The following is a 72,089-nucleotide window of genomic DNA, read 5'->3' on the forward strand; positions in this document are numbered from 1 at the left end:
TGTTTCATCCCTATTCCTCACTCTCTGTTTATCAGACCAGCAGTCCTCCCTGCTGCTATGCCGTGAGGAGAGCGCACAGCATTAGCTCCGGAGCACCGGAGACCTAAGCGGCTGTAGAAACCTGAATTCAGCCAGCTAAGCGCAAACCCCAGCCCCAACGAGCAACAGATCTGGGATTAGGCTCCCACCGTTGGGTTTTGTGTTGGCTGAATTCAAGTTGCTAGAATGTTTAAGATCCGTGTCTCGCCGCAGGTCTAATTCTGTGGGAAACACTGCTTGTTTCACGTACGTCATTTTTTCGCTAAATATGTTTCCATCCTTTGTCGCATTTTGTTTTTATCGATATCCCAACTTTTCCGCCTCAGCGTAAAAACCTTCTTGCAATATTTCAGGACTTTTTTGAAATGACAGCGTTTCTCAATGTTTTTCATGTGTAAATTAAAATTGCACACAACAACATGTGGATGAAAACACACCTTGTGAAGTGAGGCTGAAGCAGCAAAGACACATGGGAAGCCTGACATCTCAGGAGGAAGTAAAGGTCAAAGGTCAGCATGTATCCTTATTATCACACACACACACACACACACACACACACACACACACACACACACACACACACACACACACACACACACAAACTTATCTGAACAGCAAGCATTAACATGTGATTGGTCAGCGTGGGAGTAATTTGGAATCAGCGCCAATAAAGCCGAGTGTGCATGAAGGTTCAATCTGACAGGAAGGATAAAAAAGGTGGAACAAAAGTGTAATTTGTTGGAAATCCATCTCAACCTGACACCAAGCGGAGAACAGGATGAGGCCTTAGCAGCTTTTATCTAACAATTGCAGAAATGTAATGAAATTCAATCAACCTTTATTTTCCCTCCTGCTGGCAGAGACAGTGGAAACGTCTTGTTTTGTCTTCAGTTTTCAGTCTTCTATCCTTCCTCTGAAGCGGCGGGGGCAGCAGCCTCCAACTCCTGACCGTCGCTGCGTGAGCGCAGCGCTGGCCAGTGTTAAGTCTCAGTAATTAAGACTTCACGCTGTTCGACTTTAAAAGCTCCTAAATGGGCCTCCCGCCTCTCCTTGTTAAAATAAATTTATTCGATTTGACATGAGTTGGGCTTCACCTAATCCTTGCCTCTCATACAACACACGCCTATGTTGTGCTGGAACAATAGAGTTCCTTTCCTCCTTTTGTCTCTATCTGCTTTTGTCATCCTTGCTTCTGTATATGACCGTGGATGTGTTTAATTAAGTCAAAAGTGCCTCTGTTTTAGATGAGGGCATAGATAATTAGGAAGTCAAGTGGTCAATCATGGAACTATTGTAGGAAGAGAAAACAAGTCTGAGACAAACAGAAGGAACAGTAAATACTGTACTTTTTCCTACTGTACCAATCTTTGAAAATGATGGGTGATTTTTGTTTTTCAGTCCATTATACACTCAATGATCGAGCAAGGTTATTAATTCAGTTAAGTAAGTTAGGGTTTTATGACTGCTTAATTACCCCAAACCACAAATGTATTGAAATATGTAGTCAGGTCAACATGTTTAAAAATGCCAAAGCCTGTAGGTTTAGGGCCAGATTAACCCTCTAGCGGGCCCCGCTGCAAAAATAAGCTGTGGGTCCCTTTTGACCCACCGCATGTATTAGTTAGTGTTTAGTTTGTGGTAACTTTATGAAGCACAGATTTATTTAGGAATATGTCCAACAGAGGTCAAAACTCCAGCAACACTTGAAGTCTTACTTTATTATGAGACTAATGTGTTTGGCTTGTGGCCTTTCATCAGGGTCATCATGCAACTCATTACAAAGAACATTTAGATAAGAGAAAAAAACATTAAAGACAACCAGTTATATACATTCACATACATATTAACCAATGAGGTAAATGCCCTAGATAAACACAAGATGAAGTGAAATTATGAAGGTTTTAAAACTCCATACATTGATAAACATCTGAATACTATTAAGAAGTTGTGTATAATGAAATCTCAATCAGAAGGCCATTTATGTCAAAGAGGAGTGCGGAGACAATAAGACATTAAATATATGAAAAATATCTCTTAAAAAATCTTTAAAAACATATGAAAGAGCTACATGAAAGGAGACATGAAAATGTTTCGCATGGCAGAGAGATGTTTAACAATTTAATCGTTTAAACCTTTTTTTTTATTTATCTTGTCTTCTTGTTGACAGCTTTCCATAGTCCTGTTCCTAACATACAAGTATTATTATTAAGAACATGTTGCCAGAGAAATATAATGAATTTTCAGATTATAAATGCATTCATGCTTTCATGTAGCGTACCACAGTAAATTAGAGAGAAAGCACGTTGAAATGTCTTACTCCAGAGGGGGAAATGACAAGAAAAGGAAACAAAATGATAGTGTGCTTTTAAGAAAAAAAAAAACAATAAAATGTGCAAAAGATGTTAGTGGAGTCTGTGTTCCGAAAGAAAAACAAGCAGCAGGAACAGACTTTAACAGAATTAAAATATCTAAAATAAAATTGGCTAATATAACAATATAAGTCATGACATTAACAATGCTGTAATCATAATGCTATCTGCTATAGATGTGTACATTCTCTGCTTGCCCCTGCAGTAAACCAGAGCCATAAATCAGATATGCTAAGGCCGCGCTGATGTTGTTGTAACAAAAAAGCACATGTCCTGACTGTAAGCCTGAGTCCTGCTGATACATCATCCAGCCGAACAGCTGAGTGTGACAGGCTCATCTGTCCCAATCAGGAGAGGTCTGCTTGTTAGATAAAAGACTCCAAGGCTGCAAAACAAAGGTAGCAAACACAAATCATAGCTAAACAGACGTTTAAAACATTATAAAATCCAAACGTTGACTGATTCATAATAAGCTGAGCTTGCAGGGCTTAATGTGAGGTGAGGTTTTACGGCCACTCATTTGCTCCAAGGACTTGGAACTATCAACAACCAGCCTCCGGTGGTGGTCTGCTGGCTGCTGAGCGCTGACACCGGGGCAGGCAGCATTCACAGGACGAGAGCCGTCACGTGCACTAACGCACACAGCTGGTGGTAGCAGAGAGTGGATGGCTGGACCGGCTGTCAGACTGCATCCACACGAACCAATGTCCAACTGTTCACAGGAAGCATGCAGAGGGGAGTGTTGGGTGTCTGGTCGGCCAGATTATATGTCGCTTCTTAGGCCTTGTGTTAGTCGCAGACTGACAGACACAAGCAGGTGAAGGAAACAGAGCTTTAACACTAAAAATAACAACGGAGAGTAGAAGACATGCAGACAGACACACACACAAGTCCCTGAAAGTGATAGATGGGGGAATTCTTATGTCAATATGAAGCATTTTTTAGAAGCGTGGCTCCAGGAATGGCATCGGCGGTCGGTCAGTCGGTCGCTCCACCACTTTGGTCCAGGCGGAAATATCTGTTGGATGGATTTCCATGAAATTTTGTACGGACATTCATGTCCCAAAGAGGATGAATCCTAATGACTTTAGTGATCCCCTGACTCTTCCTCCATTCTAGCACCATTATGAGGTTGACACCTGTGGTTCAGAGTGAAAGATCTAGACTTTTTTTGGATAGATTAAAAGGAAATTTGCTACCAATATTCAAGGTCCTTGGGGATCACCAACGATGGTAATTCCCTGACTTTTCCTCTGGCTCCTCCAGCAGGTCAACATTTTAACAATGAAATATCTCAACATTTACTGATATAATTGTCACAAAATTGTGTGTACAGACATTCATGGTTCCCAAACAATGGATTGGAATTACTTTTGTGATCCTGTGACTTTTGCTGTAGCGCCACCAGCAGGTTGACATGTTTGGTTCAGGGTGAAATGTCTGGGCAACTATTGGATAGATTGTCATTCAACTTAGAAAGGGTATTCATGGTTCCCAGAGGCTGAATTGTAAAAACTTTCATCTCCTGATTTCTCCTCTAGTGCCATGAGGTCAACTTTTAAATTTGTCCAATTATGACTAAATATCAGCCTCAGCTCTGATATATGTGTTTAGTGCTCATATATTAGAATGCTAACATGCTAAACTAAGAATGCTAGAATGGATGGTCTGGAGGTACGAGCAAAGGCATGACCTGCCCTATACTGCCTCTGAATGGCTTACCCTGAATGACGCTTGCGTTGCGTTACGATTTTGAGGTGACACATTCCAGAACGCATCGATGCATCAAATCGATCTTCCGTAGCTCAAAGCGTCTGTGTTTGCGTACTTGCATTCGCGTACTTGCGTTCGCGTACTTGAGTTTGCGTACTTGCGTTTGCATACTTGCGTTCGTAGTTGCGTGGACCATGTTACTGCCCTAAGTCTTGTTAAATGCACAATGTAAACTTCCTCCAGGCGCCACCCATATTTTTCCAGCATGTATAAAGTTGCAGGTCCAGTCCATTCCTTTAACCTGCTCCATTCAATTGTGTGTTGTTTCCTTTTTATACAGCCTACGAACATTTCCCAGGGAACATTGCATTGTTTTGCTGGGATTAAAATTCACTGGAGATTATATCTGCTCCAGCACTGCAGAACAATGCTAGGGGATGTGGGGTCTCCTTGTCACGGCCCAGTAAGATGGCTGCCCACCCATTCTGATCAGAGCCTGTGGCATGTCATGAGCCCAATTAGTACCTGATCCATAAGAAAAACTCAGAGCCTCATTTGTAAAACCGTAACTGTCTACCCCTTGCACTCCCAACATGTGTGTGTTTTTGTCTTTAAAGGTACCTGTTACAGTAGTGGGCGGCAGAGATGGTCAGTCTGCCAAAAGGAAGAGCAATCCTATGGATGTTTTCTTACCGTTCTCACTACCCTATCTGTATGCTTACACCTTATTTATTAGGCCACAGAGAAAACCACTCTATCATTCCAGTTTAATTTCACATTGTGCAATAAGATATGCTGCTCTCAGTAGTTTTCTTTAAACTGTCTCTGGAAAACTTTCTGAGTCAGCAGAGAGAAACGCAGCGCTTCAGAGCAGCAAGCTTTTCCACGGCGGCAGAGCGAGCTGGGAACACAGGATCTGATCTGTGAATGGGCCTCAGTGCAATCTAGAGCAACAATGTGGCTCATCACTGAAAACCTTCATTGTCTTTGCTCTCGGGTCTCAGAGGAGTCTCTGCACAAAGAGGGTTTTGTTACGGTGCCCAACCTCTCGGCATTCAATCTGCAAACAAGTCAAATTCCCTGCTTAAAGGTGATGCATGTAGGAGGGTTTATAAACAAGTCATGATTCAGATAAGAGCTATTTCTCACTTTGGCTGTGGTGAGATGTTTTATCAGAAACATTTGATAAGTATTTCTGCATGTGATAAAAAATAAACCTACAGGAAGTATTTTCAACACTGCAGCATGAAGCAGATAGTTGAGACAGTTTGCATCTTGTCATATCTGTGATACACTGCATCATTTAAATGCTCCCACTGTACATCAGTACATCACAATGAAAACCCTACACTTGTGGCTTGTAAATCACAAAAGGCAGTGTGAAACGGCAGTAGTCTGCAGACAGAGCAGAGGCCACGGGCTTTTTCTAGCTCCATTCTTCATGGTTTTTGTGTTGTTTTTTTTTTTTTTTTTGTTTTTTTTTACAAACCTTGAAAGAGGAATGGAAAGGTTAATTTTACTGTTTGTTTTTGTTTGAATTGCTTGGACTTTGTATTTCATATATACTGTATATATAGCAAATAAAGTATTGAAAAACAATGAAAGAAAAACTAAAGATTAGCCTGAGACTTGCTCTGCTTTATGCCATAATCTAAAAATAAAACTGTTGACAAAACATCTCAATAATCCTTTTAGTAGCTGTCTGATGTTCAAGGTTCCTCAGCAGAAAGAGTTTGCCCAATTGTCATCGTGAAATGTGTAGAAAAATCTGTCTCTTTAGTCAAGTCAAGTCAAGTGGGTTTTATTGTCATTTCAACCATATACACTGTATATAGGGAAACAAAACCGTTTCACCATGGATCAAGTGGTGTTACACATTTAAAATATATGAAAACAACATTATATACAAACGAAATTCGAGACAGGCTACATTTAGTGCACACACATTATAGACTTTACATAAAGTGCAATTACTACTTAAAGTAGAGCATTTAAGACAGACAAGGGACAGGACAGACAACAGACAACAGAAGACAGGGCATAAGTAGACTTGTAACAGAGCATTGATTGAGGTAGGATATATATATATATAGAGTTTTAGCAGCATAAAAAAAGGTGCAGGAGTGCATTTCAGTTCTGTGTAAAAAATTGGAATCATATTTTGTTGTTCAACAGTCTGACTGCTTGAGGGAAGAGCAACTAAATGCTCCACTATGTTCATCAGCTAGTTACTACATTTGTCTGCTGTTTGGTGCTGAGCAGGTATATAATAAGTAAATAATTAATTCATAATTAAAAATAAATAATAATCTTATAAAAATGAAATAAAACATCTGCTTCTCACTATTCTCTCATAAAGGGACACCACTGTAGTCGCCGCCACCGTGGCTGCTGCCCTGAAGCCTCACACACTTCACACCGAGAAGAGGGCCAGCGAGGCCGCAGGCCATGTGACAACATTTTTGTTGGAACTGCTCCGCACTCTCCCACCCTCTGCAGCATTTCATTATTTCCAAACCCATGAGCTCAAACAATTTGTCTGTTGAGCTCAGTCAGCTGTGGCCTTTGAAGTGAGCTCCCCGGTGCTGCGTTCGTGTTCATTAGCTGACAATCAGTGTTTTTGGAGAGGAGAAGGAGGAGGAGGATGGTAGGAGCACAAAATAGAAGTGGCAACCTCTCTTTTTATTTCTCCAGTGTGAATTAATAAATCATGAAAGGTGACAAAAGAAAACAACACCGCCGGTACTCTGGCAGTGAAGAAGAAAACAGCCATTTTTACAAGAATAGTTTCTAAAAGTTCAAGCTTGATGCAGAAACCCCTCTAGACTTTAACATCTTTGGGTGGGGTCTTAAAGAATGTTGAAAGGACCCGCTGCTGTTTTATGAGGAAACAAAACTAAACACATTTGCTGACAGATTCATTAAGTGCGAGAAAATGCCCCTGCAGCCATCTGCCAAAGACGAATAAAGGAAAAAAGGAGAGGTAACCCAAGCCCACCAACACAGCCTTATTTACCCCACACTGCCTGCACAAACATGCAGATGGTAGCAGTGATGGATTAGACCGGGGTCATCCCAGTCAGGCAACACCATGACAATAAAGTGAGTGCTTTTGGGCCGGGGTGACGTGGCCGCTGAAGTGATGAAAGTGAAGTCCAAGAAGGGAGATTTCTGCCCAACATGCCACAGGAGATTAAGTATCTGGTTTCTCCTCCTGCTCTTAATCTGGACCAGAGGGGGAGATTGTCACTTTGCTAAACAACACATAGTGATAGTGTTCCTATCACCTCCAAAGCCAGGTTAACACTGGGGATTAAACACAGGCACTTAGAGTGGAAGGGCTTGGATTAGGGGTGCCATTGTAAATTCCTTTGTAAATGCCTTGAGGGCATAATATCAGTGTTATAAGTTGACAATATTCAAGGAGACATCTAACTCTCTGAGGACTGATGGATGACAGGAGGGAGTTGTGGGTGGTCAGCAGCCGTCCGGCCCATGCAGGTGTGACAGAAAGAAAACGGCAGCCTCACTTGCTTCCCTCTATGAACCGGTGATGAAGAGGGTGCTGAGTTAGACAGGATGGAGAGCTGTGTGAAATGGGTCAGTTAGTTCCTATCACAGGTGTGGACAGTGGAAGAGGCTGAAGGTGACAGAGACTGATGGCCACTGGTCTAAAAGACTGAAACATCTTACCTACATACTTTGTATGACAGAGAAGAATCTATCTATCTATCTATCTATCTATCTATCTATCTATCTAATCTATCTATCTATCTATCTATCTATCTATCTTCCAGTCATCCATCCATCCATCCATCCACCTACGTACCTACCTACCTACCTACTAGAGCCGATTTTTTTCCCTAAAAAACTCGATTTACGATTTGATTCGATTTCCCCCCCCCCCTTCCATTTAAAACAAAATAACTGCGAACTGTAAATATATTTTAAAAATATATATTTATTGTATTTAATTAAAGTGCATCAACATAAACAAAATTGCAAAGGCAAATCCTTTCTCTAACTGAAAAGTCACTGTGCAACAAAGATTCTTAAACATCCAAATTATTTATACTGTATTTGGATTGAGCTAATAAAACAACAAAAAATCCTGAGGTAACTCTTAGTTGAATTGAACATGTAAACAGTAACAAAATAGTAAATAGTAAAAAATGTAATTGCATTTTAAACATTCTTTGCAAGGAAAATGAGCTTATCAACAGCAGGCTTGAGGCAAGCTCGGTGACAGGTGACAATACCCCCACCCACACTAAAGACCCTCTCCGATGGGGCACTAGTTGCTGGAATGACTTGTGAAGTTGGGCTACTTGTGGCTAGGTACTGTATATCGAACGTCCAAAACTTTCAGCATGTTGTTAAACCCTCTCTTCTCAACAGAGTAAACTGGCAGCATATCCGTAGCTATGTAGAGGGTAATTGCCTCCGTTATGGCTTTCCACCTTGCCACGCTCTTCTCATACGGTACACTGTTTGAAAAGCTTTGTTGAAGAGTTGTTTGCTTTGCGCCGCAGGGAGCGTGCTACGGAAACCCTGAAGGAAGATTTGGCGAATGCAAAATGTATGTACGCTATACTGAAAAAAAATCTAAAAAAATCGATTTTTTGAAAATATGAATCGATTTGACCTACCAACTCGATTTTTAAATCAAATCGATTTTTTTCCCAGCCCTACTACCTACCTATCTATCTATCTATCTATCTATCTATATATATATATATATAATTTTTATTTTTCAAACCCTGCAATTAACTATTGCTTTTTACTATCAATCTGTCAACTTTGGTTAACTGAGGTTCCATGGTGACGTATTAAGTTTGCTTGTTTTGTCCATGCAACAGCCCAAACATATTCAAATTACAGCGATATCAAACTCCTCATATTTATTACCAAATAATTGAATTTTCCTAGCAAGGGATTGTAAGTGAAACAAAATGCTACGCACGAGATGCAGCTGAAAACCCTGGAAGAAATCTAGCAAGTGGAAGTTGAGTTAAGATTTGTTGTATTTATTAGACTAATGGTTTGATCTCGTGTAGCTGCCATTGTTGTCCTGACGTTAAAATCATTTTTTGACAGACTTTTTAGCACTTTTTAAGGACTTCTCGTCGATGTTGACCTTTAAAACAGCAGACGACAAAACAATCTCATCTCAAGGTCCATTTAGTATAGCTTTCCTGACTTACTGAATGAGATGATGAAAGCACCTACAAATCAATGACAACTGGGAAAACTCCATCTGCTGAAAAGGTTTGTGGGATACGATCGAAAGCTCCAGAACAGCTACGCTACTAAATGGACCTTGTGGTGAGACTGTTTTGTCGACTAGTCTTTCCAAGGTAAAGAATTAACTTTCGATCTTAATTGTAACATTGATGTTTTGCAAGTATTAGTGCTAGTTATATACATACTATCAATACATATACATATACTGTAAATTGCTTTTTGTAATTTAGTCCTCCCCTGTACCTATCTGTAAAGCTTTCAATAGATATAGCCAATCTAAAATATTATATTAACACAGTATTCATCTAAAGAAAAAAACTGATGTAAATTAAAGAACTTCATAAAGGAAAATAAAAATGTCCTCTCTGAAAGCAGAATCCCAGGACACGTTTGAGTGCAATAATGAAGGTCTTTTAATGCAAACAAAGGAACAGAATACAATCTACCGCACTTTCATCTGATTCCTGTGAGACATAAATCATTCAAACAACAACATACAAAATAATTGGTCAGAAACAGAAAATGCAGTACGTCATCATGAGACAGGAGCTCCTCCAACACACATCAGACAAACTAATACTCTGTGAAAATTACAGACCTCATACAAAAAATAAGATTTTTTTTTCAATAATAAAAAAACAGCCAGCATATTTACAGGACAATATTTTCTATGAATCTGGCTTGCCTAAATTCCCAGTGAAACTTTACTTAATACAATTGTCTCAGTAACGAACTTGTTACATGTGTCCTTTCAAAGTGTATAAGGCATGACAATTAACCTCGTCTATTCTGATGTCTTGATAACAGATCATTTTAAATATCAAGATGGAAGATGTATTAACGGACCAGTCAGTCCTCCTCTTTATTGATATCAATATCCTTTATATTAATGCTTGTCATTTTTCAAAGTTTCTGTGCATTGCTCAGCCCGTCTAAGGCACCAACTATTCAGTAGGGGAGTCCAGAAAAAACTACATGAGCATATAAATCAAACAGCTAATCCTACACTAACCTATTAGCCTTATGTACATGTATATAAACATTAGTGATGAGAAATAATGAACGTAGTAGGTACCAAATAACTTAATATACATGCAACCAGTTGGTGAGTGATCCAAAAGGATAAAGGACTTTACAAAACATTCATCACTTCAGCTCATTTTGCTTTTGTCAAACAGTTGTTGGAGACTGAAAGAAAAAGATGGTTTTCAGAGCAGAGACAGCAGCTTGCATGGAGCGACTTTAGCAAATAAGAAACAAGTCGGCAGCCATGAATCAGCCATAGTATGAAAAATGTGTATATATCACAGAGTTTGAGCACTTTAGTTGCCAAGTGAAAAAAGAAAAAGAAAAAAAGAAGTTAATTAAAAAGCTGAAGGTTTAAGGCGAGGACTGCTCTCTGAATGTGGGCTGCAGTGGCAGATGTGTGGCGGCTGGGTGCGTGTGCACCACGATGAGAGTGGGAGAGAGATTAAAGTAGTTTATTCTCAGACATCTAAACCTTTCGACCAAAGCCCTGGCATGGGAACACCAGGGTGGAGAAGGGTTAAAAAAAAATAAAGAGAAAATGTGCACCCACAATCTATAAAACCCCAATAAGAAAGAAGACCTCACAAAATACCCCCCCCCCCTGTCCTGACTGTAATACACAAATATGGTTCCTTCTTCTAGCAACAAACACCCTGATTGACTAAACAGGGATCTTTCCAAAAAGGGTTACGCTTTCCCTTTCATGTGAGGCCACTTTGATCCATGTATCATTCCTGAGGAAAAAAAACCCAGAATCTCTAAGTGGAAAAGAGTAAGGTCAAATCAAGCAGTGAAAGATGAGATCATTCATGATGTCAACTCTTTTGTTTTAACTGAACGTCACTAGGTTTGTTGTTTGTAGCGGAAAAAAAAATCCCTTTGGGAGCCATTACACAGACAGCTCTAACCTACATGGTTCTTAAACAGATTTTTTCACTCATGGATTAAATTTCTAGTTTCCATGATCGCTGTATATCCTCAGAGGAGCGGCTGAGGAGCCAAACCCCAACATTACAGCCTGTTCTGTGATCAGTAGTGATGTCAGCCGCACACAATGTTTCCAACTGGGCTGCGAGGTATTCGCACAATCATACTTCAAACATACAAATTAAAGCTAAGGGATCAGTTTATCAGTGCCCCCTTTTTCTGTGCACAGGCCTTTTTTTGTTTGTTGCTAATTTACCATCATGAATCACAGCGCGGAGTGTCGAGCGGGAGCAGCGAAACTGTTGGTGGTGTATGGAGCCACATAATATCCGATGATGACAGCTGTGATAGTCACATCTGGTATTTATAACTCATTGCTTTGATCCCATGTTTAAAATAAAAACTATAATGACCAATTGGTGTTTGTGTGCAGACAGAAATCAGAGGATACAGAGGAGGGAAAATGGGAAAGACAGCGATGCAGCCTGTTATCATGGCTAAGTGGAGAGGGCCAAAGCCTGGTAGGCTTCCTTTGATGTTTACTGTAATAACAGAGTTGTGCTTTTTTACTGCAAGGAAGTGACTGGATTAACACATTTCAATAATGATAATAGTGTATTTGGTAAAGTTATAAACCTTCAGATTTTCATAAAAAAAAAAAAACATTGTTGATACTGTTTATGGTAGGCATTTTTTTCTGGAGTATTTATCTCTCTATAGTTTTTATTAGTAGTGGCAGAGTCTGCCATTCCCACACTAGATTGCCTTCCTAAACTTGAGGGATTCAGAGAAAACAATGCATGCATGCATGTGATCCAGTTCAGGGTGGCTTTTATTGTCAAGCAACCACAGGAAATGGAAAGTATTTGTCACTGCAGTTAGCACTGAACGCAATCGTTCATCACAAATGCACCTACAAAGCATGACAACTGTAATGACAACTGTAATTTTCTGCATTTGTTTTGTCGGCGGACTATTTTAAATTTTTTTAACAAGATTCACCAGTTGCTCCTCTTGTAAAAGTAGCTGCTCAATGAGTGTTTGCTGCGGTATTAAACCACACGTGCTGTCACTACGGTAACCACGGGAGAGATATCTGTAAAATAAATAAGCTGAACTGAAGCTAAAAGTAAAAGTACTTCCACAGGGAGTGGCCTCTCTCTGTCAGCTGACAGGCAGACTGAAGATAAGCCGAGTTTGAGAAAGCCACTGGAGAACTAAGCAGAGGTTTACAAGAGGTTTTTCTTTGTAATGTACTAGCATCAGTCAGTTTGTTTGTCAGTGTAATTCTCCCTTTTATTCACGTGACTGACAAACCTTCCCTTTTACTTGATAATACATCTTGTTTTTAAACAACACATGCAATATAATTTGCTTTAAATACTAGTTGCAGCCATGATAAACATTTCAACAGTATGAAAACGCCGTAAGCAATCAAGAGACCATTTTGAAAAATGCCACAGAAGTTGGAAGGTTTTATGAGAGTAGAGCTCAGTCGGTCAGGGATATAAATACTTCACTAACAAGGGCCTGAACACCTGACCTGTGTTAAAGACACAAACAAGCAGAATACAAAACCTCATTCACATCCATCCAAACTTCACTGTATGCCAAAGCCTTTTAAGCCTGATAATACCAGCCACAGATATATCACTGAGGCGTTCCAACGTATTTGTAGCTCCTTGAAAAGCTACAAAAGTGTAATACAATCCACATACACGTCCTTAAGGTTAAGTGGTTACAATCAAGGCAGAGCAGTATTGTTCAAAGAGCTCGTTGTGTAACTGAGCTGAGAAATTGTATTCATCCTTTAACTGAAATAACACCTTTAACAATATTTATATCTGTCACTTGTTAAATCGTTCTCAGTCAGCCGTTTGAATTTCGTCTGTTTTTTTTTTTCCTTCGCTCTTCCCCTCAAACATACCACTCCCTGCGTGAGATCACAGATCCGTCCATGTGGGACACGTAGTCGCTGTCTGTACCATTTTCATAGCAGTCCTCCGGGAGGTAGGGGGAGCCGTTGGCCACTATGGTGCTGTGCACAGGAGGCCCGCAGGGGTGCATGTTCTGGGTGTTGTAGTGATCTGGGTAGTAGTTTCCCTCCTTGAGGCCCTGGTGGACCTCGCCCCTGTCGGCCCAGTCGTCCCTATCCTTGTGGTCGGGGATGTAGTCGGGGTAAATGATGTCTCCGCCCAGTTTGGGTTTCAGCTCTTGGCTGCCTTTGCTCGTCTTGTCCCCGTAGACCTCCTGCAGCTCGTGCGGCTGCAGCACGTCCAGCTGGGACTCCTTCTGCATGTCTGAGGGTCCCAGGTACTGTTTGGTGTAGTAGTCTCCTCGGAAGGTCCTGCGCTGTCGCATGAAGCAAGCCCCGCCGAGGATCAGCAAGAGAATCAGGAATAAAACGCCGCCTACGGCCCCGCCGATGATAGTGCCCAGGCTGCTGTCGGGTAGGGATGCCAGGGTCGGGGAGGTAAACAGGGCTATCCGCTGGTCTGCGGCGGTGCCGGATCCAGAGGTGTCGCGGAGAAGCGATGCAGTGGTGCTGGGGCCGGCTGTGGTGGGGGGAGGATCTGCAAAGCGAACATGTGATGAAAAGATTTAAACAGAGAGGAGACACAGCAGATGGAGTGAGGAATCATAAAAATGAAGAAGGGGGAAAAAAGACCGCACTTTATGTTCTGAAACGACTGGCAAAGCAAGTGTGAATGGTTTTTAGATTAATTTATAGCAACACTGTACAGTGTGGAACAGAGGCATGCCTCTCCTGAGACTAAAGCATCTGTTGAAAGCTGTGCTGTAGAGCAAAAAAGAAGGAAATGAGAGGGGCAGAAAGAGGTTAAGTGTTAAATGTCATTGTGTGTGTGTGTGTGTGTGTGTGTGTGTGTGTGTGTGTGTGCATGAGAGAAAGACAGAGAGGGATAGGAGGACAGAGAACATGCACTCATGAGCATCTGACTGAGCGTGATTGGCTCTCCCCCCTTTCTTTCTAAAGCCTTGCTGTGGGGAAGTCATGTGAGAAGATGAAACGCCGTGTGATCGATGTGAGGTTCCTGCATCTGATTTGTCCTCCGGTGGCCGGCGTTTGTGATAGCAGCCAGAGTCAGAGAGGAAAGGATAAGTGTCTCCATTTTGACCTGCAGCCTCTGGGGCTAAGAGCAGCCTGATACCACTAGTCGATCTCTGCACAGGCACATCAAAGGCCTGACTATGAAGCAATAGGACTCGCACTAATAGAGGTCAGCATCTCCACACGGTTTTTAGGTACTAGTTATCAAAACCGGATTCTCCGTGAACTGTAATAATTTTCCACAATTTGTGTAACTGAGTAAGAGTGTAATTACCTGCAATGATACACCGTGTGTGAGCCTGAGGATCAGGGCTCAAGTAAAAAGCATGAGAGAGGATAATGGAGACGGCTCAAGGTCAGTGAACTGATGTACTGGCAATTGTCTCCTTCGTCAGTCACTATCAATCCCACCCTGCAGCGCAACATTTTGAACTTGTGTAGTTATTATGAGCATCTGCAACCATGTAGCTGATGATCCGACGAGCAGCCAAAAGCCACAAGGCTGCACAGACAACAGGGAATGTGAAACAGCTACACCGAGCAGCCACGAAGGGGGGAGGGAATATAGCTGAGCTCAACCTGGCTATCTCCACGGGTGGTGGAAGAGAGAGGCCGCATCCCCGAGTCGTAATATTTGATAAGAGAAGCAAGATAATTGCTCAGTGCAAGTCCATCCTGGACAGGATGTCAGCTGTGCTTTGGTTTGGAGCAGGACTCCAAACCAGGCGTGTACACAGATGGAGTCTGACAGCCTTTTGAGGGGGGCCCTTCTCCAGCGCTTTCCTCTGAACAGTGATAAACTAAAAGGATTGTGTGTGTTAGCGGAGTACACGTCCAAAAGCAGCAGTTGCTTTGTTTGGAAAAGGATTAAAAAGGAGCAGAGGAGAAATGAAAACAAAAAGAGATGCAGAGTTCTCAGGATCCACGCCCCTGACTTTGCAATAATGAACTCAAGTAGCAAAGCATGGACAGACACAGGGAGCAGACGGGAGTACTTTAGTATCCTGTGAGTTTTTCTGACAAGGATTCATGTCAATGAATCAACAGCATTCAACTAGCTGGCTATTAGTTTGAATCCATGACATTTTGTAATTAAACTTAATCACATTTCATACAGAACAGCTTGTACAATCTATTGTTGAATAACAAACGTTATGAAATACAAACGCACACTTCTGTGTACTGCAAATCTGTGAACACAATTCACTATGTCCCGCTGTGAAACCTGACCTTAAAGAAAACCAAGAAGAAAAAAAAGGCTACATGGGTGCATACTTTGCTGAAGCAGCAAGGGTAAACACCTTCTTCCTTATCGGAAAAATCTAATGTTACCAAAACCACAACACTGGAAACGTTTGGGACTCATACTCTTTATCTGCACTCCGTGCTCCTGTGTTCCCAGGAATGTGTGAAAGTGGATCTGGGTAGGGACATTTATATGGCGGCTTAGCTCTGCTAGAAGTGTTGAACTGCGGGCTGATCGTACTGAGAGGGTAATCTTACATCAGAGAGGCATGATGAATGTCAAAAGGCACAGATTGCTATTTTAACCTCAGGTGTTAAAAGGAAATGTATTTAAGTAAGCAGACGATAAAAAAAACATCCAATAGCACTTTAAGAAACTGAGTGAAAAGTGGAAACGTACCTTGTACCCAGAGGTTTACATCTTGACTGCGGAGACCGATGTCGTTTATCACTATACAGCGGTACACTCCAGAGTCATTGCGCTCCAACGGGCGAGTGAAAGCAAAGCTATTGTTTGATTTCTCAACACCCTCGGGCATCAATCTATCCAACCTGTGCAGAAATAAAACATTACGTGAATCTCACAGTGTACCGTACAGCATACACAGACCAGCATGCAAAGACTCAAAGAAATATATGATGTTGTTACTGCATGTTTCAAAGTATAATTGAAAAACCTATCCACGACTTGCGGTGATGTCACTGCTCTGCTTGTTGTGTTGACTCTACCATTCGTACGCCTGTTGCAACTATTAAATGATCACATGGCTGTGATAATTTGAGCCGACTGCACTCGCACCAGTCGAGGGAAAGGCTTTCTACGTGAACACAAGGTCTAAACGTCAGTAAAAAAAAAAGAAAAGAAAAAAAAGAAATGAAGAGCTTGGTTGTCTAGACTTTACTAGTCTTTCAGTACAAATGAGACCATATTTCTTGTTTTCAAAGCAAGATGATGACAAAGAGCTGCCAATAGGCCAGTGTTGCTCTGATGCATGAACCATTTGGAATCTTATTTATAGCAGGGAGTCCCGATGGGTGCAGCAGTGCATTCGACAGCTCTGGTGTCCAGGCTCCAAAAGTCATGCTGGAGGTAATTTATAGACAGAAGCTTCTTCTTTGTTTGTTTAAACCCTCTACTCAGCTGGACAAAACAGCAGCTCATCTGTCATGTAGTATTCCCTATAACATTGGTTATTCAACAAACATTTTACTTTTGCCTGTTTTGTCATAAAACTGTTGATCAAAAAATTTTAAATTCATCATCACTTAAAAACTCAGCCAAGTTTCATTAAACCCTAGTTAACTGTGTGAGGGAGATTTTTTTTGAACACATGAACTAAAAAGTACAGTTTACGCCTGGCTTCCAAAATGTTCCATTCTACAATGGCGTTTTCAATAGTCCAGATCATGTCATATACTTTAACATTAGCTGCTGACAACCTGAAGACAAACGTAAAAAAACTTTATGAGTTGACATGACCATATGGCTGCCCCTTTTAACAACCAACTCCAATTGGAGCCGGTTGTTAAAAAAGGGGCAGTGTATGACGTGTGGGTGTATGACGGATGGAGAAGGCTGCCAAATTTACAAGAAACTTTGGCAGAATGGGTCTGTTTTGACATATTCTAAGCACCTTAGAAGGATGCAGCCCCTAAAATAAGTTATAGCATCATCCCAGTGACCCCCAAAGTCCAAGTTTACACGTGTGTAGCTAAAGTGCAAGCGGCAGTTTGCCTTACCCTGCAGAACCCGACCCTTAGAAGAAAACACAATCAGCTACTGAGACGTGAATTTAGGGCTCCTTAACTTCAATAAAGGTTAAATAAAAATACCGTGTAGGAGCCAACATTAAGCCACAATGAGAGAAAGTGCATTAATGCATTTCTTTCAGCATTCAGCCAGTGTGGTTGCTGCTTACTACACCAGAGTATGAATCTATGTTTGTTTTTTTTTATTTTATGAATGGTTATAACAAAGCACTGGTTGGAGATTTAATGGGAGACAATTTACACAATGTCCACAAAATGATGCCTTAAATGCAATTCATGTTTTAGGATCATAACTTGCTGCACCTGTCCTCACCTACAGGATGGAAATCTACCAAACTGTAGTCACTGGGATCACATCACAAAGTTTTTCCACAGGAAGCCAATTTTTGGGAATACTGACCTGGTCCATGTGAAGTCACGGGCAGGTGGGTTGGCTTTGGCTCCACAGGTGAACTTCACATTCTCTTGTCCCACATACCAATTTTTGTCAACTCCTATTATCGATACCATTGGAGCAACTGTAAATCAAAATAAAACAGTTAAAATATGTATTTTATATATATATATATATATTTTTTTTTTTTTTTATTTATTTTATTTTATTTTATTAAGGTGGTGCTATTCTTTTACCTCCTACAACAATCAGTTTGGTCGTGCTGACCAGAATGTATTTTATTTTCATTTCAAAAGGGTGCAAGACTAGAACTCAATAATCAGTCACTGTGATCCCAGCAGCCTGATGACAAATGAGCTTTTGCAGAAGGAACAAAGCGTGCATTATAAGCACAGTAGCGAGCAGTGACAAAAACAAAGCCTGTGCAAGACTGTGGCAGGGGTACAGGATCTGCTGGTGAACGAGAGCCAAGAGAACAAACAAATGACCCTGGGTTGGTGGAAAGTTGGAAAATGACAGACTCAATCAGACACTAGATGTACTGCAGCTAATAATAAACTCCACTGCCTCACTTTGACAAAGAAAAAACAACAACAAAGGAAAGCAGGAGGTTGCCTAAATGAAGCCCAGCACATGCCACTGTAATAAAACATGGCAAACACTGACTTAGGCATCCAATATATTTTATTTTGATTTCTTTGGAGGACAAATGAGGAACTCATTACAGCACACAGGAAGACGCTTCGGCTCATCGTGTCCACTGACCCTTTTCATGCAGCTTGACGTCAAAATTGTGCTTCTTTTGCACTTAAAATCCCTTGCCTCTGCATTCGACATGATTTATTGAGCTGGGAAGCCTCTTTCTTCCTGTATTAATCTGGGTTTTTTCTGCGTCTCCATCCGCAGGCCCCAGCAGCCCCCTGCTACTTGTGTTGCTGCCGAGGCCTGATCAATATTTCATAAAATACCTTCATTAGCCTGCACTCACACAGTCCAAACACAGGCTAACCCTAAGTACTGCTCGCCAAGGAAGTATGCATTAATGATTATAACATTAAGATGACTCTTAAATGGCCCCTTTATGGGCAAAGAGTGAAAGGTGGTGATCAGGCTATTCATAAATCAAGCTATCAGCATGGGTTAATATCGATAAGATATAGTGTATCTGTTAGGGCTGCACTACTACAGCTATAATAATCCTTACCATGCTAGATATAATGATCATGATTATTCATCTTAGTGATTTCAGAAACAATTCATGTTATTGATGATAATAACTAAACTTTCAATAAACTGCATAATCTTACACAATTAACTGAGGAGCCATAGTGCTTAACCCAATCCAGGGTGATCATCAGAAACATGATTGGAAGCAAATAAAATGTTGCAGTGGGTGAAAGATGGTGATAGGATGATGCCACAAAACCATTTTTAAATAAAAAATGCTTTCAATTCTATCTCTTTGAACATTTTGAGGTGGGGGCTGATATTCTATATGTTCGTTATTGTAGTTGCAGAAGAGAGGCTTCCTCTCAGGGAACCTTGCCTGAATAAAAAATTTAATAAAATTAAAAAAGAAACAGAAGTAAATTTTGTTAGGGACTGATTTAGTGCGCTAGTGAGTATTTACAGCAGCAGGACGCTGAATGTGGGATTGACTCAAAGTAAACTACAGTGCCCATGTTCATCGTCACCTAGTGTAATGATGTGGCTCACTGATGTTTTTTGGGCGATCAGTGTGCAAAACATATGCACATCCAGTCCAAAAAAACAACAACTGTATTCTCTGCCTTCCAATAACTTGCAGCAGTGCTCCTTTTATCATTTTAATTGTATTACATTGGGAAAAGAAAAATCTTCCCCTGTACCTGACAGTCAATAGTTTTTGGACAACAATGGAGGTCCATGGTACAGAGGAGCAAACTGCATCAGGCTTTGGCGACACAGGCGATACTTAGAAGTAGTAGGATCAATTCATTGTTTTTTTTGGACTTTCCATGAGCTTTATAACTCAGCACTTACACTGAACATTTAGTATGAAGGGTATGCGGAACTCCGTTTGCAGGGCCGGGTGGCGCACCACACAGGTGAGCGTCTTCCCCTGCGCGTAGCTCTGCGGTGGCCACATGTAGCGCACATGTACGCTGGTGGTGCCGTTGGGCTCATCCTGACTTTGTTTCTCACTACGTCCATAAAGCTCCGTCTCCCAGAATACCTCAGCAGCGGGACGGCCACGCTCTGCTATGCAGGTGGCCACCAGCGACTCGTTCCCACCATCCAGCAGAGCTGTGGGGCCGGCAGACACATACACCTTTGGCTCCACTGTGATGAGGGAGCAGAGCGGCGAGAGAGAAAAGGGGGGTGGGGGAGAGGAAATGACAGAATGGAGAAGATTACAAAATGAATATTGATCTTTTTGTGTATGTGTATAAATAAATAATGTCCATCATATTGTATATGCACAGAAGTGGCATTAGTATACCTAACTGCCAGAAAGAGCATATTGACTTTGTCCATTTCACATATATATGCATTCAAAATTGATGAACCATGCTATTAAATCATATGGAAGCATTTCAGTGGAGACTGAGCTATCTTTATTGTTGTGTGTCAAACATATAGTAATGGATTGAGTCAGGGTACACTATTGGTCCCACTGTATGGTTCTACTAGCAGAACCTGAAGTATGCATATGCCTTTGGGGAAAAACCCTTAGTGTTACAGAATCAGAGGCTACTGGCAGTCAACACGGTGTTGGGTTTGTGTTTGACTGTGTTGTACTGGAAAATGAGGCGCCAAGTTACTGTACACTTCTCAGTGCTTCAGAGCTAGGAAAATGTTATACCGGCTTCCCGAGAATAACTGCAGGTTTAGACAGAACGAGGATTTTCTCAACAAAGAGGCAAAACAGATCCATGCAAGAGGGACGTGACCAGAATAACAACCCCTCTACCTGTTGTGCAAAGCAGTAACATAGCTTATCTTATGCTGCACTGGCCTAAAAAACACACCGGGATCTGTAAAAAAAGAGGAAAAAAGGACAGTCGAAATACAAAAGATGGTTGCTGAAAGAGAAGAGACCACAATGGAGGGGTAGTGAAGTAAACTGGCTATGCAGTTTACCCTTCCACGTACCATCGCTAGAATTTTCCTCTTATGCTAAGTCCTTCTTCTTTGTCTTGCAGTGCACCGCCTCCTCCATCTCTGTCCCTCTTAAAAGAACAGCTGTTCCACTTACTGCGATGGTGACAGTTTTAAAAGACACGTGACGGCACACGCCAGCCTAATCCACAAGACAAGGCCATCACCTTTAAGACATCTCCCACCCCACTGCAGGAGGTCCAACAACAAAATCAAATATCTCCCGGCACCCCTTTTTCCAAAAATAACCTGGCGTCTCCTGTACCCACTGCAGGGGCGGGGGGACGCTGCTCTTAGGCATCCGCCTCACATTCTTCGCTCACTTCTCTTTGCCCCTCCTTACAGGCCTCTGACTATAAACAGTAGCTGCTCTATGTTAAGAGGCGAGCTGGCCGAAAGCTTCAGAGTAACTAAATCAGAGAGACGTGTTAATTTGGAGTTGCTGTCAGGAAGGGAGGGGAATGCTCTGGATGAGTGGAAATGCTTTAGGGGAAAGGTTAACGATTTCCCTTCAGCAAACTGGCTGTATTGGCCCTTTCCCGCCCACATACACACTGATCCACGCATGCACACTGAACACTGACGTCAGAGTGGGAACTCCTAGAAAGAAAGGGTTTAACTGGATGGTCATGCATCACGTCTGGACATTTTTACAGTAAGATTTAGCATGGAAAAACTATAAATTGCCATTTCTACTATTTAAAACGGTCACTTTGGTGTAATGATCTATTGCAGTTCTGAAATAAAGAGCCATCCTTTTTGTTTTAGATTTTGGGTGCTGTGATGCAAGAAGTTGGTGCTCAAAGAAAGAAAAGCTAGTGAAGCAACCATAACTAACTTTGCAAATGAAGCCACACATGGCAAGCCAATAACATCAGTGAAAGTATCTGCAAGTAAGCCATTAGCTAAAGCTGGCCTCATTAGTTGATAGGCAACAGAACAACATATAGCAACATGCAAGTCAAACATAGCTTCATGACATATACTTCACAGAAACTGAGGGGAAGTCCAGCATTATTTGAATAGACTGAAAGGAGAAATGAAACATTTCTCACCACTGAAAAATGATGACCCTCTTCAGATTTTGGCTTCGGTGAGTAAGCAACTTTAACCATCTCTGTGGGGCTGATTTCTCAATTTTATGACTCAGCAAAAAAAAGACGCTGCATTATTGGCCACATGAATGAACAAATTTGACAATTTTAAACAGAAAAGAATGCAGTTCATGGTTGGAAGATCAAATCAATCAAATCTGCCTCTCCAACTGAATGTGTGAACAGATTTTGTTTTTATGAAAGCGAATTGCTCTTCATTAGATTTCCCATTCATCTCTCAGCACTTTAAAACAAATGGTCATTGTAATTCATTATTCATCATATTTCCCTCCCCTGGTTCCTTCCTATTGCTTACTGGTGGGGACTTTTGGCTCACACACTGTAGCACACTTCCTCCTGAACTGATCCTTGGGCCTTTTCTATGAGAAGCTGCAGACATAAGGATGAAAAGGAAAGTGAGAAAGCTTTGAGCCAAAACAAATATTGTAAGTGTGACAGTTGTCTCATGATTAGATACAAGACAAGGTTTGTGTCAAGAGTGTAACTTCAGAAATGAAGTCAATGTCCACTGCACCTGTTAATCATTATGATGTGTGTCGTGACTGGGTCTATTATTTATGGCTTTGAGCCTTTTCATCGCTTGACTTTAGTTCATTTGAAAGGAATGAAAATGAAGTCAAGTGCTTTTTCCTAAACCTCAAAGTATAAACATGAATCAAAACTTGGAACTTTGAGTTAAGTAGTTTTAAACTGAAGCAAATAAAATACAAGTCTGGTTCAACATGGATATATGGTCCATATGCTGACGTGTTATCCATCCATATTTTAGAGATGCAGCCACATTTTCCTTTCTCAAAACCCGTTTGAAACAAGTCAACCCAAAACAAGGCAGACATGAAGAAGCCAGTCTTCATCTCTGCCTTGGGAACTTAAGTTTAGGTCTTGTAATTGTGATGTGTGCTCTTTAAGAAAAATACCCTATGCCCACATGACATGTATCTAATTGCCAAGAACATATACTTTCACCATAATCACACACTAAATACATCTGAATTGTAAAGTAGGCTGAAGCATGTATTTGTGTAGGGGTGTGAATATGCGTTTGTGTGAGCCAAAAAAAAAGAACAACAAAACATGCCTAAGAAGCTGCTCAGAGAGGAGAGCAAGGTGTAGCTGAACGCTGTGAGGTAGCAGACACTGTGGCTGTCACAGCAGCCCTTAATGTACCACTCATTAGTCATCATCCTTCAGTCTCTGGAGGGAGACAACAAACTACTGCCTACAGTGCAATCTTCTACTCTCAGCACTGCCTGAGTGCAATCCAACCACCAATTTAGGACTTGAAACATACGCTGACCACAGAGAAAGTTCAACGTTCATGCTCCTCAGAGAGGAGGTTACTAGAAGTGCCCATACAGTGTAGAATATACATGTACGTTTTGAGAAAACAAAGAAAATGGTAATGAGAATCATTACAACCATAAAAAATGTATCACATGCACTATAAGTAGCAATAAATAAATAGATAGCAAGAAAAGATATACATCTTGGTACAGTGTGTGTTTGTTGATACACCTGTTTTCTTTTTGCATTGATCTTGTGACCATATATTTTTAGTTGGGGTTATCAGGGAATATAATAGCCTCAACATACAGATGCCATATCAGCAACTACAGAAGAAGTCGTTAAAAAAGAAAATGATAGCGAAACTAAATGTGAGGATACCCAAAAGTATAATATCTTTTATTATACATTTTTACACCGCAGATTGCCAAGTTTGTCATCTGCTTCTTCAATGCCTGTGAGAGCTTCACACATGCTAATTACTCAGCCTGAGGTATGATTTCATGATAAGTGACAAAGGATAAAGAGGGCAGAGCTAACAACAATTCTCACTGCCTCGAGGGAAACAGCTGCACATTGGAGTGTTAAGACCATTGCTACATATAAAACGTGTTCATGTAGCATGGTTAAATGCAAGTGAATGTCATGAAAGTCGCTCTGTATCACACCCTGCAATTAACTTGTTGTTTGCATGCAACTAGTTGCATCGAGTTGGGACTGTTTGAACTTTGTTTACATGGTTGCTACATGAAGAGAGAGTCTGTATGTTTCAAACAAGTATTAATATGTGCGCTTTGTGATTTGTATGTAAGTGGCCTTGTGGAGGACCTTATGGGGAAATTAATTTAAACCTGACATAGCAATTTTCCACAGAGAGTGAAAGTGGGGTGAGTGAGATGAGAGGGACCACACCAGAGCAGCTTCTACACAGCTTTCCGTGGCCTGTGTCCAGGTAGTAATTTAAAAAGCCAGGTAGCTTTAGGGAGTAGTTTGTTCCTTCAGGGCAAACACTTTGGAGTCACCTTATCTTTGCTTAATCACAACCAACAGTGTCCTGCTTTGAAAAGTGGGATTAAAGGACAGCATTAGGAAGCACTTGATACAATGCAAAAAGGAAGTGATAGAGCTATACTTTACCTAATACATTAACGTAGGTTGAAGCTTGTGTATTGCCCAGAGGAAATGTTACCACTTTGCAGGTGTAGGACCCGACATCTGCAAAGCCAGCTCCTTCAATGGTAATGGAAGCATCTCGTACAGAGGGGGAAACAAACGAGATGCGCTTGTTGTATTCTGGAGAGATGGAGGTTCCAAACTCGGGGTTGAACACTGCCAAGGTAATGGTGCCTGAAGGGAGACGACGTTCCCAGGAGCTCTGTGTGAGGTTGGAGCCCACCTCTATTCTGCAGCTCAGTGTGATGTTCTTCCCCAGCACTGCATTCACTTTCTCAGGCACAACCACCTGGTTACTGCTCACACCTGCTGAGAGAACAGGATAGAGATGAGATTCAGATAAACAGCAACACATCATTGTTGCAGCTTTCATTAAAACTCATGACTTCATTGGATTCAGAGATCACAGTTTTTGTTCTCTGGTGTGTAGCGGTGGAAGAAGATTGTCTGTGACTCCAAATCTGGATTCAATTTGTCAAACAGTGAGTTTCTCCTTGTCCACTGTGACAGCTATAAGAAAGATTAGGATTCAAAGTAGCTCGGATGTGCCAGCAGGGAGGCTCAGATTAAAATTACATTCTTGATTAGCTTTCTACAAGATGCAGTACACTGTGTCATGCATTCATTTCCTTCACTCGTCATCATCAACATAGTCTTCCCCATAGTCACATTAGCAGCCATCATTTGTTTCAGACATGTTTTTCCTGGGGTAAAAAAAAGACCAGACTTCATCTTGGTTACTCTGAGTGTTAAGCTTTCCCTCTTAATAAGCAACACACTTTCACCACAGGACACTCAGACTGTCCCTCTTGCTAATCATCAGAGCACCTTTTAAGCAGGAAAGAAAAAAATCACTGGAAGGAGATGAAACAAAACAAACCACTTTATGGGTTTTTTTGCCCTCTTTTAATGAGGCCCTTAATTTTTTTTTTTTTTTTTTAAATTACAGTTATTTTGAAGTAAAGTAATGCAGCATGTAAACTTGGTTTTGGACATTAATGGCTATTTAAATTAGGGCTGAACGATTTTTGAAAATAATCTAATTGCAATTTTTTCCCCAAATATTGCGATTTCGATTTGATTATTTTTTTTAAGCTCTTTGTCTTCTGTATTATTCAACAAAGAATAATATAATAATGTATAGTATGAACACACAATTACACACTAGACAGTTAAATAAGTAAAAATATAGTACACACACACACACACGTAATTTTTTACAGTGCACAGAGAGGAGCTGCCTCCAGCCCCTCCCCCTCGTGAAGTTGCGTGCTGCCGTGTGCACTTGTTCAGAGAGGCTATCGTTGCGTTAGCTAGCTGCTGGTGTTCTTGCCGTGGGATTAACTGTACTAATAAAACTGTTGAAACACCGCGGCCACGCTGCTGTGAAAGCTCCCCGAACGTCATTTATCAGAGTCTGGTTGTTACCCCTCTCAGTGGCAGATCCTCCACTCATATCTTTATAACGGAGCTAACCGCTAACCGGAGCTAATCGTTGCCAACCGAGCCTTGAGTTCTGTGTACCTGTATCCATTAACTGCACGTATAGACTCAAGCCCGAATAAAACCCTTCATTTTATTAAAATGGCTGTAAAAGTTTTAAACTACAACTCAGAGTTGTTTGAATGACAGAAATCAGCTCAAGGTACAGTGTAGCGTTAGCATGCTAGTTGATGCTTTCTCTACGGAGTACAGACTGATTGCTCTCGTGAGTCATGTGATCAAATCGCAGCCTTTGCGATTAGGAAATCGCGTTTTAACATATCGCGATATTATCGCAAATGCAATTAATCGTTCAGCCCTAATTTAAATGCTGTAATGTAATGCTGTAAAAAAAATAAAGCAAGTCAAGACAAGATGAACATGTGACAACAAATGCCTGACATTTGTCACAGCAAAAACTTTAACATTGAAATAAAGAAACTGAGGAGTGTGATTCGGTGTTCATGATGTGCAAGCTGTACAGACATCTGCATGTCACAGTTGATGGATGAGCTTGTAGCAAAAGAAAACAAAAACAACCAACTTAGTGGGAATGAATGCAGTATCTTGCAAACCTAACCTGAAATAAATCCTTAATTACAGGTTAAGGCTACAGCCCTGAATGGGAAAAAAAAAATCCATCCAAGACTGTGAGCATAATCACACAAATGAGTCATTGATAGAGAACCATGTACGCTTAAACATTTTCAAAAGGCTATACAAATTCAAAAGTGAATTGTGGAGTAGATCCACATAAAACCTTTTGAAAAGGTTTGTTTTAGAGATAAAATGTAAAAACTTGATTTCATTCAAAATATTCAAACAGTGCGCCTCAGTTTTCTTGACACGGTTGCAGTCGGAGTAAGCTATATTTGGGAGCCATAAATTTCCACATTGTACGTAGTCTCGGATGTGTATGGAGTAAAGCTTATAAAAGTGGGTCCACTGGCTGGTATTTTGAGTCTTTGGCATGAATGTGAGTGGTAAGCCACAGCAATGCTATCTTGGTTTGTGAGGAATATAGCCAAAGGAGGCTGAGGCTCCCCATGCTCCATTACGTCCCCTGTAATTTCAGTGGACACACACACACACACACACACACACACACACACACACACACACTTTCTCTCTTCCAAATGTGTGTCTCCTCCCATGTGTGTGTAAGAGTCAGGCATTTTGTTTAAATGGCTGCTGAGTCCTAAATGCATGCTGCATTGTGTTGTGAAGTTTCATGCTGTGCTATAATACTTGGGCTTTCCGGTTTGTTTTTTTCTCTGCTGATCTAGCACAGTCCTGCACTGTATTTAACCTGTTAAACTAAAATACTTAATATAACTCAGCCTGCCTTATTTGTCGTTCACTTGGAAAGACATGTGGGAAAGTCACTTTTGGATTATTATTCCATTTCTCCAAGATAATTTAGGGTTCCATATACAGCTTTTTCCCACACAATGCATTATATACTATAATGTGCTTAGCAGTGCTTGTGCTACCCTGTGTTTGCATTGCATCTGCCGGAGTCCTCTGCACTGGTGTGGGGGAGAATCAGGGTCAGAGCCATGTGGGTTTTGCATTCTGCACACCACAGTCATCTGAGCTGACACGACAGCTGTTTGTTGTCACCCTACTAGTGCTACTCAGGTTGTTTTGCTTGGAAAAATATATTAAAAGTATACTGCCATGATAAAAGCTTGACAGTGAGATACATTTGCAAATATAAATATCTTTAACTGGTACAATAATATAGATGTCATGCTGATTAAAAAAAATCCTCCTGCAGCACTGGTTGTCTGAGTGGTAAACTAACATGCTTGGCATGCGTGACATTGTGGTGATGCATGCAGACACGTGTCTCAGACCAGGCTTCACCGTAACGTGCTCTACATACTGCAGCTACCTGACACGACACTCCAACTGCTACCGTACATAGTTTGTCTATCTCAGTGTGTCAGCTTTCAGGCCTGTCAAAGCATACAGAGAAACTAGACTCCATCCATGCTATGTTGTTTGTTTTACAGTAAGCAGTTGGGAGTAAGTAGGAAAGGAGGGAGAGAAAGGGGGGGAAGTGCTTAAAGAGGACACCACCCTTACCATTATGGGAGGAGAGACAGATGGCCTCTGCATGGGATACCTACAGCCAGGAGGAGAGTGGGGAAACTTGGCACTGCTTGCTGAGACCATGAGGAACACAACCAGAGCTCGCAAACTAGAGCTCCGTGAAATATTATCTAAAGTACTGCAGGCAAATGAAATGTAAGCAGTGCGTTAAACAAAGCAGTCATGCCGTTTTATCAGGGATATAGGCGTACTGCTGCAGAGTGGAGGCACAGCTCAGGACTGTCACTAGCTTCACTACTGGTTATCCATCTTCCTATCCAGTAAACAAATGAGGTTAATAATTTTAATAGGACAACATCTATCTTTATGCTGTGTCACTGTTTTGATACTTTGCAACCCATTTAGTCAACTCAAAGTGTGACACCCTGCACCAGAGAACAGGATGAACCCTGGCCTTAAAAAGAGAAAAAGACTGCACTTTTGCCCCCTTTTTCCTTGAGAAACCCGAGGAAAGAATGAACTCATGGGAAGGATATGCTTGCCCTTTGAAGAAATGTTTCATATTTGTTTCTTTCCCTGCTGACATCAGTAATTGCGACAAGCTGCTCTAAAGACGCAATGTTAAATCAAAACCTTCCTCTTTGCCTGGCAACCGGCTCAAACATTCCACGTCGGCCACTTGATTAGCCAAGAACTCCACCTACCCAGACCTGACCTAGCTTCAGCCCTGACCTCCCCAAAGGAGGAGGCTGTCTCCTGGCTAGAGAGAAAGGAGGGATACAAGGCCAGACAACATTCACATGCAGCAACAAAATAGACAATGTGTCATGTTCATGTAGACAAACTCCATGCATAGATTATCATGTCAAACAGCACTCATGGGACTGATCTGAAGACCTCACAGGAGAAGAATGCAGACATGAGATCTGTGCAGCAGGGAGTGTGGTTTAGGACTAAAGCGAGAGGAAACTGAGATCTCAGCATTCAGAAATAAATACAGTGAGGCGAGAATGAATAAGGACACAAAGAAAGAAATGGGGCAGTTATTGGGAGAAAATACATAAGTGAAACGGGGAGAAGTAAAGACATATACTACAGTGTGAGCCATGGGAGGATATAAAAATGTAACTACAGTAGGCTGGGTCAATCCTTTTACAAGCTGATATTAGTACATGACAGTTTGACAGAGTGGTTCAGACCACCAAGTCACACATTTATAGTATGCACTACAAAGACAGGATGGTTGATTTGTACAGAGTTTATAGTGTCTACATGAGATCCCTGTCATCTGCTTCAGGAGCAGTATTCAGGTCATGGGGTTATTGATGACGGAGTAATGCATGCACAACGTGAACCTGGGTCGGGCTTGGCATGCTTCGAACTCATAAGCCCCTTTTACACAGCCTGTTCAAGGTGGGACTGTTGTGCCTTCAATCCGCCTCGCCGTCTGCGTGAAAGTTACGAAGACGGAATGGGGGGGAAAACAGAGTTGTTGCGCCTTTAAGTCGGCAGTGAAGGTAGTCACAGAGTCGTACTGAAGTATGTGTAAAGGGACACCGGCAGGGTGGAACTACACACAGTAGAGTTGCGCGAGCACAACCACAGGATGCCCAAAAAGTGACTTAATAAGTTATTAATAACTTACAGAAACACTGCATGCAATAGTCCACCTTCCCTCTCTCTTTCTCTCTGTCCATCTCTCTACTGACAATTGTGCTACTATAATGCAAACAGTTGGTGGTTTGTGGGACGGGTCTGGTTTGGGTGGTTGATTAACAATGCACGCCTCTTTTGCTTCCGGAATCTTGGCATACTGAGGCGGAAATACGCCGCCTTTGCTCGTTTCTGTGGGAAAAAGCATCCTGCCTTGTTGTGTGGGATTTGTTATTGTTTGTTGCAAGGGTTTGAGGTATTTCAGTATGTGAACACAGTGTTATGGACCCAGCAATGTTATTTTTTCCATGCAAGTAGAAAATGTATGACAAAATGTACAATGTAAAAGCCAAACTAGGAACAAAAGTTTAAATTAGCAATAGCTATAAACTCTCTGAGCAGCACATCAGTTTAATGCTTGGTATTGAAACTGTGTTATTGTGTAATCGCATCGACCCTATCAAATAGTTATCCCATAAAGAGTAATTTAATACTGTTTAAGTTTGACATAAATGTCAGCAATGAAGATAAAACCTCAAATAGCTGTTTTTAGTGAAAGTGGACAAAATGTGTAAGTGCCCCTTATTAAAAAAAAAACTGATGGAAGGTGGGTGGCTACTCCTGTCATTCTCCTCTCCAAGGTGTCAGCAAGCAACCTGGGGTGCACCAGACCTACCATAGTTCTCACCCTCTTTCCTGCTTCAGTAATTTTCAAGTGTGTGTGGGAGGTGAACACTGGCTGAAGGGCAGTTTCATTACTGTTTAATGAGTGCAGTAATTCATACTCATTTAAAGCATTAAAGTCCCTTAGTCTAGTAGAAGCCAGTGGCAACATTAGCTGACTATTAAACTTCCATCTGATTCTCAAGGCCACATTTAAAAAATGTTCATTGACATTCATTTGAAAACTGCACTGGCAAACTCTGCCAACCTCACACAAAACAATCTATGAATATGGCTTGATATATGACTATTAGATATATTCATAAAACAATTATTCAATAATGTCTCAGTGGGCTAATGCCCACAACAGCACCTGTTCCAGACCCAATCTCTAAGTGGACAAGGAGAAACCTTGTAGCAACAGCCGTAGGTAGGCCATGTGTAGAAAATGAACAAACAATTGTAACAGTTGGGAATTTGCGATAGCACTTCATCAATACATCATCCACTGGGCCTGCATTTTTTCTGAAAGTTGTCTGTGCCTTTAAGCGCTGGCAACTCAAAGAAGTCAATAGTCAGTGTGCAGTCAATTGCTTGGTATTGTTACTCTAGGAGTGACCAGGAAGAACAAACAGACAATGCCTATTTTCCTAACACAGGCCCCCAGACCTTTGCTTTATTTTTGTGAGGCCTATAACTTTGTCTCAATCAGTTAGAGACAGGATAGGCCAAAGTGGCGTATTGCCTGGTTTATAGCATGTCTTTATCGTAACAAATATTTGTGCAGTGTGAAGAAAACATTAGTTACACCAGCTCTAATCTACCCCCTTCCTTCCTAGTATTGTATCCTGTGAGGGTGTGAGGCTTTTTCAGTGGGCTAATTCATGGTGGAAACAAACACAGGCTGACAGGCCTTTAAAAAAAGGGGCGGGTGGGACTCTTTCACATGTCACTGTCCACTTCAAAACCCTTTTCTCATGGCTCCCTCATAGCAATGTGGACTTCTGTGTCCTTCTCATCCAGGTCGCATTTGATTAAAGATCCATGCTTAAAAGAAAAAAGATCAATAGTGTTGACATACGAAGTGCTAGGATAGGTTACAACCTCTCATCAGAGTCAACTACAGCTATGCTGTAGAAATTGTGAAGGACAATGCCTGCCACTGTGTACCAAGGCAACACAAACACTCCTACAGCATCCAGCCTTATTGTGTGGGATTTGTTAGTTTGATGTGGGGGTTTGACGCATTTCAGTATGTGAACACAGTGCTATGGACCCAGAGATGGGCAGCAATGCTATTTTTTCCATGCAAGTAGAAAATGACAAAATGTACAACTTTGGAGAAGAAAAGACAATTCGAAAAGTCACAGATGGTCACAGAAAGCAAGGGAAGGCCTTTACCAAGCTGCTGTCTGAAAAGGAAACTTAATTTTGGAGGTTTTCTTAATAAGGATATAAGCTACAATGGGAGTCTCTCAATTAGAGGTTAAGAGTATAACATCTCTGTCCCTGACACGTTAATGCTAATAGAGACTGCCCTGCATTGTACCATCACAGCACAGTAGTGTTGAAAGTTGCACCGGGGTAGAAATGTTGTTTATGTCAGGGTCTGCTTGCTCATCAAGTACATCCTTACTGCTCCTGTCCTCTTTTAGATAGCTGAGTGTTCTCAAAAAAACATTATCTTGCTTCAGAAGCTGACAGCCATGAATAGATGTTTAGACATTTGCTACATAAAACAATTAGCCAGACATCATGCAAAGACAACTGAAGCCTTTATACTTTCAGAACAAGTGCCGTTATATGGTTGGCCCAGTATCTGTTGTGATTTTAGTAAATTATAGAGATGCACCGATAGACCGGCCGGTGACCGGAATTGGACGGTTTTCACGTTTTTACATGCCGATTTCATGCCGGTCAATGCTACAATTAACTGACAACATAAGTTATACGAGTTACAGTTCTCAGGGACGCACGCACACACAAACGTGACAGCACGGCCTCTTTTTCCTTTCTCTCAACTTTTCCTCCGTGTGTCACGCGTACCCGCTCGCAGTGTGAAGCGCGTGTCGGCGCTATTCTTGCACATGTAGGAACCTGGTGAATTAACCTGCAACATGTCAGCTGTTTGGAAATTCTTCAGCGTGTGTGCAGAAGATAACAAGTTTGCAATATGCAACACCTGCAAGGAAAGAGTAGGGCGTGGAGGGACGACACCAAAAACCAAAATCACATTTTTTTAGTTGGATATTGGATGTGAAAAGAAGGAAATGGTTCTAACATTGCACTTTAGATGTGTGTGAATGTCCCACACCAGGAGTAATTTATATAGTTCTATTTTATAGTGATCCATTATCTGTTCAAAACATGTTCTATTAAAGAAAAGATAGAAAATAAATATTTGTGTGTTAGAAAAAATGAAATCGGTATCGGCTGGCCTAACTCAATGAAAATCGGAAATTGGAATCGGCCTAGAAAGTTGTAATCGGTGCATCTCTAGTAAATTATTCGCATTAGCATCCACTGAAATCTACCATCAAGCCAAACAAAGACAGCATAGACAAGCTACCAAGGATAATTCCAGGTCCAATCTACACAACCTCTGTGATAGTAAAAAATAAATTGTATGTTGACCTTATAATCAAAACTGGCATTTCCTCAACGTTGACTCACTGCAGTTACATTTGTAGGCTGCAATCCCCACTGCAAGGACACCACAATCATGTCGCACACAGCTGTGCTCCCAAACATTGTGTAAAAAGAAGAGAAATATCCTTTTCCTCATAGCAGTCTCCTTAACAATACTCATGTGTAAACCCAGCAATGAACCATACTGACAGCATAAGGACAGCTTAGACGTGAGAGCCTTTCATTCAAGAATCATGCATTGGTTTTAGGCATGTTGTTTTTACCACATTCACGTCACTGTCCTTAGAAAAACAAAAAAACTTATAAAACCAGACACAATTTTCATTCATTAGGACAGAAATAGATCAGGCCCTTGTTGGGTGGAGCTTTGCTGAGAAGAGAGAATGGGTTCTGTACTAATCACAGACTTCACTGCCCTTCACTGGGTCTAAATGGGCTACTGTACTTTCATTAGGCTGATCTAACATAATGGAAACAGTTTCCCACATGCCAGAGACCCCAGAGGGAATTAGACTGTTTTCTTTAAAATTATTCCCATCATTGTCCACTATGACGCCTATTTCTGCCAGCAACCCTTTATTTCAAGGGATCTACATGATGTCAGTGACTGACACATGTAGGCTGCACACACTGTACTAGTATTATGTAAAAATGTGCATTCATTTGCAACATGTACAGAGATAGAGCTAAGAATACCGGTGGTGAACAATACACTGCTATTGATGCATGACAGACTAAAAGCCAACAATCTTAAGTTAAAAATGTGCAATGACCATTTTTTATTGATACAAGAAAAATGGTCAGGCTTTGTTTTGAGTGCTAGATCTGCAGCATGCATCTCTTCTTTTTTCTCTCTAAAGTTGTATGGCATTATTTGCTGTAGTTAGGGGTGGAACGGTACACTGAAGTCACGGTTCGGTTCATACCTCGGTTCAGACATCATGGTTCGGTTCGGTACAATGAAGGGAAAAGCATAACAAAAATGCAGAAGGCAATTGTTTTTATTGTGCATGTCTCAGGCTATTGGAATTGGAAATTGATTTATTTGAAACAGGGACAATGCACAAATAAACATTAAACTTGTTAAAACGAGAGAATATGTCTTGGGCCAGGTTATAGCAACAATTGCTAATTTCCACCTGTAGTCCCTGGGCAGGTATGACAAATTAAAAAATAAAAACAATTAACAATTTTAAATATAAATTTCACAGGACTATAAATGACATGGTGTCCATGGTAATTAAAAACAGGCAGTTTAGCTAAAACAGGGGCGCCATCAACCCACTCACTCTCTCCCCCCCCCTCCCAGCACACACACTCAAACAGTTCAGCAGCAGCACATTGGAGTACATGCAACTCTAGATACTCATTAATACAAGGATACACACATACTCATACTCACACATACACACACATAAATACAGTATCTTATAGGTGTGTGCAAACTTGTTTACTCAACAACCAACTCTTTGTTAGGCATGAGAAGGTGTGAGAATTTTTACATAAAATATGTTCTGTGGGAAGGGCATTCCACTGCCTCATGGCCACACATGAGAAGGAGGAACTCCCAAATTGGGTTTTACGTTGTGGGATGCTACACTCCCCCCTTGTAACGCTTTGAGAAGTTCGCACTGTTATTTCAGAGCAGAGTGTTACAAACTTTTTCAGAGGGGGAGCAGTAGCACTGTATATGGTTTTATGTAACAAAGACACATTTGAGTGTTTTATTAAATTATCAAAACTAAGTAGATCATATTTGACAAGTATATGACAATGATGATAATGACGTGTTTTTTGTCATGAATCTTGAGGCAGTTTTTATACAAAGATTCTAAGGGTTTTATGACTGTTTTACATGCCTGAGACCAGGATGTAATGCAGTATAAAAGGTGGGGGATGATCATTGCATTTAAGTATGTACTAGATGCTTCAGTGGTAAGAGAGTTTCTTATGTATCTAAAATTTACTAAATTAAATTTCAGTTTGTTGCACAAATTTTTAACATGACTTTAAGTGTTGAATCTAGAGTTACCCCCAGATATTTAAATTTCTCTACATGTTTTATATATTGGCTGTACCACCTAGTGTCAATCAGTCTCTCCCCTGAGCTAGCTGCAACAGCCTGAAGCATATCAAGTAAAATGTAAACAGTAAACAATAAGTAGGCTACCCCACATCATCTCCAGACTCCATCTGGAACTTGTAAACTAAATAAGACAATCAGCTAGTAGTGTGATATGGGAGACAAGCGCTGCTCTCATATGTGAATGCACAGAGCAGGGGTGTTAAAAGAGCAGCTTCGGTTACACAGAGCAGTTGGCGAATTGTGGCGTTAGCTTCACACGCTAACAGCGGAGCTAGCAGCAAACAGCGGAGTTAACGGCGGAGCTAACAGCTAACGGCGGAGCTAACAGCGGAGCAAACAGCGAAGCTAACGGCGGAGCTAACAGCTAACGGCGGCGCTAACAGCTAACAGCGGAGCTAGCAGCAAACAGCGGAGCTAGCAGCAAACAGCGGAGCTAGCAGCAAACAGCGGAGCTAACAGCGGAGCAAACAGCGAAGCAAATGGGCATGGAAGCCATTTGTGGTCGAGGCAAGAAGGGATACAGCTACATACATCCGTGTTTGGTTGTATATGGAAGGGACTAGTTTGCTTCGTGTGGACCAGAGTGACAGAGAAAGACATGGCTCTCACGGTGTGGACTCACAGGACCGACTCGACATGTAGGCGGAGCTCGGGAGCTTCAGAGCTAAGGCGGGGCTACAGATTAGGTGTCCCTAAGAAACGCGTATGTAACAGTAGTTCCACATTACATTAATTCATTTGCACGCAAGTTTTATTTATTTTTATACCGTGTATTCTCCATGTAAATTCATGTACCGAACCGAGACGCCTGTACCGTTTCGGTTCAATACGAATACATGTACCGTTCCACCCCTAGCTGTAGTGTGTTTAATAGGCTACATAATTGTATTAGCCCATTTATTAAATAGACATGGCATGACAAATCCTTATTTTTGTTAGTATGTTACTTAATCTTGTGCCAGTTCAGTTGTTAAAAAATGCTAGTAGGACTAGAGTGTTAGTAGGGAGAGAAGATGTTTTGTTATATGAAGGTAGTCTTTAAACTAGCCTGTGTTCCCTTAGCTGTTTTACCTATTAGGGTTTTGTGTATTCATGTTTTTGGTGTCCCAAACTTTGCCAAGTTTGGATGCAGCTCGCTCCATCAATAAAGTCTATAGAAATGAAAAAATGTACAGTATAGAAATAGAGGAAGCTGCTTTGGACTTTCTTCAATACAATCAGCACAGTGCACGTCAGCAACCCCCACTTCACAACAAGGGAGGAAGTAAAGCAGTCCGACAAAAATCTGCCTCTGTACTGTGTGTACCAATGGTCAATAAAAAAACAGTAGTTTGGTCAGTGTGGCATTTCAGCAGCATTATCCTGGTCAGAGGAAGTTCATTTTCCCGCAACAACCCCCCCGCCCCCCACCCCGCCAATTTTCCCGGCACATACTCTCACCCTGTTTCTGTAACAAATTAAAACGCTTCTCATGATTTACAATTACCACCCACTTTGAACAGTGAGAACAAGGAGATTAGGTGCCTAGGTCAGTTTGGGATTAAAATAAAATCACAGCTGACTGTTCACATCTATAGTGATCTCCCATAAAAACACAAATACATGTATTTCACGACATGCCAATGCAAAATGTTTAGCCAACTGCTCTGTCAATGATGTTTTTGATAACGTTTTATTGCCCTAAATCTAGGGCTGGGCGATATGGAGAAAATCAGATATCACGATATTCTTGACCAAATACGTCGATATCGATATTGCGGCGATATTCTAGGGTTGACAATTGGTGCTCTAACAAAATATCTTCACACTTAGATTTTAGATAAATAATCATCAGTAATGTGGACATAATGTCTAAGTGGGGAAAAGGCAAATAACAGAACAGCTAGATCAGTCTGGTAAGTTCAGAAAAGTGCATCACTTTACTGTAATGCAGCCTTTAAAACCAGGAAAAGACAACACTTATGTCATATCACGATATTACGATATCCAAAATCTAAGACGATATCCAGTCTCATATCACGATATCGATATATCAATATATTGCCCAGCCCTACCTAAATCCTGTACAACTTAAGTCTAAACTTCAATCGAAGGGGAATATCGTCAACACCCCTCTTTGCAATGTACTACACACCTCCCTCCCACACTGTTAAGTCCATAGAGAATCAACAAAAATCAGTAAGACAACACCCAAGTGTATTTGTTCTGGGACTCCGGTTACATGTCTGGTTTGACATAGTGTTCCCATAACATGAGCCTCACTTGGATGTAAAAGACAAATATTTTGAGTACATAAAGGCAGTAGTACCCCATTTATTGTCGGTCTAACAGCTCTGGGTTGTAAACCTTTAAATTGTGATGCCTTCCTCTTTAAAATGAAATTCAATCCATGCAATATCTGATACTGTATTCTAACATTGTTTTTAAGCCCTAATTAGAACTGGCCACTTGTTTTGTTATGATCCTTTTCACAATCCATGTACAGGCAAAAAATAGCAACCACATTGCAACAGTAATCGTTGACTCTACACTTGTGTGACAGAGCAGCTTAGCTGTTGAAAAAGAGAGTACATGTTCCTTCATCAATACTAAACATGTAGTATTAACATGTGGTATTCTTTGTTACAGCAAGAGGGGAAATGTATTCGGCTTTACAGTCTATTTGAAAATGAAGAGAGCATCAGCAACTAAAAGCAGAATAATGCAAACTACAGGGGTGTAGCAGGGATGGCAGGGGAATACACAATAATTTGGCTGAATACCAGCAGGGATACAGTTGTGCAAAATCCTGTTCAAGCCATTACCGCAATATATCTGCATCAAGGACCAGGGCTGCACAGCAAGCCAAATCAGGGAACTCTGAGTCAGGGGACATGTCTTTCTTTCCCTCGGTTTCTGTTTCTAATGTTATCTCACACACAACGAGGGGAGAGGGTGGATGTTGAAACCTAGAAAAGTTACACTAAAGTTCTGATAAAATAGTAAAAACTCATCAGTGTCATTTCCGATTAATTTTGTCTGCTTCAAATGATGCGATGTTCCCGGCTGAGTTCAAACTGTACCCTCAGTACTACAAGAAACAGTTTTGGACTGTCACTCATCAGCAACTCCATTATTGTAAATAATGCATGCAGTGAACATGTCCTGCTCACTTGTGGTTTTAGACCTGTGATTCTGGGATAGTAAGTCCAATATGTTCTGTGTTTCCACTTTCACACACTCAAAAGTTGTATATCATAGATTAGAGGTTTGTAGGGCTGTCCTCGACTAAAGGAATTCTTAGTTGACTAACACTTCGTCGATTAATCGATTAGTTGATGTAATCGACAGAGCTGTGCTCTTTGAGAGGTGGTTAAGACTAGAAAAGCACAATATAAATGTAGTTAATGAACCATCTGTAAAAATGAGTTTCTCCACAATTAATCCTGCAAAAGTACCACTTTAAATCTTGTGCTTACCAGAAATGTGCTCATAAGTTTCTTGGAAATGAGTAATTAAGCATGAATAACCATAAAAAATGACTCATCAACTAAAGAAATCTTAGTCGACTAAGACCAAAACGACCGATTAGTCGACTAATCGACTAAGAGGTGGCAGCCCTAGAGGTTTGTTGATAAGACAGATGGTGAAGACTAGATTCAATTTGTAGGGGGAGAATTAAAACAGTTGGTTGACTGACTTTGCTGAAATTGTCCAGATATCTTGGATCAAATGTCTATTTTCATTCTTAACACATAATATCACAGGTTGGACACTAGATAAACAAGGTGCTAGAGACCTAAGAAATAGAACGTACAATAGGTGAGTGTAATACTGAGGGACCCAAGCTGCAAGTGTGCCGAAAACATTTGCGGAAAAACAAGATATTTCTTCCATTAGCTAGAGTATAATGTATGTCCCGGTTGTCACCATTCCTTGTGTACGAGCAAATAGGACAACACTACTGTACTGATAGCTTACTTGCTACAGTCAGCAGCACCTCCCAGTATTTGACTGGTGGGTGTTAATAATCTCCCACTTGGGTGGTAGGGGGTGTGTCAGTGCATACAACTGACTGTGTGCTCATCCCAAACATCATAACCACCTGACAGCTGAATGAGTGAAACAAATAAGAGTGAGTGGTGAAAAGCAGCCACACCTGTTTCCCATAACCCCAGCACTCCCCTCCTGGGAGATTCAACTGCTGACTGTGGACATCCTGCATGTATACCTCTTTAATATGGACTGTGAATCCACAGTGTATCCAAGTGACCCTAACCTCGGGGAAAAACCCCGATCCTGAAAACAGCAGGCAAAAAAAGGGTTTAAAAAGGTTTCCCTGTGTTCATTCACAGTAGGTAATTAACCACGGAAATATCTGGAAGCCATTTTTAACCACGTAGTTTCCTATGACTCAGTCATTGGAACAGTCAATTCCTGTCTATCCAAGATTTATTCAGTAGACAAGACATACTAGCTAACACACAGTGAAAATAGCATCCCTAATATTAGCATTTGCAATGTATTTTTTGCATGTTGCCCCTTTTCCTCCCAATTTTGAATGGCTAATTGCCCATGCACTGTGGTCCTAATGACTGGTAACTCCCAATGTTGGCCTGGGGAGGAAGTAGACACAAAATAATGAATGCCAGCATAAGCACTGTGCTTGGCTCGTGAAACCAGACGGTTGGGTTAAAGGTTGAGGCTAGTGTGATTCTATATTTGTGTCATTATCATTAAATCCCACAGAAAGACCAAATTCAACAAAGTGTTATTCCGCCCCTCAACGCTTTGCAACTTCTAGACCAGGGGTCACCAACACGGTGCCTGCGGGAACCAGGTAGCCCCCAAGGACCACATGAGTAGCCCTCAGGCCTGTTCTAAAAATGAAAATTGAATATTGATATTATCTGTTTCCCACCTTGTTGTCATTGTTGATAACTATTGTGAGAAATCATTAACGTGATCAGTGTCTTCACATAGATGAGTATCATTAATCATTAATAATCATATATAACTAAAGGCAAACTGAGCAAATTTGTTATTTCAGAAGAGTGTATCAAACTGGTAGCCCTTCGTATGACTCAGTACCCATGAAGTAGCTCTCAGTTTCTAAAAGGTTGGTGACCCCTGTTCTAGACCTTGTCTCTGGCACCCATCCCCAAGCCTATTCATTCCTACAGAAGATGCAAATCTTTAAAAACTGAGTTACAAAAAAAAAGAAAAGAAAGACATTTCCTAAAACAGTTGGGCACTGTAGTTTTTAGCAAACATTCCTCAAACAAGACTAAATGTGCAGTGCATTTGTTGGTGACTATAACCTCATATTTGGTAAGCTAGCTAGTATTTATGCAGCATTGTGTATGTGGGATTGACTCAAAATAACCTCCAGAGGCCATGTTCATGGTAATGTAGGTTCATATCACCCAGTGCAGTGGTGTGGTACATTGATGTGTTTTTACTATTTTTTGCACAACAATGGAAGAATAAGCCATATCATGGCTTGGCCTTCCATTCATTGTTGGTTTTGTTATTTCATGGGATTTGTTGACAATAAGAAAAATACATAATGTTGCCAGCCTTATTCCTCGAGGCAGATTTAAAATGGCTGGGTTAAGAAAAATTCTGTAACCATGTAAAACTGTTGAAACCTCAAACTGCAAATATGGTCAATTATAACTTATAATATTTGTATTGTGGATTTGTAAGCCAGGGTCAGTCTAGCAACTATGTTGGCTTGCGAGCTGGAAAAACCAAATTCTGGTCAGGCCAATCACATCGTGTATAGAGTCGGTGGGCGGGCATAACATAATGACGGCAGAGTTGCGACAGTTCTGCGTGAATTCCCTGCTACTTGAAAACAATGATGGCTGCTGCTGGCGAACAGCGGTCTTTGGAATCGGCTTTGGCCGCGACTCTGGAAGACTTGGAGTTAAGCACTGAAGACATTCTTAAAAAAGGAAGATGTGTTCGGAGTTTTGGCGACCAGATATGGCAAAAGTTTAATCTATCAACTAGCATTGCTCTGGTTGGTTGTATAGGGCCCTATGATTTCCGTGATACGGAAAATGCGGACGGAATTACGGAATCGACACATGAAAACGGAATTCTTATACACGCAGAATCGCACGGAATTTGCATATATTTTGTTGATATATTAAATAAACAATTTTTTTTACTTCCTTCTCATTTTTCAGTTTAAAACAACAAGCGGAGAAAGGTCTCTACCTAAACCGTGGCCAAATGGCATTGTTAAACATGTTGCCTAGTAACCACACGTCCATGTTGAGTTTGTTGCGTGGGGAAAAAAAATGTCGACGCGAGTGGCTCCTGATAAGCCAACGGTGGCGAAAAAATTAAGAAACTCTCAGTTGACTGTTAAATGCCGGACTGAACAATACCCCAACGACTACTATGAGTCTGGACAACAACTGTTATGTAAGTTTTGTCAACATACTGTTGACTGGACCCGCAAACACACATGTAACGACCATTTGAAATCAAAAGTTCATCTCAAGAACAAAGCTAAATCCACAGCGGGCAAATCCCTCCATGGAGGCAACGACAAAATCAATAGATGCAAGGCGTGAGTTTGTGGAAGATTTTGCTGCAGTTGAGAAAATAAAGAGGATACGTCCGTTTCTTGTTAAACATTGTAAGCAGGGAGTTTTTAAAGGTCAATACTGCTTAGAAGTGAAAAGAAAACAAGCAAATCCGAAAAATCCGAAAGGGCTAAAAATAAATCCGAAAACACGGAATTTGAAAAAAAATAAAACGGAATTTGAAAAAATAAATAAAACAGATTTCATAGGGCCCTAGTTGTAGCGCTATCCTATTGCGTGCAGAGGGAATTTGAAAGACAACCATTTATCCCGCCCCTCGGATTGAGCCCTGCCAATGGTGAGTTCCCAGACCCAACATCTTGATGTGGGTCTGGCTTGTCAGGCTAGATTTTTAAACCATGAAGGCTTAATATTTGAAAATCTTCACTTCAATATTGTGCATATGCAGTGGGCCGGTAGCAAAACAAGGAAAAAGAAAGATTTGATGTGTTGAGTAAGTAACTCTAATCTGTAAATCTGTAATCCAGATCCCCTTTTATAGAGTATCATACAGAATCTTTAGTTAGGGTAATTCAGGTTAGAACAGGTTAGTGCAGGCAGTGATGAATAGACTTGTGAGGGCAGTGTGCTGAAAGTAAATCAACAATTGACTGCAGTGTCTTTTTATTTATCCTGGTTTCAGACAAGTCCAGGAATAAGCTAAAACTGGAGGTTACAGCTCTGAATTTACTGATGGACCACCAGGGAACAGCTTGCCATACAAAGCCTCTGACAGTCAGTCACATCTGTCGGGGGAAGAGGAAGCAAAGGGTGGAGTCAACAGAAGCTAGTGGCCACAGCCTGCTCCCTAAACCCCACACACACACTGCCTCCATGTCCCACAATAAAGCAGCACACTCATCTGCTGATGGCCTTCCTTCAAAAAGAAAACACTGCATGCATTTAATGTGATTGGGAGTTTTCAGTCTGCTGCTTCACAGCTGAGATTTAAGATCAAATGAGAGGATCAGATGAATGCTACAGCTGCTACCCACAGATCCAGAGAATCCAAATCCTTAAACTTACTTTAAAGCCCCCTTTTCTTGTATATAATTTCAATATAAAGTAACTAGTGTGGATAATAAACACCAGACAACAGTGAAATGTTGGCATCTGCAGGCATATTTAGTCAGTGGACCACGAGTTGGTCTACTTTACTAAGTCATGCCTGAACTTGCTTGCTTAAACCAATCATTGTTTGAAAAAGACTGACTGGAAAAATGGTAAAAGTATCAACTGAATCGAGTAAAATTCACTGTGACAGACAAGATTTCTTAGTGTGATAAAATGTAATTTTCCAGAGAAGCCAGAAAGGTTGGCAGGTAACTATATATTTACATCTATAACAAAAATGTAATGTTAACGTGAAAATTACATTCAGTTAGGGTTGGGCGATATGGAGAAAATCAGATATCACGATATTCTTGACCAATTACCTCGATATTGCGGCGATATTCTAGGGTCGACAATTGGTGCTTTAACAAAATATCTTCACACTTAGATTTTAGATAAATAATCATCAGTAATGTGGACATAATGTCTAAGTGGGGAAAAGGCAAATAACAGAACAGCTAGATCAGTCTGGTAAGTTCAGAAAAGTACATCACTTTACTGTAATGCAGCCTTTAAAACCAGGAAAAGACACCACTTATGTCATATCACGATATTACGATATCCAAAATCTAAGATGATATCCAGTCTCATATCACGATATCGATATAATATCAATATATTGCCCAGCTCTACATTAAGTTATCCACCTTCCACAAACAGAAAGGTCCCAAAAACATGTTTTGACCTGATCTGCCCTTTGGTGACAAAGTTGTAGCTATTTGATTTATATTTTCAATGACAAAACTACTTTCTTGGCTACATATTGTGTTTAATTAATAACCACTGAAGCACGTTCACCTCTAGGAGTAACAAATGTGCTCTGTCAGTGCGCTGCTTTTTCAAATCTATTTCTGTTTTGAGTCTGTAATTTAGGTGGCTCCATTACAACATTATTTATTTAGATTATGAATCATGTGGCCCCAAGAGAAAAAACCACAAAACTATGGTCTTCAATTACAGACCTCACCGACTGTCGCCACGCCTTGAATGAATCCCCTCCTCACAGCCCCGTCTTCAGGGAATCAGAAAATTGCACAGTCAAGGAAGGTTTTTGACACAAAGTCCCCCTGCATACTTGTGCTGCGCTGAACACCCAACAGTAGGCCTGGGCCACATGGGCTCCAACCATATGTCATTGAGCGTCAACAACCAGCACACCTTTCTCTTCCAAACACGACACCAAAACTAACCTTCGCTGGCTAGTTTGTCCTCTGTGTTAATAATCAGCTTGTTTGGCTGTCAAGGTGAGTAGTTGAAATGAAAACCAGCACACACATGGTACCAAACAGCACTGTTTGGAGGCTAAGAAGCTTAGTTTGCAACAGTGCGTTGCTTATCAGTTCCCTGTGTTGATTTATGAGCCAGTGTTTTATGGGTAAAGACAGAAAAGGTTTGGTATGAAAAGGACTCTGTAAAAGTATGTGTTGCAAGTGTGTGTGTGTGTGTGTGTGTATGTGTGTGTGTGTGTGTGTGTGTGTGTGTGTGTGTGTTTTCGCATGACAGATGACACTGGTGGCAGCCGTAGAGACACACATACTGGAGCTTGACCGATGCATCTGCTAGGCCAATTTATCAGCCACTATTATCTTATCTCAGATATATATTACTATATGAGGTGTCTGCTGACGTTGACAAGAAATTGCAGTACAGAATTGCCAAAGATATGTTTGAGGTTATTTGGAAACAGTGTCTTCATTACATAGTTTGTCCACAAAAATAAGCACTAATCAGTTAGTTGTTAACTGTAAAATGTACCAATCAGTATGTATTGATCACAATTAATTAAAAAAAGTATTTTTATTGATGTTTATCAAAATTGTTTGGTTATATTATGTGATGTGTTTAATATTTGCCGGTGTCATTATCAAATAGCCTACTGGTATCAGTGTCAGCCGCAAAAATTCAGTACATTTTATGTTGATCGACTGATTGGATAAACTAATCTTTATCTAATCAGTCGATCAACATAAAATAAAGATACCTTTAGTGCCCTTGCATTCAGGAAAAAACAAATGGTGCATTCTTGGGCAGTATTTACTTTAGCATCCTTCAGTGTTTGTCCCTTCTTTTGTCTTAGCAGGCCTGTCATGCATTGCAGTCCCAGCTCAGGACTGGGATACAGCAAAACTCTCCAGCTGCACTACTTGGAACAGTATCGAGACTGGAAGGTGCTGTGTCTGGCATGCAGCCCAACTGCAGGTCAATACTTCCAGAGACTCTGTGACTGCAGTGCCTTCCTTGAAATATGTCTTCATTTCCCCTGCCACCCTTCACGCCCAAAGCGGAGAGGTCTGCGCTGCCTCTCCTCTCCTGTATCACATAACGTGTATCCCCCATCTATATCCAACAACTCCTTGGCACACTTTTCACAATGGAGCTCATCTTTGCTTACACCCACAATACTCCATTTCGTTTCTATTTTTGTACACCACGAATCAATGCTGCTCCTCAATTAGTTTATATCTGAGTGGGAGAGAAACGTCTCCCCCCACACTCCCTGAGTAATGTAAACTAGTTAAGTCGTGATGTGACACACTGGAAGTAATGTTGGCTAGAAAATATGCGTGTAGTTAACGTTACCACCAAATCAGTGCTGTGCTTAAAGTTATCTCCTGTCCCGAATGGAGTCAGTAGGAATGGAAATCTAACGTTAATTGCTAGCTGTGTTTAATTAGCAGTTGCTGTGTGGGGTATAAGTTAACGTAAACTATTTTAGTAACGTTAATGAAGTTGTATTCAAATGTGAAAGACAAGCGAGGTTTATATAGCTAACTCTGACTGACGCCAGTAGCTAACTTACTTTCCTATCGACGACGTAATGTAGGATCCACACACACGAACCGTTAGCTTAAATAAAGCTAGCAGGCTTTGAACCAAAACACAACGAGGACTAACGTTAGCCGGTTTTGAATTGGCGATTGTAGCTAACGTTAGAGACTCAGAGCAGCTCCACCGCAACTTCTTTCAATGGCCTCAAAAGTAGCACTGGCAAAATGACAAAGAAACCGTTAACTCACAGGAAAGTCCGTAAAAGGTGAGAAGTGTTGTTAACAGTCGCAGTCCGTTAGATGGCAAAGTCCTCTTCTCCATGATTCCTGTCTGTTTGTGCGCTTCGGCACTCTGATCTGTCTGATCCGTCCTCCTCGCTCGTCGCTGCTCTGTCTGGCTGGCTCGCGCTCCTGGGGAGCTGCTCTCCATAGCGACCGATCCGCGTGGGCTGTACCACTTCTGCAGGACAACAGACGCACGCACGCACGCACGCACGCGGTCCCAATCATCCCCATTTGATTTGATTTGTTCTTCTTTAACACTGGACACATATGAGTGGTGATATAATTAGTTGTGGCTTCTTTCACTACTGTAGTATGGTAAAGTAGCCTAAATATCCTGCATTCAACATATTACTTATAGATTTTATTATTAGGAAAATATACTTTAAAAATAAAACCCAATGCACAACTATATAATTTCATATTAGAATTTTAACCCTTTTAATAATTATGCATTTGTGTGTAAGTAGCATTTTACTCTGCAGCTGATCTTGGTGAGGCTAATCTTACTATCTACACAGTTGAGAATCTTTAAAACATGCTTCATTATATGCTATGTCAAATTCTAACTCACTATGGTATGAGTAAAACGTACAATTGTAGTGGAATAGAAGTATAAAGTTGCATGACATGGACACATCCAAGTAAAGTACAAGCAAATGTACTTACATTCCACCACTAGTAGTAGTTCTATCAGTGGTAAACATAATTTAGCCATACAGTAATAGACCTGTCAGACCACAGTAGTAGTAGTACAGTAGTTGTGTTTGTTGTAGTAACAGTAGGGCAGTAGTAGTAGAGGGAGTCTCAAACATTCTCACATCAAAGATTGATTAAATAGATTGACATTGGTTACTAGACCATCATTAATGAGACTTCTTAAACACATTAGAGAGGACTTCAGTTGTTGGATAGGACCCAGGCTGGATTACCAGCTGGACAATGTGAGCAGCTGCCCTGAGGCCCCAAAACCTCAGGGGGGCCCAAAGGCTCCGGGTTCACCACATGCGATTAGTTTTAGGTAATTTCATTAATTGAACATTTGTTCAGTAATATGGTTTGCAACACATAAGCACAACAAAACTGCCATGATAAGGGCACTAAATTGACACTGGCTTTGTTACATCATTTTGGGGCCCGTCCTTGTAGAGGGGCCCTGAGTTAAAACCTAGCTTAACGGTCTTTATAATGTTATTTTATACTGCACTTACATTATGCATGTTGCTTAAATGTGCTTAATCAAGTTACATAAAAATAATTACTAATTTCAAAGTTTGCCTACACAGTTTATAGAAAGTGGGAGTAACAGGGTTGGGGGAGAAGGGGTTATCAGTGGGTCCTAGAGGGTTAATCTGACCCTGGATAGAACATAAGCGGATAACTGCTTCATATTTACATGGCATTATAAAATAGTGATCTTTATGCATATTCACTCTCCTAAAAAGAATGAAATAAAAGTGTAATTTTGTGTGGATCAGTGGGGAATCCCCCTGTTCCGGGAGCCCACTTGTGAAAACATGCACACTAAACCGCAATGAAACCATTACTTGTCTAAATCACCGTTTTTCTTTTTAAGAATGACTATCTTCTTCACAGCAGTGACTGAACAGGTAAAGGTTCATTGTCTTCATCAAGGAGACACTGAACCTCTATCTGGTCTTGGCACATCCAGTGGGCGTTGTGGCGATCAGACCTGCAACTGGACCTGCACATTAGTCTCTCTAACCACCAGGCCCAGCCTATTTATAGATTCACTTTTCATATGCAGGTTATGAAATGTAAGCTGATATAAATGTTAACACATTTCTAAGGGCTCTCAGACTCCTGTAGCAGATTCAATCAATCAGTGAAAATATGGATAACACATTATTACAACTACACATTATTTACATAACCTAATCTTATTTTTATTATTATTATTAACTATATTCAGTACATTACACATTCATTCTGTGGAAATACACACATATATATATATATATATATATATATATATATATATATAAATAATAAAAGATTTTTAGGACTGTCAACTTTAACTAAAATAAGCAGCCACAAAGGAAATTTTTTTTTAATCACTAACCAGGCCTAATTCTACAGAAACAGTTCAGCTAAAAGTTCAAATGAATAAACCTACAACCGGATGATGATAATCAGGGATTGCTGAGGCACGTATTTTGGAGACAATGTGTAACCAATGTTATACAAGTATTCGTGGAAGTGAATGTGAAAGTTAATATAAACCCCAGGAGATCAGCTACTGAAGGACAAAGCAGTCACATGCAACGAAAGTGCTTCACTGATTCCCATTTCTGAAAAAAAAGTGTGCACACTGAATACTCTGTCCTAAAACAAAGTGGTAATGAAGCACTCCTCTCTTTGCATTGTTCTTTTCTTTGAGATAATTACAGCTTTTACGCATTCAGGAATCTGGCGTTGTGTGCAGCACGGTGTTATTATCATGCACTGAAGCTTGAACTGATAAACATGCTCACTCAGCAGTTTTAGGCGGACATCGTATTTATTCACTGAAGATAAGCAAAAATGCTCATCTCAGTTGTGATTCCCGCATGTCGAGCTTCCCATTTCACTTTGCTGTGACGTCTTCATAGCCTGTATTAGAGTCCTCATCAGGGGACGTGAACTCTCCATGGAGCCTCCATCTCCTGCAAAATTTAACCAGCTCTGTCTCCCAGTGCTACAGCTCAGCATCACTGTGATTAAAGCATGACCCATGATATGTCACCACACTGTACCCCCTGCCTTTATTCCCTCTGGTGGTTTATTTATATCCTCAAAGAGCTATAAATCCCTAGGTGAAAGTGCTGCCCTTTTCACCAATCAATCTCCCCTCCTGGGCCACTTTGCATTGGAACAGTAAAGTCAGAGCAGTGAGGACGCATGCACATTGATGAGATGGTAAATCACATCTCATTTTCCTTCCACAAAACACTGAATGTGTTAATGATATCACCAATTTGGGTAAAATAGTTTCAGTGAGGGTTATTTCACACCACTGGCATAACTTATGCTGCATAAATGCTCAAACCCCCTGCAGCAGCACTAAATAGTTTATAGGCATTTAAGGCCCATGACCTTTGTAATTACAGTTACCTCATTGAGGTTTTCTGCTGCAAAAATACTTCATAGTAAGCTCTTTTGCATTTTCTTGCAGGCAGAAAGGCAAGGCTGCACTGGCACCCCCTCCCCCCTGTGACCAGTAGGTGCACATCCACACAGACGGTCTGGGACATTTGGTTTTACAGTCTGTGAAAACAGCCATTGTTAAACACAACATTCCTCACTAGTCACATTGGTGAGCCAGTCGTTGCACACCTCAAAAGCTTCCACCCACACCGCCTCTTCTGTAGCCATTCTCATGGTCCCATCCCCTGCTAAGGCTTGACCATCTAGAGCAGAGAGAGGTCACCTCAGTGCTGACGCTACACACTTGTGTTTGCAGCTCCACATAGGTCTCCAACATAATGAGCTCCCTCTGAAATGACCCTCTGCAGTACACACCGACCTTTGGAAGGCATAGGGGGAGACCATTAAGACAGCGAACCCGTTACAGAGCTTATTCACATTACTGAAGGATAAGGCTTTAATGAGTAGATCTGGTAATATACTTGCAGGTTAGGTGTATATTCTTTAAGTGTAGGCCTGGTTTAACTTTCTTCAGTATGTAATATACTGTGGAGGCAAGAACAACAGTGGGAAAAGAAGACAAATTTGTGTTGAGGGTTCAAACTGGTTAAAATGCATGCACAATCATTCTGTACTGTATGTGCACATGCTGGTTTAGAGACACAATGACACACATATACTGTATACAGTACATACACATGTTAGTATTTGCAACAGGGTATGCAGTATATTCACATGAAGGGTCCTAACAATATGGGGTTTATCACAATCATTAATCACCATATAAAATAGGTCATATCTATTGTCATAAAAAAGTAAGTAAATAGTGACACCAATAAATACATTTCAACTGACTAGGAATGAACCTGCAAACGCAGTGCATCCCACTGTAATGAAAGATAGAAAATGGATTTAGATCGCCATCTGCTGGAATAAAAAGAGGGGTTTACAATTTTTTAAGTCTGTCTTGTTTCACTGTACATACGGGCACCTGACTATTGTTTTAAGAATTAGTTTGAACGCTTAAAGACTGTGAAGTCCTGTAAACATGCAGATAACGTCAGTCTGCATTTAACTCCTTTACATGTTTGACCAGCTGCCCACACCTTAGCCTAAATCATTTTGTAACTTGTGTGTTGGAAACAAAACTATCCAAATATGAAATGATTCTCCTGTTTTGTGTCAACCAGTTCTTTGACCAGAGGTAGAGCAGTTTGTTTTCTGTTCTGATAAAGTGTGGAAAGAGGTGATGCTGTAGATGAAGTGATGACAGGAGGTGTTGAGAAATGGCCTAAAAGCTCTACAGGAGAATCAGGACATGGCTAATTTGCAGAGAAGGAAGAGTTGTTGAGTGAAAAAGAGAGATACAAATAACAAGTAAAGCAACCTTATAGATGTTCTCAGAGGTACGCGAGTGGGAATCTGTGAGAAATCCCTTCATTTGCAAATTGAAATTTCAGTGGATGGAATAGTCATACAAAATTACTTCGGAGTAACATGTTAAAAAATGTAGTAACACCAGCTGATTGGTTGAATTTCACAAAAACAGTGTTAGTCAGCCAATTGTGTGGCGTCTCTGGGTTTTACGGTGTTTACAAAGTGGCTTCTTTAGCAGGGGACAATTGCACAGACACCAATAATTAAGTCAGAAAAAAAATCTGGCAAATACTGGTTTCGAACGGCTCTCTTTCTTTGGCTCCCATGTGAAGTGGTCACATTGTTTTCCCTCCATTTCTAGCATTCACCTAGTCATTTGGATCAACACAATGTTACAAAAACCAGACCTTGCAACACAATACTGAATCTTATCCACTAGTCACTTCGGTACACACAATATTCATCTAGTAAACATGAAATTAAACGTTTTATTTTCTGATGCAGGCGTATTAAAGAGAAGACACACCAGCCCGATAATCGGGCGTCGGGCCGTCTGGCGAGGTCCGTGACTCAAGTCTGTTCGGTGTGTCCCGTGCCGTCGGCCGTCCGAGGAGCTGTCGGCATTCATTTGGGCCGACCCGACATGTTCAGTCGGAGACAGGGCAGTCGGGACTCACCCGGAAATGGGGAGCGGATGAGCCGCTCAAAATCTGACGAAAATCTTTTAAACTGACCTTTGTCAATCTGAAATGAAGACAGATTCAGAAACTGCACGGCCTATTTCTCTCTTAAAATGTTTTCAGAAACACGTTTCGGTGAACTATTTTAGTCCAATATGAGATCGTATTCTGAACAAGCCGCCATGACAGTCTGGCTGTGAATTTCCGGAGAAAAAAGAACCACGTGGCGCGTTCGTCCAGTCAGCTGCCGGTTTTCATTTTCTGGGAAATAATCAGACTGTTAATGGAAACGATACAGAGCAGCGCCGCCTGCTTGTATGGAGACGTATTACGTTTTGCGCACGCGCAGAGCGTACGTTCAAGTTGGCGTCGCCTCAGTGTGTTCTGAGGCATTTTTTGGACCTTGGGGACCCGACTGATCAGTCCGACTGGCTTTACTGCCGACGGTCGGCCGTCTGGTTGGTGTGTCAGGGCCCTTAAGTGAAGAACCAAATAAACAGTTTTATTACTGTCTTGTTTTTATTACAATGAATTTTGACAAAATATAACAAAAAAATCAGATGCTGGTCGAGTCACAATACAATAAATAGTGGATCGAAACTTAATCCTCTATACTGCAGAAGCAGTTGATAGTCATTATTCAACATTATTTTTTTTATATTGCCGATTATGTGCAGATGTAAGCACATTTGAGCACAATCTACATAACGAGTCACAGACAAACATGTTAAAGACTAAAAAGAGAGAAGACATTAAAAGATATTTACTTTGAAAGCAAATAAACTTTTTTATGTTTTCTTGTTTTCTAAAACTCAGGATATTTGTTTCAGTCTTCTCTTAAATAAGCCTCAGGCACCTCGTCCTCATCACTCTTCTCTAAGGAGGCAACATATTGGGACACCCTTTCAACCTCCATTACTTTAGTCTCAGCCAACTTCGCATCTGCATCTACAGACAGTTTCTGGGCCTCCTCCACCTGCGACTGGGCCACCTGAATGTTTGTCCTCACTGTGATGGATGCATGTTCAGCTCCTGGACACACACACACACACACACACACACACACACACACACACACACACACACACACACACACACACACACACACACACACACACACACACACACACACACACAGACACACACACAGTCAAATTGTTGAAAAAAGTTCAAAGGTTGACATCACAACAGCTTAAGTTCAGACATTAGGTGTGGTCATTAAGAAGACACTCCTGTCCATCATCACCATTTTGTTTTACACTACGGCCTGCTGAGTGACAGCAAATGATCCATACGCGGTCCAAAGTGTAACATTGACAGCAGCTGAATAGGAACAGGCACAGACAACAACATACAAAGCTTTGAGAAGATGATTCACAGCTTAACACTTTTATTTATCATAACAAAATCCCTAAGAAAACCTGCCTCAACACTTCATGACAACCCAACCATTCGTTCACACGGCCATATAACCACTCAGACACTGTCTTTTACACACCTGAGATGTATGCTGCCTCGGCTGCCGTTTCACACAGCTTGACGGCGTTGACCCAGTTCAACTCAAAACGCATGCATTCATCTCGTTTGTCACTAACCTGTCAGGACAGAGAGAATGATACATTCCGACTCAAACTGATCTACAACTGTTTGTTGTGTAGAGTTTGCAAGTCTGATGTCCTATTTATGGCGCGTCAATCAATAAATTAACAGAAAAACTGAATGCTATGCTCAGGTTTGTTTTAAAGTACTTTTCAGCAAAGTGGACAACACAAACTAACCTCTGAACGCTGGCCAATGATCACCTGCCAGATTGTATCCTCTTCTGCTGGAGTCAGTTTTCCCAGTGAATCCAAATATCGCCTTTGGAGGGCAATGAGTGTGTGTACAGCCTGTTAGCAAACAGAGGAAGGACATATACAGTTTACATTTAAAGTCCGGATCAGAATCTACAAATTCTACATGTTAAGAAATACTTTGTGAAAAGACTGTTAACTGTGTAGTACTGAATTGTGGAGTTAGACTGTTAAAACACGTTTTCACCATTTCTGCGTCCATGTTAGTTTGGGCGGGCCTGAAATCGTGGCTCGATGACACACTGGAGTCATCCTTTACATAACCACTCCCCTACTACATGAAAACGGCGTTACTACCGACGTTAGAGCGCATAGCATCAGTGTTGTTTCGTTCACGCTGGGTGAGCAGCGATTGCTCTTTTAGTCTAATAAATACATGTTCCGGTAATGCCACAATCATTATGAACACAAGAAAATTAACTGTCACTAATGTATCTTTCAGTCTTGCAGCTTGAATCAGCTACCCGGCCCGCAAGCAGTTACTGCGCACAGCTGTGAAGGGGGGGGGGGGGGGCGCTGCTGTGCTACCATAGACTGCGTGTGCTACTGAGTAAGCTGCTAACCAGAATCTGTCGATGTGCAGCGACTCATTCTTCGGCTCAGTGCCTTCAGCGATACGCCCCAAGCGCCTCAGAGCAGAGAATACAGCTTCTTTTTTTATTTATGATTTTGTGTACGTGGCAATTTTTTTATCCTAAAGATTTGGCTGGCTGATTTTACTGCGGTGTGACAAAATCAGAACACATTTATTTTTGCTTTACCCAGAATTCAGACAAAAATCAAACTAGGGAAGCAGAGTAGCACAGAGGAGGATTTCTGGTGTGGACACTTTTCAAAACTATTATAGTTAGTTATGTTATTGTGACTGCCACAAATAAAATGCCATTCACCTCTGTTGTATTGGAGTAACAGCAGAAGTCACAGATATGTCTTTGCATGTCTTTCACTAAGGTAATTGGGAAAATAGGTATGTTTTTGTGTGCTTTGGATGAACTAACCTTGTAAGGTTTATAGCCATACTTAACAAAACCCACTACCGTTTGGAAACAGATCTGGAGACACTGCCATTGGCTTCTCTACACATTACATCATGCAAAACTTGACCCCGACCTGCTCCGCTTTTATCCCTGGTTCATTTCAAACCTTCATCCTCAGCTCACTCATCCAACTCCTGTTCCATACATAATATTAATATTTACATACAGTATATAACAAAACATTATTTATATCCTCCATTTTTTCTGATCAGTATCATCAAATCACACTGTGTAAACTTCAGCACATAGTTTTGAAGTACTGAGAGAATCACTGGCTGCCAATAAAGAAACTGGGTGTGTTTCTTATTTCTTGTTATCTATTGTATCTTATATAGTAAATATAGTTTTCCTAGTTAAAGGCTTTTTGGGGGCCTTTTTTCCCTTACTGAATTGAGGGTCTGAAGATACAGGCAGGGTCCACACGCATTTTAACCAATGCTTTTTCATGACTTTTCGGCAAATTTCCATGACTATGTATTCCTGAAAATGTCAGTCGACATTATACAATAAGAATACAAATCTGTGTTAAAGTTTACCCTCAGAGGTTTAACAATAAATGAATGACAATTAATGTGGTTCATAGTGGGATTCATAATATCGCGCCCTGAATACAACGGTGAGGTTAGGAAGACGTGAAATACATTTATTAATCACGTTATTATGCTGTGTTAAAAAAAAATAATTTCCATGACTTTTCCAAAACTTTCTGGGTCTTTTTATGTTTCCAAAACCTTTCCAGGCCTGGAATTTGCATTTTTTAAATTCCATAACTTTTCCAGGTTTTTTCAAAACGTATGAACCCTGTACAGGGTGTTGTATGCTGCAGGTTGTAAAGCTGCTTAAGCCAATATTTGTGATTTGGGGCTATGTAATTAAAATGTCCTGACTTGTATACTTACTGTACTTGCAAATAATCTTTCTTCAATCCTATGATATCAGAAACATGTTTACCACAAGATCAAAACTTACTTTTGAGTACTCCGTGATGGCATCTATAAGAGCCAAAGTGGTCTGAGAGAGAAAAGAGCTTGAACTGTCTGTAACCAGAGAGGCTGCTCGTTTGATCAGAGAGTCATGAGAGAGGTTTTCAACCTGAGAGACAAACACACAAGATACGTGGATGTTGTATGTTATATACTGTAGATGGCTGCTGTTATTTCATATGCCTTTATCTCTGGTGTGGTGACAGACTCACCTGTCTGAAAGGTACAGCACACAGCCCACAGCCCACAGTCAAAGACGCTATACCTGTACACACAATATTTGTCCATTTGCCCGCTGTATGGACTGCAGGTCTTCTGCTGCTGAACAGGACACGTGCTGAACTCCTGAAGAGAACCAAACCAGGCTCACTTTCAGACAGCCATGCCCGATAGATACGTCACGTATAGGCTATTTATGGCTCCTGATCATTATCATATATATATTAGGCTCATTCGAGATGAACTGCGCCTCCCCTGTAAAGTAGACGAGAGCAGCCGGGGGCGGTGACAAAAATCCGCTGTCAAGTCGGACAGTTTCCAGCTGATTTCAGCAGCCTTCGGCTGAACAGGAAGTGACAGAAACACTGTGGTCCGATTCCGATTTAATAAAATGTTATCAGACGCATATATTAGCTTGTACACAGTCTCCAGTTTTTTTTAATTATGACAGAGTAGCTCTCAAAATGCTGACACAAATCTACCCGGCATGCATTGGGCGGCGATCGCCGGTGATCGATTCTGCGCAGACCTGGCTCATCTCCAACGAGCCTATTATATCTCTGACTAGCGACCAGAGCTGAAGCTAGTTTAACATTGCGGTCATTTTCTCTTCTTTTTCGAGTCACTTCTGTATAAGAAAACATGCTAATTAATGAATACATTTAAGCAATGAAAACATGTTTAACGTGTATTCTACTTCCGGTTGTTGTTGCTAACACTGCTATGAAGCAAAACATTCTCATTTTCCCTCTTTTAAGTCCACAACAGCATGTCATTTCTTAAGGGTCGGTTAGTTTAGTAATTTGTGTATAAATGAAATTACAAACTTTACCTGCATACCGTTATCTAACAATAAAACACCTACCTGAGGAGACGGAAACAGGTTATCACCCTCCCCAGCGCGGCCATGTTGGTCCGCCACAGTAAAATGTTGTTCGTCGTCACTCAGCAAAGGTTCCGCGGCTTTGAAGCTGTCAAAGACTGAACACTGTCGCCCTCTCGTGGGTCAAACGGCAACATCATCATGTGGTTAGCCCGGGTTAGCCACGTTTGTCTGCTCATCTGTCATGTGCCTACATAGCGCAAAATGCATTGGAGTGTTCAAAGAACCCAGGTCTTGTTTCTCTCCATGTGTACTTGTCAGTGTTGGAAGAAGAAGTATTCAGATATGACGCGTTTTTAAAGATTGTCATTACTGTGTAATACCGGTAATAGCCTCACCTCTATTAGCTACAGAGTAAAATGTTACTTACTTACACATGAATGCATTATCATTAGTATTCTAATAATGTGAAATTGATATAGCACTTTATACACTAACTTTATTGAACTACTACAATGCACAGTGGTGAAAGAGATCACATCTTAAAAACGTTGCAATACCACAGTGAATAAATGAAATGAAAAAGCTTACTTTGTTAGGCTTTAGGCTAAGTAAAAGTCCTGCATTCAAATTCTTACTTAGACAATTACAAAAGTATTCACATCAAAATACAAGAATCAAAAGTAAAAGTACTTATTATGCAGAATGGCCCTTTTCAAGATATTATTATATAATTATTATAATAATAATTATAATTATAACCATTGATGCATTAATTGTTTACACCGCTTGCAGCTGGTAAAGGTGGAGCTAGTTTTAATAACTTCATGTAGGCCTACTGCTGGGTATAGGTAGTTTGTGAATTCATCAATCAAAATATGTCATCTATCTTCAACAATAATAATACTTCACAGTGTAGTTGTTGATAATATTCTATATAATCTGATTCTGTCAAGTAACTAGTGACTAAAGTTATCAAATTTAGTGGAGTAAAAAGTGCAATATTTGCCTCTGAATGGTTGTGAACTAGGTGGTAATACTCAAGTCAAGTACAAGTACCTCAAAAATTGTATTTACAGTTCTTAATTAAATGTATGTATGTTACTTTCCACCACTGGTAGTTGTGATGTCATGTGGTCTGTCATAACTGCTGCACCTATAGATGCTTTACCATACAACAACAATACTTTACTCAAAATCTCTGATTGCTACTGTAAAGACATCATAATCAGGCCTTTACTTATTGCTACTTCTCTACAGCAACAACAGCTTCATGATTGTACATATGAGAAAATATTGATGGTCATGTTATGTTTGCACAGTATAGGGTTAACAATATTTTTGTCAAGAGTCAGTGGGTCATCCATTTATTTCATTATACCAGTGAAGTAACTTATGTCAAATAAAGATATGTATGTATAAAGATGATCAAACAAGGGTTATATTTGCTCACACTAAAGTTGTTAATGTGTGTGTAAACTGACTTTACCTCACTATCATGTTTTCAATTTCTTTGGTTCCCATATTTTCTTTTTAATAAGTACATATTTGAATGTTTAGACATTGAATGCAAACATTTTGTTTAAAGTTTTGTTAACAAAATGTTAACAAATGATTACAGATCCATTCATTAGCCAAACCAACATCAACAGAGCAGTCGTTAAATAATTAATGATGCCATTATTAACCACTTTTAATTAGCTTCACTGGAGTTTATTGTTACACACAGGAAAATAGATAACAGGCCAATTATCATCATCATTAAGTTGAAGAAAACATCTTCTGATGATGAAAAACAAGCCAAGACTTTCAGAGTAATATCCCCTCATGGCATCTCAAAGTTAACTATCAGAAGTTGGTGACAGTACAGGCCACATACTGTACTGTCAGAACTGTTGTGCAGTAAAGTGATACCATAAAAGTGTGTGTGTGTGTGTGTGTGTGTGTGTGTGTGTGTGTGTGTGTGTGTGTGTGTGTGTGTGTGTGTGTGTGTGTGTGTGTGTGTGTGTGTGTTTCCGTTTTTACGTCTCTAGACTTTATCCTTGCACTATTGGACTTATTTGCACTACCACCATGACACACCCTCTCATAGAGCACCTTACCATGCAGACTGAATCACAGGGTCAGTCCCTGTCCTGTCACTGCAAGCGTCTCATACTTATACATCCCTTAGTACATTCATGTGGATTTTTTATTTAGTATCTTTTCTTTTATTGTCCATATTATTCATGTGGAATTGTTATTTTATCATCCTGTTTGTGATGTATGTATGATGACCTGAAAAGTTTGTTATGAACTTCTTCCTACTCCTTTTTGAACATGGGAATTTCTACTTTGAATTACTAATTACTAATTTTGGAAGATTATGCTGAGAAGTACATTACCTTATTAAGCTGTCATGTTAATTTTATTAATATGCATGCATATTATATATGTATGCATGTCTCTATATATATATTTTTATTTTATATTTTTTTTTACATGTTCAAAATAAACTACTACTACTACTGTATGTATATGTTGTGTGATGTCTTTAAGCTATGGGGACCTTGAATTTCCCCTTGGGGATCAATAACGTATCTATCTATCTATCTATCTATCTATCTATCTATCTATCTATCTATGCAGCGGTGTCGGACTAGGGGTGGAAAGGTGACTGAGTACCCAGGGTGAGGAGGGCCCAAACAGATGCTAGAATGAATAGCTGTAGATGTGGGGAGGGGCCCATAGAGAATGCCCAGGGCCCAGAATTTTGTGCTACGCCCCTGTGTTTACGCATGACAGATGACACTAGTGGCAGCCGTAGAGACACACATACTGGAGCTTGACCGATGCATCTGCTAGGCCAATATATCAGCCACTATTATCTTATCTCAGATATATATTACTACATGATGTGTCTGCTGATGTTGACAAGAAATTGCAGTACAGAATTGCTAAATTTGTTAATGATAATAATGGCGAGACGAGACAGCACCTGCGTATTGTATTAGTATTGTATGCACCATAAAAAGGTATGTCTAAAGGCTCTAGGCTTCCCTACAAGTTATTGTAGGCCCATTTTAATATGCAACTTAATGTTATACAATATATGTAGTCGGGCCCTACTCCGTCTCTTTTTCAGCTATGGGCTCCTTGGCCTAAAAAACGTTAAAGACCCCTGTCCTAGAGGGTCTGATGACTCCATGACTTTTCCTCTAGTCTTAGACAGACGTGGGGGGAGGGGGGGGGGGGGGGGTTTAGCCGAGATGCCAGCCCAACACACCAAAGTTGTTAGCAGCTGCAGCAAGTTGCGCCCCTAGCTGGAATATCTTGTCTCAGACTGATATTTTGGATCGCAGTGTCGGCCAAATTAATAATCATAGGTGCAGCTTTTGATAAGTTAAGTGCATGAGTTACGTCATTCTCCACCTTTTTAAACTTCTCATGCATTTGTACAGCCTAACAAGTGGCGGCATGTCCTGGAGGGCACTGAACAGCCTTTTATTGTTTGGACTGATCATAAAAACCTGGCTTACCTTCAGTCTGCTAAGAGACTGAACTCTTGCCAGGCACGTTGGGCATTGTTTTTTGGATGTTTTAACTTTGTGTTAACCTACAGACCAGCTCCAGAAATGTTAAGCCGGATGCCTTGTCCCGAATTCATCAACCCGTGGAGGATATTCCCAGCTCAGACACCATCTTCCAACCCAGTTGTGTGGTAGCGGCTATCTCCTGGGGAGACCAGACCCAGGTAACAGTCCTGCTAACCGTTTGTTTGTGTCTGACTCTGTTCGTTCCCAGGTCTTGCAGTGGGTCCACACTTCCCGGTTCGCCTGTCACCCTGGCTTCAACTGTACCCTGTCTCTGCTTAAGAGGAATTTTTGGTGGGCCACCATGGAGGCTGACACCCGAGCCTACATGTCGGCATGCACAGTCTGCGCCCAGAGTAAGGCATCCCATCGACCCTCTGCAGGCCTACTGCGCCCTCTGCCCGTGCTTGGCCGTCTATGGTCACACAATGCTCTGGACTTCGTTACAGGCCTGCCCCCATCCCAAGGTAACAACACCATCTGCACTATAGTGGACCGTTTTTCTAAGTCCACCGAGAGACCACCGACCTACTGGTTCAGCATGTCTTTCGACTGCACGGCATCCCCCTGGATATAGTCTCGGACAGAGGAACCCAATTCACATCCCAGGTTTGGAAAGAGTTTTGCCAATCTCTTGGTGCTACGGTCAGTCTCTCGTCTGGTTTCCACCCTCAGACTAATTGGCAAGCAGAGAGGGCCAATCAAGACTTGGAAGCAGCCCTGCATTGTGTGGCATCCACCAACCCATCCTCTAGGAGCTTGCAGCTCGCCTGGGTGGAGTACACACACAACTCCCTGACCAGCTCGGCCATGGGGCTGTCCCCGTTCGAGGCCTCCCTCGGGTATCAACCCCTTCCGTTTCCTTCTCAGGAGAGTGAATTAATGGTTCCCTCAGTCCAGCACCACCTCAGATGCTGCGGCAAGATTTGACGGAAGACCCGGTCTGCTCTTCTCTGCTCCGTGGCGAGCAATCGTCGCCTTGCTAATCGCCGCCGGACTCCGGCCCCCACGTATAAACCAGGTCAGAGAGTTTGGCTTTCCTCTAGAAACATTCCTCTCAGGACTGACTCTAAGAAACTCTCCCCCCCCCGGTTCATTGGTCCCTTTGTCGTTGACTGTGTCATCAACCCCTTGGCTGTCAGATTGAGGCTACCACGTACAATGAGGATCCACCCCACTTTTCATGTCTCCCAACTAAAACCAGTCTCTTCCAGCCCTCTGTGCCCTCCGACCAGACCCCCTCCTCCCGCTGTCCGCCGTCGTGGCAGGGGTTTGCAGTACCTTGTGGATTGGGAGGGTTACGGCCTGGAGGAGAGGCAATGGATCCCTCTGTCTTTTATTTTGGATGCGGACATGGTTAGGAGGGTCCATGCCGCCCATCCTGACATGCCGGGTGGGTCGCCGGGAGGCTCCCGTTGAGGGGGGGTACTGTCATGGTGCTGTCTGTTTTCCCTCTCCCTTGTTTTTGTTTTGTCTTCTGTCTGTCGTGTGCCGAGTGGGTGTGGCGCTCCTGGTTCTCTCTCCCTCCTCGTCAGGACACCTGTGGCTTCCTACTCACCTGAAGCATATCCAGCAATCACCGCTCCTGTCTTAAACCCCGGCTTTCCAACCAATCTCTGCCAGATCGTCTGTTCACCCAAGTGCTAACACTCGCTACGGCCAGCCCAAGTGTTTTTTGAAAGTCTGCCTTTTGTATCTCCTGTTGTGAGCTTAGTTTGACTTTGTGTGTTTTTTTGCTCCTGCTCCAGATTACTGCTTCAGCCCTGGAAGCCCAGTCTGCCTGCCTTAGCCTACATGTTTTTTTGTTGGACCTGCCTCTCACCTGTCTGCCCGCTCTCAGCCCCAGAGGATTTCAAAGCACCTTCATTACTTTTGTGTTCAATAAATCTCTATACCTGTTCCAACCTTTTCTCTGTGTCTGCTCCTGAATCTGGACAGCCCAGCTTAACAAGTGGCTCCGATCCCTAATTCGGGCTTCTGTATTCTGGGCTCCCAGATGGCCAGCCATTGGATGGGTATGGGCCAGGGTCATTACAGCATCAATCTGTCTGCGGGGAACAACCAGCAGGTCCCGATGTTCACCTCGGCGAATTGCACTGTAGTAGAGGAGCCCATTGTGCACCTTGAAATACTGATCTGGGAGGGTCCTAAGTCGCTGCTCCCCTTCGACTTGCAGGACCTGTCGCCAGGCATGTTTTAGTCTGTCATCCTCCTTCTGTTCTCGAGCGAATCTCCCCCCTTCAGTGATCTGTTGAAACAGTTCAGAAAATGGATTAGGATCCTCTGTCCCCGCTCACCTTCTTCATCTGCATCGGAAGAACCATCTTGGGCCAGGAGGACAGGTCGTTCGTCTGGCTGGGGCAGGGGATGGTGAAAGTGACGCTGGGGTCGTCCTCTCCGTTTCTTTCCATGCCCACCCCAGGCATCAGGGAAACCAGGCCAGTCACGGCCGAGGAGGGCTGGCACGGGAAGCTCAGGCATCCCCATGAACACAGGCGATGGGTAGCGTGGTAGTCGGTCCAGGGGGGACTCCCTCCAAGACGTCCGACGAATCAGGGAGACATCACTTCTGGGGAGTCGAGTAGCGCTTGGACGGATCGACCCTGAATGACTCTGGGGCCTCATTGTCGTGGCACCTCATTCACTGGGACCATCACGCATAAGGGCATTGGTAGGGCATTGGTAGCAATTGGTAGCAATATATATATATATATATATATATATATATATATATATATATATATATATGTGTGTATATATATTTTTATCTTCTTTACTCTGTATGCGTATTATGTATGTATGTATGCATGTACGTGTATGGATGTGTATGTGTATATAGGTGTATATCTTTATTTTTTTACTCTATGCTGCTATTTGGAGAGGATTGCTCCAACAGAATTTCGTTGTATCGCATACAATGACAATAAAGATCTATCTATCTATCTATCTATCTATCTAGCAACAGCGCCCGAGATCCGCCCGCAAAGCTACTTGCGTTTGATACTTGCGTTTCAGATTGTTAAAATAGGGCCCTAAATATGCATTACGTTCACCTGCCATGCTAGCAGTTTAGCTGACTCTGCCGAGACTGGCAGCTCCCAGTGAACACAACCAAAGTTGCTGGACCGGAACCAAACACAGTTTGACAAAAGGAAATACAGTTCAGAGATGGTTTTCTTTCTGGGTTTGGCTCTTTCCATCCTGGGGCTGAGTCAGCTAGACAGCTGTACAGCTAACCAAGCTAACTAGCTAATGGCAGCTAACTCCAGTTAGCTGCAGTAAGTGGTTATTTTAGCAACAAATACAGTTACCTTCATTTAATACTGTCCATGTTGTGGTATTTATTGTGTTGTGTTTCACAATGATGTGTGCAACCTGTGAAGCGGAAAGCACATTTCCACAGTTGCGGCCAAAAGTTAATATTATAAATATTCTTATTATTAATATTACAAGACAAATCAATAGTTTTCCAACTATTAAAAACATTTGTTATGTTTACGCTATGTCATCCGGCTGCACTCAGAGCCCAAATCAACAGAGGATAGTTTAAATAATTAATGAACCAATTAACTGTCACCTTTAATGAGTTTCACAGGAATGTACTTGCCATAAGAGAATAGTGATGATCAGCTCATTAGCATCAACTCTTGGTTTTGTTTGTCTCAATCCACATTGAAAAAAACAAACCATGTCTGCAGAGTGCCAACATCACCATCATATTCCCTCATGATATCCCTAATGATACTGCTAGAAACTTACAGTAGTACACAAACCAGACAATGGCAACATCCACGATGTGATTGCAAAACAAACTATCACATATATGTGAAGTTGTGCCCTAGTTTCATCAAACCAGCACTTTAGGTCTACTAACATTTACTTTCATGTCAATATGTGGTTTAACTATGGCCAAACTGAAAGCTTTACAGCTGCCTGTGTTTACTGTCTTGTTAAAAAAAACTCAATTTGTTTTCTTGACTCAGTGATTTGTAAGCAAACATCTAGTCTTTTACACTATAAAACACATATAAAGGGTATCAAAGATAATATATTGACTTAAACAACCAAAATCGTATAGTATATAAAAAAGTATATACACATATCTTTCCCAAAATCAAAATAGTATTAATCCTATGTGGCTGATTTAGATTGTCCACTTTCTATTTTGCTCTGCACTAGCAGGCTCAGCACCTATATAGTAAAACAGCTGAAGCCACATTAAGTAATTTGTTGGCACAGATTTAGCAATTCAAGGGTTATTAATTGGTGTGCAGGAAATGATATGCGGGTGCAAATTACTAATTTGTGCATACAAATTATTGAAAAAATGGGACGACTGATACCTGCTGGGCTCCGGAGAGGGATGGCCATAACCCCAACAAGACTAAGTGTTGGGTTATACTAGAAAATAACTAGTTTGTTTTCCAACCATGTTGGAATGCAAAGGTGTTTATAGTTGTTAAAAATGGCCACACTCGAAAGGCGGATTGAAAAGCCCGCTGTCAAAGACGATGCAATATTATTTAAATACGGTTGACATTTTCAGACAGTCTCTCCTGAATGACATTTGTAGTGTTGCACTACAAACCCTGGATCCTTTCCAACTCTCGCACAGCTGGCCACTCAGCCCATGAAGTGGGTGTGAAATGTTGGACTGTTGGTTTCAGAAAGTTAGAGAGATGGTTGGTGGAGTTGGGAAAAGGGGATGTCTGAAGCTATTTGATCATCTGACATGCAGTTATAAAGAAGTACACTAGTACCCTGTTGGAAAGCCGTGCCTGTGCGCATGCGTCAGTATGAACATTCCAACTGTCACCTCAAGGTAGATGCGCAGCGGAGCGAGAGGGAGACAACAGCGGTGTGTGTGATGTGTGCTTCATTGCTGAAAAGTGAGTTGTTCGGTGTAATTTCTATATGTTTAGATACCTTTGAGCATTGTATGTGAGATATTGTTGCATGCTGATCTGTCACAGTTTAGTTTCGCCACCTGGCGTTTCACACACAGTTTGACCGTGATGACCTGGGGCATCAGCAGCTGGTCCGCCACAGGAAGGTGCGTCCGCAGTCTCCGTGACATCAGCCGCTTTGCAGGACTGCAGTGCAGTCCCTCCATGGGCGTGTTTCTCCAGTGGAGGATAGCTTTCCATGGTTCCTCGCCGGCAAACGCGGCTTTTCTACACAGGTTTTTCACAATCTTTACTGCCAACTCTGCTTTGCCATTGGCTTTTGGGTGTCTTGGTTATGAGGTAACATGCTCAAAGCGCCACTCTTTTGCAAATGTCCTGAAAGTTCCACATGCAAAATAACATCCACAGTCAGAGATGACCCGGTCTGGTATGCCGTGGCGTGCAAATTGAGCCTTGCACCTCAGGACTGTAGTTTCAGCTGAGAGGTCAGGAAGCAGACCTCCCAGAAGTCAGAGTAGTGGTCCACCACGAGCAAGAAATCCTTTCCTGCATGATTGAACAGGTCCATGCTCACTATCTGCCAGGGATGTGTGGGGAGCGGGTGAGACATCATAGTCTCCTTCTGTTGTTCCTGTGCATACTCATTGCACACAGAGCATTGCTGTACAAAGTCTTTGATTTCCCCCTGCATATTGGGCCAAAATAGAGTGTCACAGGCTTGCCTGTAGCAAGCCTCTCCCCCTATGTGGCTGTAGTGAATCCGTCTCAGCATTTCCGGTCGCAAAGTCTTAGGAATGATAAAGAGTACCCCGTCTTGCACACTGATTTCGTCTCTGATGGCCCAGTACCCTCTGATCGCTATGGGCGTCTCCTCTCTGCAGTCTGGCCATCCATCAAGCACGACCGTCTTGAGCATCTGAAGGCACACATCCGCCTCTGTGTGTTGTCGGATTTGTGCGAGGCGTTGGCTGGTGACGTTCAGATAATCTGTCTGCTGAATTGCTGCAGTGTCGTACTGCTCCTGCTGCAGGCTGCAGACCATTTCCCGCCTGTACTGTGCGTCTGTTCTCTGGGGTGGGGTAGCAGCTCTGCAGAGCGTGTCACTGATGTACATTTCGGGGCCTGGCTTGTACACCACTTTGAGGCAGTAGTTCTGAAGCGTAAGGAGCATGCTCTGGAGGCGCTTTGGTGCACTGAGGAGGGGCTTACTGAAGATGGACACCAATGGGCGGTGATCTGTCTCTGCTGTAACATCACTCCTCCCATACAGGTAGTAGTGGAATCGCTGACAGGCAAACACAATACTCAAGCACTCCTTCTCGATTTGTGCATAATTTTGCTCTATTTGGGACAATGCCTGGGATGCGAATGCAACTGGCTGTCCTTCCTGCAGCAAGCAGCAGCCCAGGCCTGTCTGTCTGGAGTTGCTCTGTATGGTGACCGGCCTGCTAATGTCATAATACTTCAAAACAGGCACCGCCGTGATCAGCGTCTTGATCTCGTTCATGGTTGTGTCGTGCTTGGGCAGCCAGTGCCACTGCACATCCTTATCGAGCAGCCTCCTCAGTGGTTCACAGACCTCAGATAAGCGTGGCATGAACTTGGATAGGTAGTTTACAAACCCCACAAAACGCTGCACGCCTTTAGTGTCTGTGGGGTTGGGCATGTCCAGAACTGCTCTGATCTCGTCAGGGTCAGTTTTGAGGCCCTCGGCCGAAAGGACGTGGCCGTGAAAGCGGACTTCCCTAACTCGAAATTGCAGCTTCTTCAGACTCAGCCTCAGTCTCACTCATCTGTCCATCAGTGCGGTGAGGTTTGCATCGTGGTCTCGTATGGCTTCCTCCTCCGTGTTGCCACAGCCCACTATTAAGATACCTTTAATGGCTGCTTTGAGGGCCACTGGCACGTTTCTGGGAGCGCACTGCACAGGGGCCACAGTGCTGTCAAGCTCAAAGTGAAGGTCGCCAGGCAGAGATTCAATGGGGCTGTTAAAGACATCATGGTACGTGCTGATTAGGCTCTCTTTAGGGGCCATCCACACGGAGACACTTTTTGGTGCAAACGCACATGTTTAGCATCGTTTGGGCCCATCGTCCACACAAATCCAGTAAACGCACTGCCTGAAAACGCACTTTTTTGAAACCTGGTCCCAGGGTGAAAAAATTTGAAAATGGCTCCCTTTTGGCTTCGTTTGGACGGCGAAGCTGCATACTTACCGTATCGATGATGTCATCGCCACACCCCTCGACTTCTTACCCGCGGCCACTGACACACACGACTGCGTGAAGCTATAAGCGAGCATATCCCATCTCCATGGTCAAACACGCTCACTTCATCTAAATACTTGTCTAAATAAATGTCTCTGCTCCCTGACACTTCCCTCTGCTCTGCCAGTCCTGGATTCTACACAAGATATATGGCTAACGTTATGTAGCTAACGTTAAACATCGCTAAAGCAGCTACGTTACGTTACCGTTAGCTGCTATGGTTATCTGTTTATAAAGTGGAAGTAGACAACTTATCAACTAGCTAGCTAATCTGTCTGTTTATCAACTCCTTGAACGGATTATAGTAACTTTTACCACGGCTTATTGTAGAAAGGTTACTGCAAGAAAAACGTGTAGATTATCAAAAAGACATTGGATCATTGATGTTTGTTTGACTGCCGATGTTAGCTAGTTAGCAGAGCTAACGTTAGCGGGCTAACGTTAGCTCTGCCAGCTAGCGCGCTGCAATCATGTCCGATGGCAGACAGAATTGCAAAATAAAAAGCAATCCAACAGCACATTATACAATGTAAACAAAGACACGTTTTCTTGCGGAGGCCTTTATAAAATGAGGAGTGGTGAAAGTTATTATAGCCCATGGATGTATTAAGAGAACGTTAGTCTAGCTAGTCATGTTATGATGGGAAGGGGAAGTGACAATGCTCTTCTTCTCCGTTTTTTGGTGAATTTCTGTAGCAGAAACAGCCCCGCCTATAGGCCTTGAATATGAAGTAGCGCGTTGAGTAATTTACAAATGGATCCGTTTGGACGCAACTATTCTTGAAACGAATCCAGGGAAGATGGGTAAAAAAAGATGGTTTTGGTACGTGTTGACGTGGCCTTAGTCAGCATGCTCAACTTACTGTGCTCTACACTATTCAGCTCCTCTGGAATAGTGAAGCGTATCAGGCCGATATCCTTGCATGTGGAACCCGAAAGCAGTGGCCTCTGGCTGGATTTCACTATTTCAAAGTCAAGTTTGTGTCTGAACAGGCCCATTGAGTTCATCCAAGCGCTGTTGTAAAGTTTCAGTCTGGTGAGACTAGGCTGAAGAGCCGTCCTGAGTGCTAGTCTCATTTTGTCCTTGATGTAAGGCCTGGATACCCGACCCGAGCCCGACGGGTCCTGACGGTACCCGACGGGCCGGGCCGGGTTCGGACAGATATTTAGAAATGATGGTCGGGTTCGGGCCGGGCTCGGTCACATCAGCGCGATAAGGCATTTGTTGTAAAATGGTGCTGCAGCTCCTTTAAGAGAGCTCAGTGTGTGTGTAAAGTGGGCAGAAGAGAGATAGAGAAAAGAGGAAGCAGACGTGTAGATGCGACTGGAGCAGAGTTGGTGGAATAAGTTTAAGTTTTGTACACAGTGTGTGCGGTGTCCGAGATAAACTCCAGACTGAAAACCAAGTTCATTCATCTGCTCACCAGAAACGGGATTTTAACCCCAACGTTATATAACGTCGGCCCTGGAGGTAACGAGTTTCCCCTGGTTTTCTGATCACGGTCGGAATCGAAGCGATCAGGAAAGGTTAACACATTGAACATTTTAAATTAAACAGCTTATTAACATGAGCTTGTTCCCCCGTGTGCGCTGATGCGCTCATTTGTTGACATTTCCGAATGCCTTCCAGTTGCTTAATAAAAGCGGGCTTTCCACACAAACAAACGTACATGTGTCATTAGTATGAGAGAAAAAACGACGAGATTTTAACTGTGTCGGGCTCGGGCCGGGCTCGGACATAAATATCATAATGCCTGACGGGCTCGGGCCGGGTTCGGTCACGGCTCTGTCGGGCTCGGGCCGGGTTCGGACGGAAAAATTCAGCCCGATCCAGGCTCTACCTTGATGCTCATCACATTGCAGGTTGCTCCAGAGCAGGTTGCTTTTCATCTTATTGTCCATAATCTCTGCAGTGCGGCAAATTTCAACTGCCATTGCTAATGTGAGGTCTTTTTCCCTAAGCAGGCGGCGTCTCGCACCCTCATCAGTTATTCCAAGGACAAGCCTGTCTCTTATAAGCTGGTCCCTTAAGGTTCCATATTCACATGTGGCTGCTTTTTCTCTCAGTCTTGTTATAAACGCATCAATAGTCTCACCCTCCTCTTGTCTCAGATTTCCAAAAACTTATCTTTTGAAGATGACATTTTTAGCGGGTGTAAAGTAATCTTCAAGTGCTTCCAGTATGCCTTTCACGTCTTTCTGCTGGTCTTGTGTGAGACCCAGATTGTGCTTGTATAAGTGTCGGCACTCATTGTCCATCAGCCTTCTTAGCGCCGCTGCTTGCACGTCCGTATCCTTCTCACAGAGGCCGGTCGCCAGCAAGTAATCGTGAAACTCTGCTTGAAAACTTGCCCAATTGCTGCTCAAGTCACCAGACATCTTCATCGGCTTCGGAGGTGGAATGGACGACGCCATCTCACAGTCGCTGTTGTGGCTAACGTTAGCCGGTTTGCCGCAAACACGACTTATCTTTACAGCAAATAAACCAAACGCGTTGCGTTAGCGACGGGCTACCTAAGCTCACTTTTGGGTCCTGGGCTATCTGACACTATGTTGCATGTTGGTGAAAAAGGACACTACACAAACTGTGGGTTAAGAACCGTGTATTGACAATGCTGCACAACTGACACGCACCGGATAGCACCCAACATTGCTGACTTCCTGTTACATGTAAACATACCCAATTTCCCCACAGGGTGGAGCTGTTGCCTAAGCAGTGCAACAGTATACCGTGTAACAGATATATTTGAGAATCGTCACGTAGTTTGCTTAGATACATGTTTAGCGCGAGTCAATAGAACCTCGCATTCACGGAGATTATTTCACTTTGTAAACCCTTGTAGTTCGTGATTAATGTTTGGTATCCACTTAAACTGTAACCTGTTTTATATCTGCCCTATGTTAGCATTTGGATGTGACATTATTTTGCCTTATTAGACCTGTTCCTGACGATGTATGCTATGTGTAAGATGTGGCGAATTTGTAATTAGATTAGTGGGCACGTTTGTGGATAATTCCAGAGCCTTTTGCGTGCATTCTAATGTTAATTAAGTTAGCCACTAGGTGGCATTGTTGTATTGCATTTCGCTGGTAAATACTGTTGTGCCATTAGAATTAGCCACTATAGTACAGAAATGACAGTTTATTCTGCATTAATGCAAATGCTTAGTTAACTTGATAATGGGAAATTAACAGACATGTACTTTCTTGTTTGTTCTTGTTTATTTCAGACCACACAAACACACACGAGGAAACACATATATTCCTAATCACCTACACATAGATGACTATATAACCATATAGTCATTGGTACATACCAAAAGTGTACTCTATTGTGCTTTGCTGTGCTTTGTAAATCCTTCAACAACTCAAGTAAAGTTCTGGATTGAATGACATCGACTCCTTTGGACCAACAGATCCCGTTGCTTTGGACGGAGACCAGTGAAGGCCATTAGAAGCACTTTTCCGGTGAGCGCTGAGCGTTACTGCTCAGCCTCCAACTGAGAGAGACGACATAAATGTGATGTGAGCAACCTGTCTGAAAGTTGGAAGTCTTCTGGTAGCTGTGCCAAGAGAAATCTCAATCATTCCCAATCTTGCAGAGACGGAGAGCGTAGGTAAATGTAAGGAGATAACATAGGCAAAGGCTAATTATTGATCACTAAAATGATAGTTAACACTTAAACAGCTAATGTGAGACGAAACTGCCTGCGCGCTTCTCCTGTACTATACGGTAATTCCTCTACTATGAGACAGTAAGTCGCGTGGTTATGACCCAATCGTTAGCCTATTTTTATAAAAACGTCTGCTACAGAGCCATAACGTGAGGTACAAGGTAATGGAGCCTTTTATACATTGTCGTGTTTCTTTAGAAATAAACAATGGACAAATAGAGTCTTTAAACGCTTCAGATGTAAAGTGACGTCAAAATGACGTTCAAAGTGACGTCAAAATGAATGGCAGTCAATGGGATGCTAACGGGAGGTGATGGCTTTGTAGCATCAAAATGGCGCCATAGGAGGTTCGCGGTCCGAGGAGAGGCTGACCCCCTTGGTTCTGACCGACACCCCAGTGAGACACCCATATTAACTACATCATTCCTAATACAGTCCTACCATATTTACCAAACCAACACCTATTTAACATACCCAGTGTTGTGCTAAATACTGAAAAAAAGTAATTACTTACAGTTGCTAGTTACCTCATTAAAAAAGTAACGTTGCATAATTTCACTAATTACTTTTACTAAAATGTAATGTGTTGCTGTGACATTTTAGTAAGTTTTTCAATGTCTTGCCAATGTATGCCCAGTGTGCCCATAGTGTACCCACTGCATGCTCACAGTGTGCCAACAGTATGCCCAGTGTGCCCATAGTATGCCCAATGTGCCCACCTTATGCCCAATGTGCCCACCGTGGGCCCAATATGCCCACAGTATGCTCAATGTGCCTACAGTATTCCCAATGTGCCCACCGTGTGCCCAATGTGTTCATAGTATGCCCAATGTGCCCATAGTGTGCCCACAGTATACCCAATGTGCCCACATTGTGCCCACAGTATGCCCAATGTGCCCACAGTATACCCAATGCCTGTGATTTTCTTAGTCTTCACCACTCTCTGGATGCGCTTTCTTATCTGCAGCAGGGCAGCTTGCATACCAGATTGACAAGCAGTATGTCAGGAGGCTCTCTATGGTCGCCTGGTAAAAGGCCACTAGCAGCTTCCTCTCAGTGTTGTGCCTCCTGAGCACTCTCAGGAAGTGCAGTCTGTGGTGAAATACAGAATAGAATACAGTACAAGATCCTGTTGATTACCTTCAAAGCATTACATGACCTTTACCTCGCTACATTTTTTAGTTCTTTGTTCTTCACTCCACTACACACCCACTCAGCTCCTTGAATCTTGGCCTTTTATCCATTCCTTGCTCCAACTACAAGACCAAAGAGGATTGTGCATTTGCAATTTTAGCTCTAGACTATATCGACAACATTTCATTTACGTGATTGTACCAGTGCTGCCGGAGGTTCCACCAAATGTCCCTAATTTTCGGCCGGATGTCCCTCACCTTCCGCTTTCTTTGTGTTGGCATTCTAAACTCCAGTCGATTTGTGAAACATCCTCCGAGCTAGAACCAACAATCAAATTATATTTATCTTTTGTTTTAGTAAAATCCTCATCACACACTCGACAGCCATTTAATTCTAGAGCTCGCCTCCCTACGTGCACATGTTCCACCAAAACAAGTTCGTTCCGGAGGCTATTTCGCAGAGTCACCGTTGCTGCTTCCGGTGCTTAGCACCGCTCCCCAAGACGATTATGATTGATTTAAAGTAATGCAAATAAACCGGAGCACGTTGTTCTCCTATCTAGGAATGC

The 72,089-nt window shown here is 41.8% G+C and overlaps 2 protein-coding genes across 3 annotated transcripts; both read right to left on the bottom strand.

The window, feature by feature from the left end:
* Positions 1-9,754: 9,754 nt before the first annotated feature.
* On the bottom strand, positions 9,755-46,061 carry nectin3a (nectin cell adhesion molecule 3a). 2 transcript variants are annotated; one of them, XM_031297600.2, is made up of 6 exons: positions 45,816-46,061; positions 24,478-24,819; positions 19,823-20,122; positions 17,807-17,924; positions 16,037-16,188; positions 9,755-13,894 (listed from the first exon to the last, which is right to left on the bottom strand). In XM_031297600.2, exons 1-6 carry the CDS (start codon positions 45,994-45,996, stop codon positions 13,239-13,241), a joined length of 1,749 nt encoding a protein of 582 aa, XP_031153460.1. In that variant the 5' UTR covers positions 45,997-46,061; the 3' UTR covers positions 9,755-13,238. The 2 variants fall into 2 exon arrangements, with proteins under 2 accessions (XP_031153460.1, XP_031153459.1); XM_031297599.2 differs by having other exon boundaries at positions 24,478-24,822.
* A 5,490-nt stretch (positions 46,062-51,551) lies between these two features.
* Positions 51,552-56,149, bottom strand: LOC116048481 (diablo homolog, mitochondrial). The gene is made up of 6 exons (XM_031297641.2): positions 56,010-56,149; positions 55,138-55,270; positions 54,912-55,034; positions 52,831-52,941; positions 52,551-52,647; positions 51,552-52,084 (listed from the first exon to the last, which is right to left on the bottom strand). The coding sequence occupies exons 1-6, from the start codon at positions 56,051-56,053 to the stop codon at positions 51,879-51,881; spliced, it is 714 nt and encodes a 237-aa protein (XP_031153501.1). The 5' UTR covers positions 56,054-56,149; the 3' UTR covers positions 51,552-51,878.
* Between the last annotated feature and the right edge of the window lie 15,940 nt (positions 56,150-72,089).

Source organism: Sander lucioperca, chromosome 5, assembly GCF_008315115.2.
Source record: "Sander lucioperca isolate FBNREF2018 chromosome 5, SLUC_FBN_1.2, whole genome shotgun sequence".
NCBI lineage: Eukaryota > Metazoa > Chordata > Actinopteri > Perciformes > Percidae > Sander > Sander lucioperca.

Excerpts from the sequence above, each read along its gene's own strand:
- nectin3a (XM_031297599.2), bottom strand. The coding sequence starts at position 45,996 with ATGGAGAGCAGCTCCCCAGGAGCGCGAGCCAGCCAGACAGAGCAGCGA. Across the intron at positions 20,123-24,477 it reads AACCTACGTTAATGTATTAG|TGGAGCCAAAGGTGTATGTG; the intron begins GTAAAGTATAGC and ends CCCTCATCACAG. Across the intron at positions 16,189-17,806 it reads CGTGACTTCACATGGACCAG|GTTGGATAGATTGATGCCCG; the intron begins GTCAGTATTCCC and ends ATTTCTGCACAG.
- LOC116048481 (XM_031297641.2), bottom strand. The coding sequence starts at position 56,053 with ATGGCCGCGCTGGGGAGGGTGATAACCTGTTTCCGTCTCCTCAG. Across the intron at positions 52,648-52,830 it reads TCATTGGCCAGCGTTCAGAG|GTTAGTGACAAACGAGATGA; the intron begins GTTAGTTTGTGT and ends CTGTCCTGACAG. Across the intron at positions 52,085-52,550 it reads CGAGGCAGCATACATCTCAG|GAGCTGAACATGCATCCATC; the intron begins GTGTGTAAAAGA and ends GTGTGTGTCCAG.